The 72,089-nt window shown below is 41.1% G+C and overlaps 1 long non-coding RNA gene across 1 annotated transcript; it reads left to right on the forward strand.

The window, feature by feature from the left end:
- The first annotated feature begins 8,400 nt into the window (after positions 1-8,400).
- Positions 8,401-17,893, forward strand: LOC115608426. The gene is made up of 3 exons (XR_003991540.1): positions 8,401-8,596; positions 9,075-9,124; positions 16,452-17,893. It is a non-coding gene; the product is annotated as an uncharacterized LOC115608426 (long non-coding RNA).
- The last annotated feature ends 54,196 nt before the right edge of the window (positions 17,894-72,089 follow it).

A 72,089-nucleotide genomic window follows, 5' to 3' on the forward strand; every position in this document is an offset into this window, starting at 1 on the left:
AAGACTGCTGAAAAACAACGGAGAGACAGGGATGCCCTGGATACTTCATTGCAGTGGTGGTAAAGCAGCACGTGTCTGGCTTTTGCTGTCGGTTTTTATGGGATAATGTGTATTTAGAGTTTAACTGGCTCATGCATTACTCTGAGCTTCTCTCACCTGGCTGCAGGGTAACCAGAGACAGGCCATTCTGCTTATATATCACACATCTCACTCTCGCTTCTGCTAAGGTGGCTTTAAATTTACAATCACCGTAAAGACCTTTCACATCACCTTCAGCAGTGTAAATCGGGTGTAAATGCAAAATGGGTGCAAGGCCTGTGAGGGTGCTGAGGTGCTGGCACAGGGCGCCCAGAGAAGCTGTGGCTGCCCCATCCCTGGCAGTGTTCAAGGCCAGGTTGGACACAGGGGCTTGGAGCAACCTGCTCTAGTGGAAGGTGTCCCTGCCTGTGGCAGGGGGTTGGAACTGGAGGAGCTTTAAGGTCCCTTCCAACACAAACCACTCTGGGATTCTATGGTTCTAAAGCAAATCTTCAGGCCAAGAGCTTAAGAAGGGATAGATTTTTTCCTAGTCTTTGCAATCATGATGAGAACAGTTCAACTTTTTAACAAATGAAAACAGCCATTTCTGTGGGGAAGGGGGAAAAAGTGAGAGCAAAAAAGTTATTAATTTATGGAAAGGAAGATGTGGACATGGAAACTATGAAATCAGTTTGCAGTGAGCAGCACTTCAACCCTTCTGCAAGGAAAAGTGATAGCTGCTCACTGCTCTGTGCAGCACTGCGTGCACCTCCTGGAGAAGAAGGAACAAGGCAAAATTAAAAGCCTAAACTACTGCATCAAGATTTGCATTTGTTTCATTGCTTCTGGCAGACAAATCTGTTTCATTATATCCTCAACTACTTATTGTGCTTGATTCTCCTCTGGTTCAACACACTGGAAAAATCACTCGTATCAGGGGTTAATGTCTCCATCTGCATGACTGGGAGTGGAGTCAGACCCACAGTATGAACATGCTTTTAAATCTCATGTTGCTAAGAGTTTGCCCAAAAGAGGTCTCTCTTCCCATTTCTCAGGGCTGAACAAGTTTGAGCTCAGATAAAATTTTTAAAGGAATTTCAATCTATCTCATGAGTAAAGTCAGTATTTCAGCATTTGTTGCAATCCCAAAACAGGGAAATGGTGAAATTTTCCATGGACAAAACCTTTTAAAAGTTGTTGATCCGTGGACCTGGAAACATTTCTGTGGAGATATCTAACCAAAAGAAGGTGTTTCACGTGGAGGGAAAGAAGGTCCTCATTGCATCATGGGAGACATAGTCTGGGTAAAGGACAGTCTCTTAGTCACAGTTGGGGAAATCTGGTTCTGTTCTTTGAGAAGTCAGGCAGGCAAATATAAATTAATGCTGACTTTGTCCAAAAGAAAGCTTCTCAGCTAGATTCCAGTAATAACCCATGAGTCTGAAAGCATTGCTTCCCACTCAGAATCCACTGCTGGTTTGTTGTGTGGCTGGATGCAGCTTTGGATCAAGAGCAAATTGTGGCAGTGGGAAGAACAGCAAGATAATAGTACAGACAAGTGCTGGGGCCATGGTAGATCACTGCTACCTGTAAAATTCAATGTGTGCTTAGGAGCACATCTCTGATCATGTTTTAGCCTGAACTGGAGGTCTGTACCATTAAATGTCCTCTCCTCTCTCCTGCTACCTTGTGATAGAGCAACCTCTTCCAGGGCCCACTGGACAAAGTTTATCCCAACATGAGCAATGTTTAAATACATTTAAATGTTTATCTCACATCTATCCTCTGTGAAATGGGAGTAATACCATTTGCCCAACTTTGTGAAATTCATTGACATCCTATGGAAAAAGATGCTCTGGAAAGTGTGCCAACTGTTTTTATTTCCCCCCTCCCTGGTAAATGAGAACTCTCTTTCTCATGCTAGGACCTGCTGTGGGATAGGAAGCAAACCACCAAAACAGAGAGATATGTACATCTGCTTCAACTGGGTGGCTTGTGTCCTCCCAGGGCAGTCAAGGTGAACGTAGAGCATCAGGTCTATAAAACATGAAAAGGAGCAGTTGCAAACTTCATAATGTCATGGACAGTAATGAACTAACTGCTCTTCCAGGCAGGAAAATGGTGAAAAGCACAGTCTAGCCAGAGTCAGATGTGCCCTAGCGCTCCGTGGAGGAGAAAGCTTATTCAGGGAGGTGGGACAGTGTGGCTTGGGCACCCTGTCCGTGATCACTTCATGCCACACATATCTACAACCAGCATTCATTCATTCAGCAAAAGCAAAAAGCATTCCTGGGAAGAAGAAACCCAACTGCTATCAATGCACTTCACTTTCAAGTGGCTGGCCATGCCACGCTGGCAAATTAAGTGGAGAAAGAATGATAATAGTTTAGCAATGAGAACAACAGTTTTTCCACCTCTTATCTGGAGATAATGGTGGAACATTGCAGGGTTTTTTTCCACCCTCTTCCCAGCACCTGTCCTTATTTGTTGAACAATTTATAGCTCCATCTGAAGTATTATCCTGCTAACGGCAGGAGGTATTTGCAGTGCAGCACAACATAATCCTCCCCTCAGAGATTAAGACTATTACCTCATTGATGCTCCTAGTCTCTGCCAGCCTTGGCATACCAATGTACAGCATGAATGCAGGTTTGCAGCATAATAGCTCACTATGCTACCAGCTAAGCCACTGAATGCTTCTACAGTCATTCCTTTTATTAGGAGAATGACATGACAGTAATAATGGATAATGAATTCTGTTAATGAGATGACTTATTTCAAAAGTAAATAAAGCTCAGGTGTCACGTGAATGAAACATTTGAAATATCTGCAAATGTGATTTAGTCAAATGTTCCAGGAAAGAAAAAAAACCCCACACAAACCCTCCTTTGAGGCAGCGGTGATTGCATGGGTAAGACTCCACAAGCCAGACAGGAGAACAGTAAAGTTGCACATGCAGCTTAACTTCGTCCCTGGTGCGGGTGATTGATTGCACAAGCACTCGTGCTCCAGTATAGATGCATATGGCCACGTTAAGGCTGTGCAACCCTTCCAGTGCACGAGAGCAGCTTCTGGGTGCTGCCTTGTGGTGCCAGGGCTGCGGCCACCCAGCACAGGGTCTCCAGTGGCTCGGTCTCATCCGCAAAAGGCTTTCATTATATTTACTGGAAGAGGCTCTTAGCTCAGTTGAACCAAAGACAAGGGAAATGCAAGTCCTTTGTTCAGCTCTGGGGCCCCCAACAGAAGAAGGACACAGATCTGCCCGAGTGAGTCCAGAGGAGGCCATGAAGATGCTGCAAGGGCTGGAGCAGCTCTGTTCTGGAGCCAGGCTGAGAGAGCTGGGCTGGTTCAGCCTGGAGAAGAGAAGGCTCCTGAAGGGGAGACCTTAGAGCAGCTCCAGTGCCTCAAGGGGCTACAGGAAACCTTCAGATGGGCTTTGGACAAGGGCCTGTAGGGAGAGGACAAGGGGAATGGCTTTAACCTGCCAGAGGGGAGATTGAAATGAGCTCTGAGGCAGAAGTTCTTCCCTGTGAGGGTGCTGAGGCACTGGCACAGGGTGCCCAGAGAAGCTGTGGCTGCCCCATCCCTGGCAGTGTTCAAGGCCAGGTTGGACACAGGGGCTTGGAGCAACCTGCTCTAGTGGAAGGTGTCCCTGCCCATGGCAGGCGGCTGGAACTGGATGAGCTTTAAGGTCCCTTCCAACACAAACCATCCTGTGATTCTATGATTCTATGAAATAGCCACCGTTATTTCTACTAAATGTTTACTCCTTTACCCAATTACTGCTTTCCCCTCAATCACTTCCTATGAAGAAACAGCTTCCACATCTTTTCATTTAAAATAGAAATGTTAGTGTCATCTTCCTCTGTTTGCATTCTCAAATGGCTGAACTGTGGTTTGCACAAAGTAGGTGTGCATTTTGGTTTATTGTACATGAAAATGTTACCAACAACATCAGCATCACTGAGAGATACAAACAGACACGGCCAATGAAGAGTAGCTGTGATGAGGATGCTAATATTAGAACTGCCAGACAGCCTTTGTAAAAGTCAAGGTTTCTTTATTGACCATAAAAGCATTAAAGCATCAAAGAAAGAGATTACTTGGTGTCTACAGGTGTATTTATCTTCCCTAAGATTTTTTGCCCTGATGTGGACTCTGACTATTGCACATCTCTAATACATTTATCCTCACAGTATGCCTGTGAGACACAGAAGAGCTACTATTTGAATTTTACAAACAGAAAACTGAAACACTAAGGGAGAAAGCGGGCAGGCTGATCTCCTGCAGACATGACAGCAGAAACCTCCTCCACAAGCTCAGCTGCCCAGAGAGCCAGGAGTTGGTCTTGCCTTGGGTTCCTCCTGCTGCTTGTTCCAGCACAACAGCATAAGCACAGGGCTCTGTGAGATATGGTTTCATCTATCACACATTAACAAGGCCAGTGGGGTTGTTGGCTGCTTTGTTGATGGAGGGAACATTTTAAAAGCAAAGGGATGGACGAAGAGTCCAATGACAGGTCCCATGGATTTGATCCACTTCAATGTTCTTCAGAGAATGACATGGATATTTACCACCTGACAGCTCATCGGTGCTCTGTGCCAGGCAGTTGGAGCAAAGCCTTTTTGAGGAGCTTGAGAGAAAACAGACTGTGACAGTCCATGTGACCAGTAGAGGCAAGACAACTGTGGCACCCTAGAGGATATTGTCCCTGACACCAGGTAAGTGTCCGTTCAGGAGCTGGCTCATACCAGCCTTCCACCCAGCACAGCTTCACCACCACTGGTACCAAAGACAGCTGCTTGGATTAGGTTTGGGGATGGCTCCATGGGCTTCCTTCCCTGGGGAAAGAAAAGGCACTGTGGGCTCTCACCCCAATATGAGAAAGAAGCAGGTCAAAATCTGATGCCTATATGGGCAAGGGGAAGAGGGACAGGGAAGGTGCAGAGAGATACGGAAGTGGAAGAAGATTTGGGTGCACAACCTGATACATTTCTCAACCAAGCCCTATGGAGCTGTTAAACTGAAGTAAGAATTTCACCCCAAATAATCACAAAATCTGGGCTATCCTTCAACTTCCAGCACTGCTTCTTTTTAAATCAAGGGGGGCAAAGGTGCCAGGAAGATAACAAAGAGGATCTGTGGGCCCCCTAACCAGGAGGGCATCCAGGCACGATGGGAGCCAGCTCCACTATGGCTCAGCTTCTCCTGGTGCTGGTACATGCCATGGGCTGAGCAGCACGGTGCCTGCCCTGTGCCGGTCCTGCCAGAGCACTCAGTGTGGATTCAAGCTGTGGAGAAGCTGCCCTGCTGTTTGGTTGTTTAAGCTGCGGCTGCGGAAGAAAAGAAAAGCAAAACCATGGATTGATTTATATCTCTTGGTTATTGTAAGTCATTCCCAACAGAAACAACCAACCAACCCCAGACATTTTTAAACTTCACTGTTTTAAAAATGTCAAAGTGTTTCTATCATTTTCAGTAATTAAAGCTTGAACAAAAATTAAAAACTCCGATGGATCTCCTCATTTGATGATTTTCAAGGCTGTGTTTTCCCCCTTGCGTACTCCTTGCATATTTCATTCCTCGCAATCCTGTCCCCATTAGTGGTGATGACAAAGCTCCCATTGCTCCCCATGTGTGGGAGAATCACACTGTAAGTATGGATTTAATCACCAACCTTCAAAGTGACTAAAAAGGCAGATAGATGGGATTCCTGGGGAGAATTTCAAAAGTGAAGTTTGACATCCTGGTTCTTTTGATAACGTTGCTGCTCTTTTCTAAAACATTTTGGAAAGCCTGCCCTTATGGGCCTAATTTCAGGTATCTCTATTTCATGTATACGTAACTCATTCCAGTGCCCTGAGCTGGAGTGCTCCACTCTGGAGTAACGGGGAGCTTGGCCCTCCTCACACCAGCATGACAATGCTGCTGCCAAGCTCTGGTGCTAGTTTCCAGCCTGCCAACTTCCAGGGCATCACATAGGATGGGTGGGAAAATTTTACCCTTCTGCTATTTCCCACGTATACAAAAAGTGCATGAACAGCCCTCTGGAAATGCTGACTCAGGAATCCTACAAGACCCCTTCAGATGCCGCTACCACGTTAGAAAGAGCAGATCAAAACTTGGCGATTATTCTCTTAAGCATCTCTAATTAAAACCAGTAATGGGGTTATTAAAACAGATGAAAAGCAGGATGCTCAGCACTGAGACAGCTTTTCTTTCTCAGCCTGTGCTTGGTATGTGCAGGTGAGTCCCTTTGTTAGCCCATGGCTGACGCCTTCCAGACAACTGACCACACGCACTTTGCAAGGCATATTGGTCTGTGCTCATAGCAACAAACTGGCATCACAGCCATCCCTTTTCTTGATATTGGGCTGTTTTTTAAAAACAACGGCAGGTATTTTGAATCTTCTTTCATTTTTATGCATAGGAAGGGAAAGTTGTGAGTAACATCCACACAAAGGAACAGAAGTCCAGAGGAGGCCACAAAGATGATCAAAAGGCTGGAGCACCTCTGCTATGGAGATAGGCTGAGAGAGCTGGGCTGGTTCAGCCTGGAGAGGAGAAGGCTCTTCCAATACCTGAAGGAGCTACAAGAAACCTGGAGAGGGGCTTTGGAAAAGGGCTTGTAGGGATCGGCAAGGGGGAATGCGTTTAACCTGCCAGAGGGGAGATTGAGATGAGCTCTTAGGCAGAAGTTCTTCCCTGTGAGGGTGCTGAGGCGCTGGCACAGGGTGCCCAGAGAAGCTGTGGCTGCCCCATCCCTGGCAGTGTTCAAGGCCAGGTTGGACACAGGGGCTTGGAGCAACCTGCTCTAGTGGAAGGTGTTCCTGCCCGTGGCAGGGGGTTGGAACTGGAGGAGCTCTAAGGTCCCTTCCAACCCAAACTGTTCTGTGATTCTATGAAAACATCTCCCTTACAGTCATCAACATTTTTCTTTTATTTTAATGTACATTTATGAAGCTTATCTCTGAATACCAAATGAACCCACCTGCTTTAGTTTGCTCATTAACTATAATTTCATATGCATGAAGTGGTATTTCTGAGGCAATGTTTGTATTGGCAGCTTGGTTCTGGATCCATATCTTTTCCTAAGGAAGTCTATGGGAAAATGCTCATTTATTTCAGCAACAGTAAGGTCGGGCCTTAGTGAATAGTTATCTGTCTGTACATGAAAATAGAGCAATGCCCACAGGATGTACAGATACTGGTCTGCTCACACTTTTAGGCAATATGAAGAAGTACAGTGTACTTCCAACCAAAATATAGGAACACCTTGCGCTATACAAAATAACTTTCCAGAACAAATACAATAAAAGTATTACGGCATGAATGCATCTACTTATTCAGCAAAATAGTGTTGCATGAAAACAATCATTCCATATTGAGAAGTAAATTTTGTAGCACAGACCATACGCAGCCTTAGGGTCTAAAAACTAAGGACTTATGCCTGTTTCTGTGTTGTTAGGGCTGGAAAAAGGAGAGATCCTTGTTACGGCTTAGCTGTGCTGGCAGAAGTCCTGACCGCTGATGCAAGTTTAGTGGTCAGGCTGTGCTTTTATCAGCATACCTTTATTCCACTTGGTGATAGTTTTACTCTGTTGGTCAAAAGTAAACTAGGGCCTTTGTGTATATTAGCAGGGCTAATTACCAGGGCTAGGCTGAAGGAAGTACCAGAAAGTTAATATACAAATACAGAAGGGATTATTTATTTCTTGTACGAATTCCAAGGTACCAGTTCAGGCTGCACCAACAGAAGCTGGGAGCTGCACACAGACTCCCACTACATCCAGCAATGGCCTCCAGGACAGATTCAGTTTGCAGCAATCACGGTCCCAACAAGCCCATGAATTAGAGACGACTGCAAATTCCTCAATTATTATGAGTTATCTTCATTTATTAGCTGTTTACACATGCCACGGTTGTAACTGTAGATGAAAAGGAACTGAGCTTACACCGGTGAAGACAACTGCATACTAGCTATTTAAATGTCAGCCCCCTTTCCTTGACAGGGAAGTGTTTTTCATAAACAGTTTGGAAGTTGCTTCATATTATTATATTTTTTTATAATAGCTCCATGTTGATTGTATCAGCAAAGCTATTATATGAGCCCCTGCAGTAATTTGTCAAATCATCATCTCCTGGCACATATTTTTTTCCCTACAAAGGCACTAATGATTACAAGTATGATTAATAACTGAACTAAACTGTTATTGCCGGGAAGTTCTTAGTATGTTCAAGGAATCGTGACCTGTACAAAGAACAACACTGAGAACAACAGAAGTTGGTCATACTTCACGAGAGGAATGCACGACCTGTAGTCATGTTTCCTTTTACCCTGCTATGCTTTTTTATTAGACCTCAGGATAGTAACCTTACGTGGGTCATTCCTCGGTCAACTGCTCATCTCTGCTGTTGTTCCAAGCAGGCTTCCCAAGCCACTACAGGAAGGACCAGACGATTTCTTTAAGGAATTGCACTATTTATAAAATAAATATAAAAATCAGATCTCTATTTTGCACAAGTGACAAGTTACGAGGGCTCCAGCAGCTGTATATTTGTTGAACGCCCGCCTCCTGTGAGTATAAATTGCACCTTACTGAGTAGAAATAAAATACAGTCCACCAGAGACTTTGCTGCAAGGTGTAGCTGCTTGTGTATGGGCAAGTAATGACTTGCGTTTTCAGCTGCTCCTTAGTAAGAGCCTTAGTAATTGGAATCAGTTATTCAAAACATCTCTAAATGTGATTTAAATGGCAAGGATTTAATAACATAGAAAGAAGTCATTACAGAGGTTCAAGCAGGGGAGAAGGGAATTCCGTTTTTCAGAGCAGAGGGAGAAAAATAAAGCAATTACTTGATGTAAAGGCCAGAAACAGGACTCCTGCTGTCACAGAGAAATCAAATCTGTCAGCAATTAGTGGGATCTTAGGAGGCAAAGAACCCTTCAGTGTTGAACAGTGAATAAGGGGTTAGCAATTATATGAACTGATAAAAGTGTTCTGGTTTTCAAACAGCAGGTTAACAAGGCTTACTTTTTTCATAACTTCATGCAGATGTGATGAGTCACACTTTGTGACATTTTTCAGGAGGACTCTACAGAAAGGTAAGAAAATAATAAAGCACTTTGCATTGCTGTTGCGCCTAAGATGCTGCTGACTTACTTATTGCAGAATGAGCCACAGTGCAATGATGGGACCAGCCCCAACGGGCAACAGCTTACTTAACTCTGCCTTTAAAAGCACTGTTTGTCTTCCATGTGTGAGCACTTGTGTGATCAAAAAAATATAAATAATAATCAGGTCTCATTCTTTTTGATGTCAGAAATACTCAGAAATCCCAGCAGAAGGTATTTATACCCTACAAGATTCATTCTTGAATAGGAGACTTCATACAGGGAGACGGAAACAGATGTGATTATGCTTTTTTAGTCCTGACTCTGGCTTTAAACACTGTATAAATGTTAGATGATGAATTTGCCTAATAAAAAGAATATTTGTAGGAAGCTGAAAGAGAGAAAACTTTCTCAGTATGTCAGAGGTAGAACTAGAACTCCGGATCACATGCTTTTAGGGACTTTAATAGGGAACTTTAAGAAACAAGAAGCAGAAAGAGACTGGGAACTCCAGATATACAGCCTGTACCTTGAAAAATGTATGGGGAAACAGTAAGCTTTGAAGACTCTATCTTCATCCTAGCCTATCCTATTTTGTTCACAGGCACCAAAGCCCTTCAGAGCAGGAAAACAAAGGAGCTCTGGCAGTTTCAAAAGGCTTTCTCTCTCAAAACAGAGGGATGAAGTGTGTCTAGACTAAGATGCAAAATCCTCCTGGAATGTCTAAAGAAATTAGGGCTATTGAGATTAGCAGCGAAGGCCTTTCAGTGGGATCAACATACACAGAGCTTGGCTTTACAATCATTTTTCTCTAAGTGCCGAGTCCGTCCACTGAAGCAAAAACCTTGTTGGCTTTATGTTGGCTGCTTGGTGTATGGTGTGTCAGACTCCTACAGGCAAAGACAGTGGGTTTCTGAGCTCCTCCAGCCTGGAAAAGAAATGGAAGTAGTTTGTGCCCAGTCAGTGAGTTGTACTGGGGCTTTTTCCCACTCTGAGCCAGAAAGTGACCTGAGCATTGACTAGGGAAAAAATGTGTTCTGAAGCTCCAGGATGGAATGGTGCAGCTGGGCCTGCTACGGTACTATCACCACATTCCTTACACCGTAGAGTAAGGCACTATGCCCACTTTCTCAGGATTTTTAAAAACCTGATGTAATGTAGAGCTCTGCTGGCAGTGAACTATGTATTAGCATGTTGGGTGGTGGTGTGAAAGTAAATCAGAAAACAAAGGTAAATCAACAAAACCAAAAGCCTGGTCCAGATCAAGTTTTCTCTTACCTAAAAATCTTACAAAGGCATCCTTGACAGAATGGGGGCAATAGTAGAAAATAAAACATTTCTATTGAGAAGCTGATATTAGCTGCAAAAGATGTGCAAATCATGTATCAAATTGTCAGGGGCAGAATGTCCGAATGAAGCATCAGATCACTCCTGTAGCCTCGGCACCTTGTAAAAGCAATATTTTAAAGCAAATTCAGGTAGACACCAGGAGAATGACTAAAAATCCCTTGAACTTTGTCGATTTCCCAAGTGATTTTTAATTTAGATTTTTTAATTAATCTGTATTTTAGGTCCTAGGAAGGACCTAGTACTAAAAAAGGTGAAAAAAACCCTGCAAAAAATATATGCATTGGAGGATGAACCTGCATCCTTTTAAACAAAATACAGTTTTCAGGAGTTTGTGTCCTGTGCCGTGTTCTAAAAACCCCTGTTTTTCAAATTGCATTGCAGGTGAATTTAAATGAGCATGTTTGTGTATGGAAAGATGATGGATGTACATGGAAGAGGATATTATTTCCTAACGCTTATCCCATCACCCTCTTTTTCTGTCCTGTGCACTTAAAGGTTTGCATGAGCTGAGTAGAACAGTGCCCGTGTGAAGAACTCCTTTTTTGATCCCTTGTGCTTTCTCTAGGATGAAGGAAAGCTTCCAAGGAGATTCACTTTCATGTGAATTCATCAGGTTGCTCTGACCTGGGTAAATCCTTTGGATGTCATATCAAAACGCTTGAGATAGCTTCCCATTTCATCACTTTCTGAACCCAACCCTGAGTTCCTTTCTGATCCACGCGTTTTTGGTTCATGATGTGTGCGTTAACACGCAATTACCACCAATCTCAGTAGCAATTCAGGTGTTTGTTATCTTGCCAGATCAGGCTTTGTTTTAGGTATTTCACAATCTCACATTAAGGAAGCACTAAATAGCAAGTGCCTAATGAAAAAGAAGCAGCATAAATCCCATGGAGGTGATTTTTACACCAATCTTTTTACTGCAAAACCACTGAGAAGTGAGGAAAGAGTGATTATCAAAATGAGAGGTAAAATCTTGGCCTGTGTGATGAGCCTAGATGGGGTATAGTGGTAAGGGTTACACGTTTGACACCTCCTGTTTTGCTTCCAGGAACCGACAGTGAAACATCTCTTCTAAATCCAAGTGTGTGGAAATTGCCCACTCCCAAGAGGAGTTCACACGGTGCTGAGAGCTGCTCTCCAGTGTGTTGGTGGAAGGAGGGTTCTCCACAGGTCGTTGCAATAGGGCAGGAGTTGATGTCCATGGTTTGGGCAGAACACAGTGGAATTCATAGAATCACAGAATGGTTTGGGTTGGAAGGGACCTTAAAGCTCATCCAGTCCCAACACCCTGCCACGGGCAGGGACACCTTCCACTAGAGCAGGTTGCTCAAAGCCTTGTCCAACCTGGCCTTGAGTTTCCCCAGTTTCTGGTCCACATCTTAGAATTTCTAGGAGGCCTCCTGTCTTATTTTGGGAGAGATGTATCCAAATTTGGCAAGAACAAGATTCAAATTTCAGTCTGAAGTTTTGAGTTTCCTGCTTCTCTCGGAGCAGAGATCCACAGGATTTATTCAAGAGGGAGCTGCCAGAAGCTAGCAATCTTGCTGGCAATCCAGCTGTCTCTGCCTTCTTGTCTGGGGAAAATGAGTAGTTTTTAGGGAAAAGCTTTGATGGAAACCAGCATGACTTCACATTTCTTTGAACTTCTTTAGTTTGGCTTCAGGTCTGAACGTGACTCAAAGACCACACTTGTTGCATTGCTTACTGGTCATGGAGAATTGTCAGATTTTTATGGTGGTACAACAGGTGCTGTCGTGGCTGCTAGGAGGTGTTAATGCCTCCATAGGGCACACAACAGCCCTTCCATGGATCAGAGAGTGCCTATGGATCCTATGGATTGCCTGTGCCATCCCTAGAGCATGTTACCGAAATGCCTTTCCAAAAGCAGCTCCCTGAAAACTCAGTTCTCTGATTTTTACAGCACAAGGCAGTGCCCATCTATTGTTTCCCATGAGAATTTGTGTAGGTAGAGAGGTGAGAATACCTATTTGGGAAGATATTATCTTTCTTTGCTTCTTGAAAGAGAAGCGAAATGGATGTACTTATACCAAACGATTTTACAATTTAGGGATGAACCAATTCAAGTGAGTGCCTTGGGACTTGCCAGCAGAGAGAAGACTGTCATTTGTGAGCTGTCATCGAAGCAGGGCTCTGTTGAGATGGGCTATTTGATAAATAGTTTCCTGTGGGTCCTGCTAGTGCTGAGTGTCTGCAGGGGGTTCCTGGGCTTCCTCCAGGGAACCTGCCCTGACATCCTTATGGGGCCATTTTCTCAATCGCTCTCCAGATTTCAGTGATTAAGATCTTATCTCTGGCAACTTTCACCCTAGAATATCCACAAACACTTTGTGAACCAACACACGAGGTATCCATAGCTACTTACCACTCGGTGAACTGATTGCATCAGACCGGAGGAGGAAATTTATTTCCTTGTGAAATATGATCTCATAAAAATCCCTTGGACAGCAGGCATTGCAATGAACTGTGCGTGGCACTGCTACCTCCAACGGAGGCCGGAGATTTAGCTCAATTATACCGCAGTTTGCCTTTAATAAAGAGGATTTTTCACAGATGAAAGCTTAAGTGTAGGAAACTGGGGGAGTGTCCCGGCTCGTTGCGCTGTGTGGGGAATTTGAAGGGGCAAGTTCCTTATCAGGAACCAGGGGAGAAGAATTCTTTTCAGGTAAGTCACAAGCAAAGTTGCAAAATAACCTGTGCCATACAGACGGAGGCCTCTCCATTTCCAGAATTACTGTTTGCTCTGTTGCAAACCTTACCCGGATTGAAGATTTGCGCTTCCCCTGCACCTTCTGAAAATGCTGTTTGTTGAATATTACTGTCCTTGCCAGCTCCCACTTATTGACTGTATTTAAGTTGCCAACAAAGAGCATTGTGGTCCTGCTGACCCGAACATATTTGGCCAGTTTGCATCCAAAAGCGCCAGGCAGAAGCTGTGGGCTTTGTGCCTTTCTCAGTGTTATTGTTGGGCAGAAGAGTCACTTGAAGGCTGGAGCTGGGAGCAGCGGTGTTCAGCATCCAGCCGGTTTCAGCTCTTGAGATGTGAAAGGCAGCCACTTGGGGTTCATTACACGCTGATGCTGCGGCATTGTGCAGTGCGGGAATCCCGGCCTCCTCCTGGCTCTGGTACAAGGCCTGGTTTTCTGCCTGGATGCTCAGGTCTCGCTTTCTTTCCATTGCGTTGCCTGGTGTCCAAAAATAAAGGATACTCGGCACACAGGGAGAGGAGAGGGAGGAAGAAAAGAGCATAATTTGTAAAGGAAATATTTCCACTAGCTAAAGTTTAAATTGACTATATCGGTATTTAGTCATCTGCTTCACTCTAGGAACTGTATTTATTATCTTACATTTTTTATATAATGCTAGTTTATATAATTTTATATAATGCTAGTTCCTTCCTTCCTCAGATTTTAATCTATTTTCATAATTTATTGTTGAAATGATTCCCTCATTCAAAAAAAAAAGGGTTACAACTTTGCAATCAAAACCAGAAATATGATGCTTTTTAAAAACTGAAGAAAAAGTGTTGTCAGAATTATTTTGAGCTTGCTAGGTTTAAAAAAGACAAATATTTCTGTTGCGTTTTTAAATGAGTGATGAAATAATGGTTTTCAGATAAGTTGTTTTAAAGCAATTAAGAAAGCCCTGAGAAATCCAAGATCAAAATAGTTTCAATAATTATTTCATAAATTCATTTTTTTTAATGCAGAAGAAAAGGGCATTTTTAATTCATGTTAACTTGCTGAAGAGTAGTAACACCTAATACAGTTTCAGCAGCCATACTAGAGTCACAATCATCTTTGCTTCCAAGGGAGCAAGCGCATCCTCTGCTCAGCACATGATGGGTCCAGGAGCCCCTGCGGGAGGTACCCCCATACCAGGTCAGGGCAGACACAAGCCACCTGCACAGCAAAGGCAGAAAGTCCTTACAGAAGCAGCCTTTAGAATACATACCGCTCATTAACAAGCCAAGTATTTTAAACGAATACCTTGCCAGCTCATTTGTTTTCATTCGGGAAGAAAATATTCTATGGCTGTATTCACGTAAATCACCTTTTCTTGATGGGTTCCTGGTGCCACAGGGCTTGTTCCAGTGGAAAAGAATCCCCCTTGGCTCCAGTCATCTCTGGTCAGGTCTCGTTTTTTATTAGTTTCAAAACCAGAGCCTATCCATCATAATAAGACTTTGTTCTGAGGCTGAGGGTACATGCTGTGGGCACATCAGCAGCCGCAGCTGAGATAATGGCTGAGCAGGTGGTAATTATTGTGATTAACCGCTGTTGCTTACCTTCCAATTTCAGGCAATTGCTGTGGTTTAGGACACCTCTCGATTGTGGTGCCTTCCCTGGGCATTCAGTGCAAGCCCATCTATCTATTAGGGGGTACCTTTGCAGTTTGTAAACTCTTTCCGTGCACTGGATGCTATTACTTGTGTATTTATACAACACCTAGTACAACCTGGTTGAAGGCCTGTCATATATCTGCTAAATAATAGCAGCTACAACAGTTGTAATTTGGTATTTTCTAAGCTGTACTTGCAGTTACATTTTTCAGCAGTTCAGTCACTTGTTGCACAGACAGAAAGAAAATTAACCATAAGCACTGATCTTTCTGTCTATTAACCTCAGGGCTTCCAGCTTTGCTCCTCCCTGCTTCTAAATCACTGTTTATTGCTATTTTTACAAGAGAAGATTAATGGACTTAAATGGGCACAGGTAATTCTGCATTGTTCGAAGTCTCTTCAAATAGCACCTGCTGTAAATTCTTTAGTGCTGGTTTATCTCTGCAGCACATCTCGGCCTTTAAACAGTTTGTTCAGTGGAGGAGGGGTGTGAAGGGTCACAGTGCCCTGGGAGCTTTTCAAAAGCATCTCTTAGGCTTTATGGATGCTATGCTGTTGGTTGCGAGGGTTTTGCTTTCACAGGTTCTCAGCCAGAATGGACACTGTACATCAATCCGAGCTAGCGTGCTCTTGGAATGAACTTAGGTTGCTGCTCCAGGGTTCACAGAGGCTGTGGGAGAAGTGCCCACACTAATGGTTTTAGACATTAACTTTTCCTTTGTAATTTCCTCTTGTTTGGTACATTCAGCTCTCAGCTGAGCTTTGTTCCAATAGCCTGGGGGGGATGTGACTTCACCAAGATATAAAACACACACACACAAAAAGAAAATGCTTGAAAAATTGCAATGACATGGTTGTGTTGGTAGCTTGTGATTTTCTGAAATGAAATGTGCCTAGACAATGAAAATTGAGCCAAGATACTATATTTTCCATGCAAACTTTTTAGCCTTCAAAGAAGCTCATTGGAAAAGCTGCATGCCAGTAAGTTACCTTCCTGATGCAATCATTTCTTGCAGCCGTAAGAGGAAAGATGCACAGTGTAATGGCTAACGTGCAGTAAGTAAATGGGCTCATGTTGCATTGGGTCAAGATGGATGGATGGCAAGAAGCAGCAAGTGGAAAAGCCAAATGCAGAAGGTACAGCACCAACACACAGTGTGGGTATGGGTGTTATGAAAAGAGCTGCCTCTCCGGCACAGCACACACCAGGGGTCAGGCAGGGGAGCCATGCCCCACACAGGCCCTAATGCTCTGTAAATCAGCCGGGTATTCAGGGATGCAAATTAGCTGTGCCAGTGCAGAAAATACAGGACTTCTGTGTCTAACTAGTTGCAGGTGGAAAACCACGGGCAACGTTTCAAGAAGTGGCTTTGAAAGTTGGCCCGTTGCGACCATAAACAAGAAACTAAAGAGCTTTACAGTATGTACTTACAGCTTTTAATTTTCTCTCCCTGTTCACAGATATCCGAGTATCTCGCACACTCGCAGACAAGTATTTTGATTGTTCAGCCCTGGTTTTACATTTAATAGCCTTGCTACCTTCTCCCCACAGCGATCACATTCTGCTCCCACATGTGGAACAGTTTACATTTCTCTTTTGCATAGCGGTGGAAGGCAGTCGGGCTCGGCTTTCACGGTGAGCAGAATGGGCTCGCAGGCTTTGTCTGAAGCCCATCAGGAGCCCGATTTCAACGCCATGAGTACTGCACGACAGGGGAGGCGTCGCAGAGAAAGGGCTAGGATCCAGTAGTGCTGCCTGAAAACAAGATTCCTGCCTCTGCCACAGCTATTCTCTACCCTGGTGACACCAACAGTCATTAACAACCGGCACAATTTTAGAGCGACTTGTATTTACACGTAAGGACAAGGACTCATTATCGTCATCATCTACATACTGTTGTTTTACATAACAGCTGCAGTAGAGCAAGTGCACTTTGGTCAATAGTTTCATTTATAATAAAGTAATAAATTAGGAATATTTTTCCCCTGACAATAAGTTTTATGCCAAGATTTTATGTAGCTTAAAGCAAGTTGTCAATTAGGCTACTTAAATTAATTTTTGGCAGGAGTTAATTGGAGCCTAGAGTCTTTTGTCTTTAAACAGCTAATCCTAAACAAGAAAATACAATTATTAAATGTTTCTTAAACAATATTATTCACAGAATATAAAATATAGCATTTAATTAAGATTTGGGCTTGTAATTTTTTTTTTTCTTTTAGAGAGATTAATTTAAACTTCAAATAAAATTGCTACCATGACTCTGATTAAACCGGCTTACTGCAAGGCTATGGTCTGAGACCTTCCAACACTCCTATTGATCTTATACCCAAAGGCAAATTATTTTGGATTACTTTCTAAAGAGACATAGTTTGCCCTTTCAGAGAAGCAGGACATTCCTTTTTGGAGCTCCAGAAGTCTAAGAGTTGTGTTCACAGGATAAAAATTTTCTATTATTACATTCAGGTACTAGTAAATATGCTAAAAAAATAAAAGACTTCAGTGAGGCTTCCCAGCATGGCCAGCTTCCGGGCAGGAAACCAAGACTTCTTAAAACCAGAAATCATGGGGGTTTACTTCAAAAAGGTTGGTAACCAAAAGTGCAGTCCAAGGTTCTGATTAGACTAATTTGCTTCATTTCAGTAAAAGTAGAGCAGTTAGAGAGAGATCTCCTACTCTTGATGTAAAATTTTTCAAATTCTGGAAATCTGCTGTATTCACGGGTAAATGTAGCATGCGGTATCATGATTTGCAGAGAAATGAGTCCTGGTAGAGTAATATTCCTGATTGAATCTCTTCTTTATATCCACCATAAGTTATGAAGAGTGAATTTAGGCACAATGCTTTGCAACATTACACAGGAGTTCAAGATAAGAAAGATGGGGCTCGGAGAAACCTGCTCTAGTGGAAGGTGTCCCTGCCCATGGCAGGGGGTTGGAACTGGATGAGCTGTAAGGTCCCTTCCAACCCAAACTGTTCTAGGATTCTGTGATTCTAATTTGTAATTAATGAATTCATTAAAGAGCAAAAAAGGATGATGCATTTTAAATGATAAGTGTATCTAGTCACCTTCTCATAATTCTGGTCTTTCGTGCCTCCTCTTTTACTGACAGAGAATATACATCAGGCAGACTTCATACATTTAAGAACTTCTGGAACAAGAGGCTGTTAGTTTAAGTACCCCGCACATACATCATCGCAGAAAAAACCAGCCTCTTCTAAAGAACAAAGCACTGATATGTAGAAAGAGCATCCCCAGCTGCGGGGCAACGGGAGAGACCTTACACCATATCTCCTTTCTCTGCTAGAGAAGGGGCTCCAGGTACAAAATGCACTGTTTGAACCAACTTTCCACCCAGCTTTCTCATTTACACTGCCACCATCCCATTGACACTGTTTTTTGTTGGGAAAGCCTGTTGCTACAGAGCTCATGACAAGGACCGCAGATTAAAGCAGCTAGGAGTAATCCAAGCTGAACTACTTCGGTTTGAAACTAAGGAATTTCTATTAGGGAACCATCTTAGTGACTTTTTTCACAAGACATCTGTAGTACTGCCCATCCACGTATTCAGAAAGTCCCCCCTCAGTTATGGGGTTTTCAAACCAAAAAAATGTTGGTTTCCTTCGTTTATTGTCTTCTTGTGTTTGAGCCTCTGAGCTTTGCATTCTTGACGACTTCTTTGCAGCTAAGTAGCTAGAAAACTATTCCCTTCTCTTTAAAATAGAATGAAATTCAAATGCATTTACAGGACTTTAACAACTGGATCTTCAAGAAAACCATCAAAATCCATGAGTCATCCTAAAACCACAAGGGAAGCTAAGAATGCTGCTCAAGGCCAGATGTCCCACAAAGGAAGAGCATTGCTTTAAACTGGAAGCACTGAGCCTGCTTGATATTTGGAAATTAATAGGAGACCTTCTCTGTTACGTAGGGGATTTCTTATGTCTCAATATCACCCAGCACAGCAGCTCCGAATCAGTCTATAAAAAAACCCAAAGGTGAGAACATCCGAAATCAAATGTGAAATGAACAGGACTGTTTTCATTGTCCAACCTGACTGAAATGCAGAATAGTCTTTTTAGTTATTTAAGAACAGTTTCACTTTCTTTGTGAAAAGCTTATTTTTGGTTTGAGACAGAAATGATTTAACTTGTAATGAAAACCCACACATTGGAAAGATGGTCATCAAATATAGACTGAAAATATAGCATCAAGATCAAATGCTTACTCATGGGCAACTGCTGAAAATACCTTGAACTATATAAATTAAAACCAGATGCTTTAAATTAAAACACATAAATTACTGATGCTGATATTACTATAAATTTCAACGATGAAAATACATCACTCAAGACTTTAAGGGAGATTCTAAAGGTTACATATAGGAGTATTTTGCTTTATTAAACAAAGTGTCACCTGAAGAAGTTCCCTGGAAGAATGTAGGAGGTAAAGTATATCAATAAGGTTATTACAACATGATTCAACTACTATTGCTGGTTTTGTTCTGAGTCAATGCTGTATATCTTAAGCATTTCTTTGTTTAGTTTCTGGTGTGTATTCAGAGGCTGAACATAGTGCCCTGTGTAGCTCATTCTGTTTCCAGCTGGACGTATACTTTTTCCCTAACCCCTATACAGAGAACACAGCTGGAACCAGTAACATCTCTGCAAATGAGCTGAACTTTTAAGTTCAACCATTGTATCATGCTTCAGGCTGCTTAGTGTCTTTCCAACCCTAGCATAATTTGGTATTATTTCCACTAAATAATGGTCAAGGCTTGTATATATGTATGGAAAGCTTCCATGTCCTCAGGATAACACACTAGTTAAAAATATCATTTATCTGAAGTAAACAGTAAAAAAAGAGCTATATTTATAGCTCACGATCTCACAAGGGTGACATTTACCTCCAGCTGGAGTATTAGAATTTTGTGTTAAGCAGTTTTGGTTTTGAACAGTTTGAAGCAGTGCAACAGTGTTGAAAACCATGTATCAGTACAATAAACAGATGTTATAAATATATAAAATATGTATACATGTGTAGCTATGTGAGTGCACAAATATATATATTCTCACACATACATGTATGTGAATATAGATAGTTTCTAAACTACACACGTATGAAGTACATTTTATGAAAAGAATCCAAATTTTCATATATTTATTTTAGCTGTTTATATGAAAGCTTCTTTGGTTTTTAATACATTTTTCAGACTTTTCTATTATGAGCACCCAATATTTATATTTAATATTCTATACCTAGTAAATTGATCTTATTGAGGACTTTACTAGATACAGATGAAACAATGCTTAAAGAGGAGAAAAATCAACTCATAAAAAATGCACCTTGTAAATACCATAAAGTGTTTGTTTGTGAGTGTCTTTGAATTCTCTGTTTGTGTTATTATTTTTAATGATGATACAATCAGTGGGTATACAATGTCAACAACTGGAGTAACCATGGTGGAAGAGGCTAAAATGATGGAGAATCCATGGTACTTTTCCATGCTGCAATATTTGAAGGACATTTAAGGTACTTGCAGTTGTTGATTTATAAACTAACTGCACAGCCTTTTTCTGATACCCCCCTCCCATACAGCCACCAATTCCTATTTCTGTATGAAGGAAGATATTTTCTACTGTAAATTGACATTAGCTTCTTGATGACTGAACTTCCTGAAGATATTTGTTGGCTTTGCACATCCAGCTACCACTAATTTATCATGGGATTTGGCACCAAACCCTTCAGGTATCTTTGGAAATATCGAAAACTGGTGTTACAGAAACAGTAATTTGTACACAGGTGGGTTTTTGTTCATTTAAAACACTACTTGTAAAGAGTAAAATTAGTTTTTTTAGCAGTGAAAATAATTCATTCACTGTCTGCCTCAGTCAGTTATGCTCGCTGTCTCTAAAGGTAGAACTAAAGTGGCCTAGCATGGTTTGCCCGTCATGCTTTCCTTTATATATAAAGGGGAGCATAAGAAACAGCTTTCTATGTCAGCGAGCTCTACCAGATTATCTTCAATAACCCAATGACAGGATTTCACCAACCTGTCATATATTATGCCAATGACTTCTGTAATTAAATCATAGTTTCCAGAAAACAACCAAGCTAGAGAGCCCTCTGTTGTCCTGATGGTATTTGCCATGGATAATGACCAGTACTATTAAAAACATATATCTTGTAACTGAAGCTCACCCAGCTGTAACATCAGAATCTTTCTCGTCATTACACCCTTTTTCAAAACACATAGAGAAATGCTAAAGCTACAGTTTTGAGTGTTCCTCCCACACTGCCTGCACTTCACCTTCCTAGTGACCACCATCCTCCAACGTTTTAGTAGAGCAACCTTTTGAAAATAAGACCATGTATTTTCCTAATCCACGTTTTGTCATTCTTCCTTTCAAGCTTATACAGCAATTTGAAGCTGAGCTAACCTTCCTATGACCTTGAAAAGGTAAGGGAAAACCCTATGTTAACAATTCTTCTCTCTCCTTATTTGGGTAAACTAGAAGCCATGAGAGCCTTTTATTGACTTTCACTATAGTTTTCACCCTTGGCAGTACAACTGAACCTGCCCTGACCTCTTCTGACCAAGCGCCTTTGTCCGACAAACTGTTCAAAGCATCTTGCAGCCAGATGTGAGCCCCCACACCCTGAGTGTGTATGCTTGACTGTACAGAGCTCCTGCTACCTCCCCTGACTGCTTGTACCGCCAGCAATTGCCTTCAGCTTGCTGCCAGCTGGCCTGATCCTGAGATAAGACTCACTGGCCGGGTTAAGAAAATGACACCTGATCATGGGGCTGGTCTTGTTCCCATGAGCTGCACCCTCTCTGAAGGCTCGGTTGTAGCTTGAAAAACTGCTCATGGTGAAGGAAGTAAAAGCAGCACCTTCCACAGGCCATGGGAGGAACACGTGCAGTCCCTCTCTCCCGCCCTTCGCCTTCTAGCCTGGCTTGCTCTGCATGTTCCTCAGAGGAGCAGAAGACTGCATTTTGACCACCCCAGATACAGAGGGGAGCATTGAGGATGGGAAGAGACTCCTAAAAGCACAGACCTTTATAATGCAATCTGTCCATCTGCCTATCACTGTATTAAATAATCTCCTTTCTACATGGACAGTCATCTCTCAGCCTGCCTGGCCACCACTCAGAAAGATCTCACCATTATCCCATATTTCTCTGTTTCAAAGACTGTCCATACAAACTCCTACTGTCTTGTGTGATATATGTAGCACAGATCTGCCTAGAGCTTGGCTACTTGGTTAGGCAGCTAATTTGGATCTCATGGCTGTCAGGGTGCAGACAAACCAAGATTAATAGAGTCACGTAGAAAGAAACAAAACCAGTCCCTCTGCCTTAACACTTGCACAGAGTTTACGCTGACTTCTTCAGGCTTTGGATTAGATATTTGGAGTTGTTAATAGCTCTTAGAGTACCTAAATTTCTTTGAATCACACTTCTTGGGTTTATTGAATTATTTTGTCCTTGATTTCTATGAGCAGGTATGGTTGGTTTTCTTTCCTGTTCAGCAGCCAGTTTGACTACTTTCCAGTCTGTTGCACTCTTATGGACACATTTAGATCCTGAGCTCTCACAAAGTACTTCTTTCAGTCCTATTTTGATTCCAGTTCAGTCTTATTTTGGCTCATTTCTCAATACACTTAGACATTCCCGTGTCTGTCAGCAACAAATATTTGTTTATCAGCTTTTTCCCTGACTCACACAGCGTTGAAAATCTCAACACTACTCAGTGCAAATACAGCACTTTTGACTTTTTATTTACTCCAAGGTTCTCCTTATACTTAGCTGCCACCTCTGTCTCCCTGCTCCACTTGACTACATCCAACATCTGGAAAGCAGATCTATTCCTGAAGTCAATCTGACTCACATTATCTGGAAATAGCCTGGTTCCATTATAACAAGACCTTCACTGCCCCATTGCCTTCATGGCTGAAAGACATCTCAGCCAATGGGGCCATGGATTAATGTCCTGAAGGGAAAACGTGCAAACCTTCTAATGTGCTTTTTCTTCTCTGTATAAAAGAACCATCAGCAATTGAAGCTTCCTTGTAATTCTTCAATTAGGCAATCAGAATTAAGTTTTATTGCCTCCTCAAAAACAGACTTATGCAATAGTGAACCTGCTCTGAAAATACTTGTTTAGTAACAAACCCACCAAAAGCAAAACGGTTGCTACCAGGTTTGATCTCCAAGCCAACCAAACTCTACCAGTAAATGCAGGCATATTCTCACGTGGCAAAAATAAAAGTGGGTATTTTAAAGTTTAAATATTCACATAGCTCTGAGATTTTCAGCTCTACAGGATGTAATATTGCTGATAGTCCTTGAAAAAAACACCCCAACGAAAATATGAAACCTTCTTTCTCGCCCCTTCGACCCCCGTCAACACTGTTCATTTGGATCAGGTGTTTTTGAAGTTTGCACATGGCAGTCTCATTTGCATTTAATGTCCTTCAGATTACTTCCTTTTTGTTGTGCTAAACACCTCTCTCAGTTGAGTCTAATTTGATGAGGTCATGCTGTGACTCCTGACCCTTTGGGTTCTAAATGAAACCATCTGACAAAGAAAAAACTAAGTGGAGTGAGTTCTTTTGCCTGTTCGTGGACATTTGATATTTGCAGATGTGCGGCAAGTTTTGCAGATGACTCTTTTGCCAGGTTGACGCTTGATTGGAGAGGTGGAAATAAGTGAATTCCTGGAGAGAATCAAATATTCCAAAAGTAAATAGGTCATGGTAATCCAGTCCCCATAAGTCCACTAGCTAAAATAAAGCAGAAGAAGTAAATATGACCGTTATGTAAGTCAAGGGAATCCTAAATTCCAGAAAAGCTTTTCTACCCCCAAAATTGCTTAATATCTTGGTGTTTTCTTCAAATGTTTGTGAATGGAAACACCTGCATGGCTTGGCAAGGAGACCCTGGGATTGTCTAGTGGCTCAGAGGTAGCCCCATCATGCACGAGGGAACCCCCCCACCTGCTGTGGGCTGATGTGCCCACTCTGCCACAGGATTCACTGAAAGGCTGAAAATGTGTATATTTGTTTCCAGTTATCTACAGTGTGTGTTTCAGAGGAGGTCAGCCTGGCTGATCTTGCAGTCCTCATCTGGCCTTAAAAGTTTGGATCTATTACTATGGCTTTGAAATGCTCTCAAGTGCTGATCATTTCATCCCAGGCTAATTTTATGTAGAGGGAGTCACTGGAACATTAACACATATGGTCAAATAAAGAGCCAAAATGCTATTCCAGACTTTTCTGGCCCCAAAATAGATCTGCATTTTACTAGAATATTAAGGTATAAAACTGGAAAAGGAAATAAGTAAGCTTGGAAATTTCTTCAGAATACTTTTTCAACATTCCTCTTCTCATCAGCCGTTACTCTGAGAGGTTGGAAGTGGGACCATGCTTAAATAATATTTGGGGTTTAGCCAAAATACGCTGAAACTGTCAGAAATACCTCATCAGAGAATATTAGATGAGGCCATATATCTCATCTTATTTGTAACTCTTTCTGTGCCGACTCTCCCCACTTCCACATACACAAGTTATTTCCCCTATGAACTCTATGGCTAATTGTGCAGCTGCCTGTGGTATGCATGCCCTCTATAGTTAGATTGTTTCAGAATTATCTGAGTGTAGTAAATCATATGAAGATATACTGTGATTAAGTAGGAATATGCAAAGCATCAGACAGATTATCTCTGAAATGCATCAAAGTACATATTATTATAAAAAAATTAGGAAAATCTGTAGGTCATATATTCACTAAACTCTTCTACCTTATATGAAAATGAGTCATTTTCCATCATACCCTGGGGCTGAGGAGGCTGTCAGATGAAGAAATAAAAGACACTGCTAGTTAAGAAGAGCAGACCATGCCAAATCACTAATTAAAATTGAGATTTTTTTTTTTGTGTGTAGAGAGCAGGTGCATGTGCTAAAAGCTATCCCAGAACTGGACTAACTTTTACCTCATTGTTTTTTTTAGTGCTATTTTACAGACCTGAATAAGGGCCTCAAAGACTGAATGTATTACTAAAACAAAGGCTTAGATGGACACACATAAAAATGGAGCACTCAGCATTGCACCTTAATTTTCAAAGAACATATTTTCAATTAATCTGACATCTTGTGAAAGACCAGGTTAAAAAAAATTAATTAAAAATAATTTTTAAAATGTCATTGATCTAATTACATTTACAATATTCAGGATTGAGATACAGTTCTGTAAATATATTTACTCAGATCTTAACACGGCCTTGATTCTTGCAGTTTCAAGACCTCATGTCCTTTCGGTTGGCCACTAAATTAACTGTGCACCTAATAAGGAGTCCGAAGGAATTTATTACCATTGCTGTGATCATTATGGTAGTTCTGTGAAACTCTGCCTACCTGAGTCTGAGCTATGTTTTTTATTTATATATTAATAGTATAGACCAGTAGTCAAAATGGTTCTTTAGAAGTAAAGCTGTTGTGAATGTAAAGGAGCAGTGGTAGGGATTACAGAGAAACAGCCACAGCAGTCCTAGCAATTACAACCTCACCAGCACTTACAGAAATGTGCACACATCCATTTCTATTCCTGTATCCCTAAATCCTCAAAATTATTTGGAAGAGCTTTACTCCCACTGCCTTCAGCAGGAATCACAGGACAAATCACAGGAGGAACTATTCCAGGCTCTCATGAGTGATGCTGAAACCCCAAACTCCACAGGGGCGCAAGGGAATCTGCAGGACTCAGCAGCTACAACATCCATCCCTTGAGTGTCCAAAACTGCATGACCAAACCTGAGAAACTGAGGTTTGAGTAGCAGCTCAATCCTGGGAACATCTTGGAAAGGGGAGATTCAAATAGTGGAAAAGTTACACACATATATATGTACAGGGGACAACATTTTAATGTCAATGTTTCAACTTAGAAATGTAGCAATCTAAACTTGCATCTGAGCACATTCTGGCATGACATGTAAAATGCATATTCACCGGGATTATAGCAAATTTGGGCCTAACGAAAAAGTGGGATTTTTCTTGTGCTTTGTACACTGAAAGAGAGGTGGGCCAGAAACATATTCATGCCTGCTAGCAAGTGAAAGCCTGCTGATACCTAAACCATTGGTGGCTTTTTCCAAAACTGATTTATCCTTATATTACTTGAAGATTACTCATGTAATCCTGTTTGTAAAGCTGAAAAAAACTGTAACATGCTTCCTAAAAATATTCATCTGAATCCTGAAATGAATTTTTTTTACTAGCTTCACATGCCTTGGGTGTTTACTTTTCCAAGGAATTCCTACAATTGCATTGACAAGCTCTGAAAGAACACTTTTTCAGCAAGCATGCTGTAATATTGTTCTTTGTCTGTGTTTTTAAAATTACTATTCGTATTACAGAAGTCTTCAGAGATGCCAATCAGGCTGTGAGCCCCATCATGGCAGATCAAATTATAATGACAAGAACTGTACCAGAAACCTGATCCCATGTACAACACTCTCAATTACATGCATGGCTCTTCCCCACGGGGCAGAAATCAGCTGCTTCTGTAGCACTCCCAGTTCTGGGTTGAAAGGGACAAACGACAACCATGATTATATGTGGGAGAACATTAATCTTTAGGTTTTCAAGCTTAAATCATGGAGTAATGTCAGCTAATATGGTCTCAACAGGTCTTCCATGAATATCCCCTTAACTTGAAATATTCATGGAGATAATGAATAGGAGAAACTCTGTTGCTGGTGGATTATGCCACCACGCAAAAATAAAACCCAAAAAACAAAACACAGGGAGTGGAGAGCTGAGGAATTTAATAAACCCCATACAAATCAAGGCATAGATTAGATGAACAAGACCTGATATCATTTTGTTAAAGTCAGGTTCTATGCAGTTAATAAACTGGGGGAAACTAACACAAAACCCCCCAGGGGCACTCCTTGCTGTTCCTCCTGTGCTGGAAGGGGGGCTGCCTGACAAAGCAACGAAAAGTGTGTCACATGACATGTATTTTCCTCATAAAAAATTCAAATAAAGATAAAATTTCAAACAGCAAAGTCTTAGTCCCGAGCAGAATAAATTTGAAGCCATATCCATTTCAAAAATCCACCTCAAAATTCAATATAGGAGGCAACGAGGAACAATAAAATAAGACCATATGGACTTGGATCAACCTATTAAAAGTATGCTAAAGGGCTGAGGCCAGTGATTTGGCTATTATCTGCCTTTAGTGACCTTGAGATGTGATTGTTTAATTGCCTCAAAGTCAAGTTTTCCAGGCTCACTTCTTCATGTCTCTGGAGTTGTAACCATTTAGTATCCCTACATATACTGATTTCCTCCAGGATATAAACTCACAAATAGTGTTGATGCACTGTCCCACAATGGCAGAGACTGGCAAACGAATTCTGACACTGAATCTCCAGTACAAGCGAGGCAGAAGGTGTGCTGAGGAAGGGTGAAGCTTTAGTAGTTCATATTGCAAGTCTGGTTTAAGCTGCTCATTTTTATCAGCATAACTGAACTTTTTATTGACTTCTGACAGCATTTAGAAGTGATTTCGCTTCTCAGGGGATTATTGTAAATATGTTCTTTGACTGACTCTCTTAGAAAGCCACACTCCTTTCCAAGAAATTACTGCGCTTGGAATCATGTCATGCTTAGGTCACAACTAGAAAACACCAACAGCCCAGCCTGCATCCCTATGGACCATTCATCAGGATTACGGACAATCTGGAAAACAACTCTTGTTTGAAAAAAACAAGCCTAAAGACCCCATTCAACTTGTGTAAAGCGTCTGTCTCACCTGGCAGAGCAAGAGCCACTCAGCATGGCCACGGGGTGACAGCAGGGCCAACAGCCCCTGCCCCATTCTTGGTGCATCATTCCTCACCCTGTCCCCAGGGATGTGCCAGAGGACGAGGACAAGCTCTCTACTCCCTGTGGGCACCAGCTGGGATGCTGTGGACAGCTCTGGGAGTCCATGGAGAAGGGTGAAGAAGGCTCCACTGCATCCCCACCTCCCACGTCTGTGTTGACCCAGCAATGGGGCAAGTGGGCAGAGAGGTTGTCCTGCCCCATGGCTCTCCATGGAGGCCCCACAGCTCCACCTGAGGGCCACAGCGGGACCTTGTGTTCAGAATTCATCTTCCTTGGTCTGAAACAGCCCTATTTTGTCAAGCCTCAGGACATGCTGCAATGCACATTTGTTTTCCCAAACTGAGAAAAACTGGGAGAACTCTGGCAGGAGATCACAAAGACTGGAAATTTCTTTTCATCTGCTAGGTTATGATTTATGTTAATGATTGGGCAAAGGAAGGAGGGGGACTCGAGAGCAGGCTGTCTGCATGGCAAGGAAATCTCTTCAGACAGTGGGAAGGAGCACTGAGCACAAGGCACAGGCAGCAGTGCCTGCCTTGAAAATAAATAAGCCGCAAGAAAAGGCAGGTGGGTGCATGGCAGATCCATTGGACTAAATCGTCTCTGTGCAGAGAGCGCAGGAGGAGTAATTGTTGCTACTCCTTGTAAATTGTAGCCGGAACTGTGCTGGAGTCTGCAGAGGGAAGTCGAGTCCTTGCAGAGATCCCCTGTGCGAAATATGTTTCTTCCAGTTTTGCTCAGGAGACAGGGATTTGGCTGCGAGACACAGGCAAAAGTAAAAGTTCAAATGCAGTGACAATTACATATGATAGGAAAGCTCTTCTTTCCCTCTGCCTTGGAGTGGATTTCTTTCTGACAATGCTACTGATTTCATTACACATTGCACTTGAGTCCTTTAGTGCTGTAAATTTCAAACTTGAGACAAAAGTAGGAATCTCACAGCCTTACATACACATACTTTTCATGCCCACAGAGGTGTTCTCCAGCCCTGACTTAATGGCTCTGTGCTACAGGGGTGCAAACACACACATGGGCTGAGCTTCAGCTGACCTCTGCTTCCATGGGAAAGACCATGCTGTGGGGCATACCTGGTTTTTGCTGGTGTGACTGGTAGGGCTATGGGAGGAGAAGAGCCAAGACAACAGCCAGCACCAGGAGCTGGGGTATTTCCAAGCACTCTGTAGAAACTTGGGGTGTGATTCCATGGATAGCAACGTCACACAAAACCCAGTTACAAGAGTCTCTTATTGTGGAACCACCATTGAATACCTTGAGCCAACCAAGGGAAAATGCTCCTTACCAAGCCCTTTGGTGCACTGCATGCAAGTTAGATCTGGAACACTCTGCCTTCAACTTCAGTTTGTTTGCTCACAAAGCTCTCCAGCTTGGTTCTTCACCAATGCAAACCAAGCCTCTACATCACATGTGTAGAGGATCCATCTCTGCTTGGGCTGACAGTGCCATTCAGTCCATGTTCCCTGTTCATGATCCTCAAACCTTGCATGAAGACCTGCTTCACCGGGATCTACCAAGCACAGTGCCACCACTCCTACCCCTCCATTTCCCCATCAGATGCCTGAGGGGTATCTCACTTTCTACATGGCTGTGCACACTATGTGCCTGCCAGCCAGCCTCTTTTCACTGTCTCCAGCTTGTATGAGGGTAACAGGGGCACCTGGATGACATACAACCAAACAAAATCATGTAGAAGCTCTGTAGGAACTGAATGGTTGGTCAAAATCCACCTATTAATGGTTGATGCTACCCATTGCAGCTCCATCTCAGCAAAAGATTTTATGGCAGAGGTGACCTTCCACTTAGAAAGCCCTAAGGCTCTACTTTATTATGAAGGTCCCTTTCTAAAGCTACTGTGAAAACATGAGAAACAAAACTTACATCCAAGAATCTGAAGGACTTTCTGCACATTAATTAACCCCACAGCACCCAGAGGGAGACAGGAAAGTGTAGTTAAACCAATTAAGTCACAGATGAAGGGGAGGAACTGGGGGTTAAGTGCCTTGCAGATGGAGGGACTGGAACCCAGGCTTTCTGGCTCACAGTCTCGGTTTGACTTCCCAAGAGTACTGGGAGTGAAACTTTCCCTATAGAGCTGTCTCTCTATGAAATCAGCTTGGCAGCGTGTGACAGACATAATCCTTTTCCCATATGTTTTATTTTCTATAAATAGAACTACATCTCATTAGCATGCTGTAACTTCAAGAGATAAGGAGAATGCACAAATAGACAAATATCTGAACTATTTCCAGAGAATTGCCTGAAATTCCAGGCAGCCCAGGAGGACAGCACTGGGTTCAGCATTCTTCTTTCCAATTTGACATCACCTGCAGTGCCAGTGGCGGGGAAAAAAATTCCTCCAAATGGCAAGGGGTGGCTGGCCGCCTTATAACACATTGGACTTCTGCAGGTGAAACAGGCCACTTACCACAGAGCAATATGTTGGTTAGGTCATGTCACAGAAACTGTGTAATCCCAATCCTAATCTTTGGCAAACTACAGCCACAAAAAAGGCAGATGAAATAGTTACTGTGTTTGGGATGCTTATCCCAAATCTATAGCCCTCCTTGTATTCCTATGAAACCAGGATGCCTTTTTTACCATCGTTACAATAGCATTACAGGAGATTCGTATGACTGATGTTTCTAAAGATACAATACTGTTGCGACTGTTCTGAACAGTTTATCCTGTTATAGCCTGGCAAAATAGAAAATTATATTAAAACATGTCATATGCAACTTCTCAATTATTTTAGTCCCAATTAAATTAAAATCATCATTCATATGATTAGACTAGAAAAAACAAAAGGAGTCTATATTGTATTTAATAGGTGGCTGAAGGTTTCTTAAACAGAATAAAACATGCAAGAAATGCCACACTAAATTAGGTGTTGAATCATATTATCATATTCTCCAGCACTTTGCTCAACAGTATCTAGTAACAAACACCATAAAGGAACATGATCAGAAACCTGCATAATAAATAAGAAGGACTGGAAAGCAGCTGTTTAGTTTCCTCCAGAAATTTGAATTTTCAGAAATAGATATTTTTTTTTTTTCAGTTCAAATGAAAATAAAACTTGTGAAACAATTCAAGAATAAACAAAGGGAGAAAAATTCCTTGTGAAACAGGCACCTTAGGTGGGAGACACTACCTGGGGTGAATGAATCCACCATTGTGGATGTAGATCAGTCAGTATCTTCCCTTCTTCAGCTCAAAAATACTCCCTAAAAAGTTTTTGCAGAAATACTCCAGATACGATAAAATTACATTCTTCCTCCCCTTTTTTTAATAACTTTTGAATGATTATGGAACACTTTGAGGCTGGTTTGTTCCTCATCAGATTAACATCTTGATTTTCTGCCTTTCAATATCATCGAACACCTCTTTTCTAATATTACATGTTTTGGTGAGATGGTGACAGAATTTGCCTTCCCTTTAGAAAATACTGGTTTTACACCACCTGCTTTGTACACCTTCCCTCTCAAAAAGAAACCATCTCATTCTGCATCACACAGAAAGCTCACCATAGCTCTATCTACTGTGGTTCCCAGCCCCCAACCCACTCCCACACCTGCCCTCTGGTCTGCCCAAGGGATGGGCTAGCACTTCAACCAGCAAGGACAACTGGTTTGCAAGACACTTCAGGGCACACACATGCAGTGACACAGTTCCTTCCCATAGGAATTTCCAGACATTGAAAGGATTCTTAAGAGCACAAGATCTCATGAAAAAAGAATTATTTCCATTCTAATGCATCAATGATTCATTCCATCAGTGATTAAAAATAACAGGCTGGGGACAGGGGTAAATATACCCCAGCTCTTTCTTAAATAAGAACCCTACAAAAATCACAGGGAAAGAAAAAATCTCTAGCACACTGTCATACCAAAATTATATGAATGCCTAACTCCAGGAGCATAATTACAGTATAACACAACTTGAAATGTTTTTCATGTGTCTGTCAGGATCTTTTTTCCCCATAGCACTTTTTTTTGCCACAGGCCAACAAACGGCTTTAAAAAACAAGCACTTTTTCTTCAAAGAGGATATCCACAAGGAACAACTGGATAAGATTTATCTTTGCCACTTGCCATGAGCATACAGCGCTGGGTTTTGAAGCCACCCCAGCCATTGCCTGGACCCCCAGCACTCACTGCCCATCCCAAATCCAGCTCCAGTTGCAGCTTTTCAGATGGGCACTGATGGCAGGCTTTCAGGTGGGCTTTTGGGCTGCAGCATCCCCAGTCTGGTCCATGTGTCCCAGGGGCTCAGCCTCTGCTGGGACATCATAAAATCATAGAATAGTTAGGGTTGGAAAGGACCTGAAGATCATCTAGTTCCAACCCCCCTGCCAGGTCCCAGCTGCTCAGGAGTCTCTTACACAGCACAATGTTGCACCTATAGCTAATATAGGTTTTCCTTTCCTTTGTCTAAAGCTGTGGTTAATTTGAATGGTGAATCACAGCACCTTAGGAAGAAAAAGGTAGGAAAATACGTAGGAGGGTGGGAAGGTACAAACCGAGGCACACAGACATCTTAAAATATCACAGTATTCTCCATAGGAGCCAAAACTCAAATTGTGCTTAGAGCACCAGCAGAGAATTTTCCAGAAATGGTAAGATAACTAAGTATAAAGAGTGTCTCTTGGAAACAGCTAAGTCTGGAAATTAAGCCATTGGATATCTCTATAGAGATGCACAATTATGATTTTCATTGTTTTCACAATGGAAGATTCCACAATCAACAAAGCTCCCAAAAATTTAGCTCTTACACAAAAACTTTTCCATACTTGAAATGAGTTTTGTGAGGGACAATCTTTCCTTTGGCTTGCAAATAAATCAGACTTATTTTTTTAAAACATATTGTTATAAAACAAATAAAACATGAAACTTTCACAGTTTATTCTTAACCAATTGTACAGCTGGTAGAACAGCTTCCATCAGATTATAAATGTATTTTTGCTACGTTTTTGGGGAAAATCAGTTTTTCCCCCTCCATTTAATGTCGTCCTTCCCCCGTTTTTTGTTTTTAAGGAGCTCAGTCCATCAGCAGCCTTTGAGAGTAGATCATAACCGAGAGAGGGTTGTTTGTACTAAATTACAAACTCTGGTTCATATTATACGTTTGACTCATGTCTCAGCTTGCCCAAGATAAGCCTATTAAATAGCATTCCAGACAGCAGCTCTGCCCAAGGGAGACGCTTGTCACTCCCTTGGAGGACTACCACAGGGAGACCAAGTCTGTAACCCTGTGCCACCTTGAACTGCCGAGCGGCTTCTGAGGGGAAATGGTACCCAAGGTACCTGAAATGCTGAGCAGGTGAACAAGATTAGAGGTTGGTACTGAAACATGTGGCAAGGAGATAGGATGAGTTATGATCAAGGCACTTTACTCCGTATGCTCTTTCCAGATTGTGGGTGGGGTACATACAGAGTCATTCTGGATGCTCAGATTAGGGTAGGGTTTGCTCAGATCAGGAGACAGTATTTATAGAATCATAGAATGGTTAGGGTTGAAAAGGACCTTAAGATCATCTAGTTCCAACCCCACTGCCATGGGCATTTCCATGGTCTCTAATACAATCAATACCAATCTAATACTTGAACAACTTAAAGGAATCTCATAGTTAAGAGTCATGTGCTAAACTCATTGTTTAAAAAAAAAAAGTCACATGCAAAATACATTGTTTTCCTGTAACATCATCCCAGGATAAAGCAGAAGACCAGATCATGCACAGCCCCTGCGGAGCAATGGGAAAGCACATGTAAACGACTGGTGGGAGTTTGGGAGATCTTAGAGGTCACAGCTTGGAAGGACTCAAGTGTGCCTCTCGGACTTGAACCTAGAAACGGCAACTAAATTGTAGCCAGACACGGAGGAGTCAGTGAGACCACCTGTTGGATCAAATTGTGTATTTAAACAGTGATTAAACACTCCTATGACAAGAGCAGCCGAGGGGTGAATGCCCAGCGTGGCCGGGCCCCATGCAAACACACGCCACAGCAGTGCCGGCCCTGAAGAACACGCAGTGGAAGAGGCATCGCCTCTGCAGCACGCAGGGCTCAGGCAAAACTCGGGACTTCAAAGGGAGGTTTGACTTTGATAGAGAGTGAGTAGGGGCTGCTGAAGAGGGACCTGTGCTACAGAACAACCAAGCATGTGCTTCACATTTCTGAAATTATATGCAGAGAAAGACTTCACAGATGAAAAAAGAAAGGAAGGGGGGAGGAAAAAAAAAAAAGCAGCAGCGTATAAAAGTCTTGGGCATCAAGGCTCTTCTTAAGGTAGTGTTTCCAAGTGCCATACATGCTACGACACTGTAGTTTGAAAACGGCAGTGTTTGCATTTAAATAACATATATATATATTCTTTGTATCCCATTTGGACTTATTTAGCAACACCTCTCCTGAGATGTGAAAGAATGCAAATAAAGCATTCAATGTAATTCCTTACCAGATACAAATGACATTAATTTGTCATAGAATCATTTAGGTTGGAATAACTTTTAGCCATTACAAAATACACTTTACTGGCTTTCTGCTCTCCCTCCCCTCCCCCCCCTTTTCTTGGACTTTTGAAGCAGATTTTTGTTGAATAGATCATTCCGGATTACACACTTCTAGCTTGCTTTCATATATTTCAAAAAGAAAATTGTAAATATGATCTCATATGTTAATAAATCAATTATGAAATGCTGGTTTACACATATGCTCAAAACATGACCCCTTCCAAGTTCTCCTAGAGCAGAAAGTTGGAGTTTAGATTTAAGGCACTTTAGCTTTAAAGATATTAGGAATAACACTATCTGGTAAATATTAAGTAAAGCAGTTTTTCTGTTAAGTTTTATCTTGCCTTCAGTGGTTTATTAAAGCTTGCTCGACACCATCATTTTAGTTACACATGAATAAGCCTTAGCCTTACTTTTCTTCAATAACAAAAAATGGTGTTTAGTAGCTATAATTTACTTAACCTTTTTTGAGTTATGAAGGGGTAAAGCAGAAGCAGGCCGGGTTTTATATATGCTCTTTTGCACTCTCAGAGGCAATTCAGTGCTAAAGCATTTTCATTTTATAAAACAAAACAATGCTGGTGACTCACTGGTAATGAGGACTTACATAATTGCTTTTTTGGGAGTCTGACAAGAAGAAAATGTGCAGCAGCCAATCCATGCAACTTTTAAAACTGTGAGACAAAAGATGCACAGAACACTTTTCATTCTATTTTAGGTTTAATTCTCTACTAAATTCCATCCTGGGCTTAATGTAAAAAATGCTGGTTTTATTCTTATATGCCTGAAGGAGAGGAGAGAATGTTAAAAAACATTTGATATAAAATAAAACCATCAACAAAATGTCCTTCATTGTTTTCTGTAGTCCCTCTGTGGGTTCCATTGCCATGATATCAAGTAAACCAGCATTTTTCCATAGCTACTTCCCCACTGAGGCTGTGCTTCTCTCCCATTTCGGGAAAGTGGTGCACAGGGACTGATAGCCGGATGCAGGAAAGGGACATAGACCACTGCTGGGCTTGGGCAGAGCTGAGGCTCTGAAGTCTAGTTTGTGAAACTGAACCCAGTTGAGCTCAAAGGAGTTCAGAAACTGAGTTGCTCTTCCTATAATCTATAGATATTTTCCTATTCAGCCTCAAAATTCCCAAGTGCCTACAGCTGGGTACAAACTCATGCCGGGACCTGCATCAGTTATACAATGTATAGGTTGTAAGACTGCACCTTTCCACCCAGTGCTTGCACTCACCAAGCTGAAGAGAGCCTCTGCTGGGGATCAACACGATAGAAGTATTTCACCATACCCTCTACCACATACAATAATGCAGCAAATAGGTACCTGAAACCGCAGAGAAGCATGTAGCTAAGCAGAGCTGTGCTTGCGCTGAGCAGAGAGCAGGATATCCCCTTCCCCTCACCCACTGGGGCTGTGGGGTGGACAGCACAGAAGTTAACAAAACTGATCAAACATTAAACCCCAGGTTTCCTCTACCTTTCCTGCTTTAAAAGCAATCACTGAGCAATCAACACGACTGTATTACAGTGATCATATTCAGCAGACCAGAATTATTCCTTTTGATAGGAGCTATTCCAGTTTATATGAGCCAAGAGTCCTGTTTCTGTATCTCATCACACCTCGTATCAACACACCATCCAACTGTATATAGTGACAAAACACCTTCTTTGAGTTGAATTGCTCAGTACCTGTCAGGATATATGTCTAGGCACTTAAAAACCCTTCTGCCTTCAGAGCTAGATGCTGAAGAAATTAAAATGCGAGTGAGAGCATTGCTATCAAGACACTTGTGAGAAGTAGAGAGCCTGTTACTGTATATTTCAGAGAAAACAGCACTATTAAAGGACACAAATGTGATACTTGATTTGGATGTTTTCCCATGCAGATGAAAGGAGTCACTCCTCATGCAATTCTGAAAGAAGCTGATTAGATTTATGCAGGCAAGTATGAGCTTGTGATTAGCATTTAGGTGAGGATGCAGTTATGTGCTACAGGAAATATTGGTGTGTGTGTTTTCTGTTTACTTTCATTATCTAATGTGCTCTGCATTAGGCTGGGAAAGAGAAAGTGGTTATTTGGGAGATTTTTGAGCACTTGTAAATTTATTAGTCTTTCCTGAGAGAAGAATTGGACATACTACCTCTTCATAACACGATCTCTTTGGATGGACTGATATAAAATGCCTTCCAAGCAGTTTCAAGCAGAGAATCAGTCTGTTGCTGTTCTGCTTAGAACAGGCATGTAAAGGTTTGAAGAATCAGTTTTCCAGAAGAAAATTCCTTATCACAAAAAAATATTTGTTGTAAGAAGTAATGTTGGCTTTGATGAAAAGTTCAAACGCAGAAATGCATGGGGTGGTTGTATGTATACATATGTATACACGTATTCATATGCATGCACACGTATGGTTTTGGGCTTTTCTCAGTTGACTTGGGATAAAACAGATCTGAGGTTTTAAATTTTTCATTTATCAAATAAATCTGTTACCAAAAAGCTTCATTTCTGGCAACATTTGTGTTGAATCCTACAGTGACATTTACCTTCAGGTAACCTCTCTGTGTAATTCATGTCTTCATTACAGCTAATGGGGAGATAGACTAGTTAGTCACTACCTAAAAAAAAAAAAAGGGGGGTGGGGGGAGTGGAAGAAGCAGCCAAGATTGTTGTATAAAAGCTCAGAAATCCTTTCATGCACTGTCTAGGCTTGGAATATAGAAGGGAATCTCTGCCAAGAAGCAAAGGATGTTGAAACAGAATCATGCAATGTGTTAATGCCGCAGGGCATTGGAAGTAAGATGCCAGGGACTTCAATCAGAAATTGAATGATCTTTGTGATATAGCAAAGAGGATGGAATAACATCAGAGAACTGTGAACACAATGGAAAGAAACAGCATAATCATTTGTCATCACTCCAAGCAAACGAGTGCTGGCAATGACGTTTTCTGCACCAACCTATTCATGTCATAGTTTGAGGCTCAAATATTTTCAGTAGCAGATCTCACCAGCGACATCCTCCAATGGCATAGGAATTTGCAGCAATATCCACCACATCTGACACTTCAAAGGACTTGTGCTCTGGTCCTCAGACAGTTAAGAGTGGATATGCTAAGGTGGCTATGAATTCAGATTAACTTAAAGGGCTTGTGTAATTCGCAACCTATTAAGTTAACCCAACTTCAAAACTGCTTCCACTTTGCATGAGAATTGATATCCATGGCCTTCAAAATTCTCTACTGTCTTCATTCTTTATGAAGCATTCTTCCTTTATACTGCTGCTGATCTCTAGCTGTGTCTTATAAAGAATCAACTGAGACCGATCAGATACTAAACCTGGTCCTAACCCATTATATGTGAAATATATAATTACACTGAAATCTTACAGAAAGAAAGGTGTCAAAATGTCCTGCACATGGACAGAACTCCAACCAGAAACACTCACTTTGATGCAGATTCCATTTGGTCACCAGAGTTGGTCATCTTTTAGCATCTTTTGGCAATAAAGTCAACCGGTTCCCAATGTTGAGCAGTCAGTAGCTCTTGATAGTATCTAAAGGCATCATATGGTGTCCAGCTCTTCTGTAGAGCGCCCTACACAAACATCTGAAAAACCCCTAACTTTAGGCTCCTATTTCCAAAAACGTTGTGTTTAATTTAACATTCAGCCTTCATTTGCCTAAAAATACAGAGAGAGAAAGAAATAGAATACCGCATACTAGAAACCTTACCTGTAAATACATGCAGGTTTAAGATACAGGGATTTGCTCAGGGATGTACGTTAAGCAGAGAGCAGCACTTTCAGGCCGAGGAGCAGTCAACACTTCCACTTAGATGGTGAAACTAAACTCTCATTATAAGATATCGTCTAGCCAATATAGCTTTATATTTCAGCTTTCAATACAGTATAATACAGTCTAATTTATAAGGTGCCTTATCATGCAAACTTCCATAGTCACAGTAATTTAAAAGGGATTATATATAAGCCCCTCTAAAAGCAAATATCAAAAAGAAAAGATTCTTGGTCTTGTAATATTTCAGAAACTCTTATTGAAGGAGCTTCTCTGCTTTTGGGGTGGTATGGGAGTCCAGAGAGAAGGTGGTACATGCCAAAACTGTTCAAGTTGGATGCCTTCACTCTGGTGCTTAAATCTGTAGTTAGTATTCAAGAAAAGAGCATGAATTCAACTCTTCAGAGCTGTATCTTAGGTTTATGTAAATCAGTGTCATACCACCAACTTACAGCAGCTGAAGATGAAACTACTGGCTTTAGGAATGTTGTGGGAACACTTGGTTTGATTCTTCATATTCATACATATTCCCGAAGTAGAGAGGATTCTTCCCCTTCCCCCACAATTTTTTCATCTCAGTTTCCAGATGTGATGATCCTGTCATTTGTTTCTCATGGATTTACAGAATACAAAGTGTCCCTGAGTTCCATCGCTACGAGGCATGTGCTGCGAGATCTGAAGGGAAGCAGAATTTAGCTGTCTATGACCAGGACAGCAAAAGGTCTACAGGTAGTTTTGATTACAATGAACAGCATGAAGATTTTTCATGCAATATACACGTAAGTATATAGTACTTCAGTGCCCTACTATCAAACTACACTGCATAGACATCTTTTTCCCATTCTTCTAATAAACAGGGTTCATGGACAAATTCCAGCTGATTGCTATGCTCTGAACAAAGTAAGTGCAATAGAAATGCTGGCAAGCACATTCTCACCAAGATTTGCATAAGTTTTCATTCAGGATTACAGGCTTCATCCTACACAGATGAAGACATTTAACATTTTCTTTGACTTTATCAGCAATTGGAGTATTTCTAAGATGGCTAATAGACTGCCTTAGGAAGCCAAGGCTCCATTTTTGTTGTTTTTAAGGGAAGTTAGCCATTTGTAAAGATGTTACCTTATGAACATTGCCTGCTGCCCATACAAATGGAGACATCTCTGCTCAGAACTGAGATTGATTCTTGGGTGCTATAGTTTTTACTCTCAGGTACCAATGAGATGGTTCTACCAAAGATTCATTACTTCAGGTGCTGCATGTACAGATAGCCCACAGGTGACCCTGGCTTCCAAAGAGTGGAAAGGTAGTTTTCTTGTAGAGTTGTGCATATATAATATGATTAGCTAGTTTGAATACTCAAAAGTATAGTAGAAAGTGGAACAAAGATCATTCATTGCCATGTGGATGTCTGCCCATGCCACTTCAGAGAAGGGATGTGAGCACCTAACATGAGACTGAAAAAGCATACCTACGGTTTTCTTCAGTGCATTCAGCACTGAAAATGCATCTTGGGATCAGCTTCTCAACACCAAACTTCAATTCTTGGAAAGGCATAGAAAGAAATCTTCATGTAATATCACAAACACATCCAAACAAACCCAACTACCAGATCTTACTTTTGGATAGCATTCAATCTTTATAGTTTTAATAGTCTTTCTCCAGGCAATTAGTACTACCTATCTCAAGCCTACCACAACCTGCTTGATCCTCTTTACCTAGGAACAATCAAGCAATTTATATTAAGTAACTTAAATGACTTTTTCGGTGCACTGAGCCATTGTAACTGATAGTATAGAAATGTACCAACATGTCATGACATCAACCTCATTGAGCTCATGGAATCCATCAATGACTTTGAGCAAATTCCTTGTAAAATGAATGGAATGTTTGTTATTATGAGAAAATAAGTCAAAAGCACTCAATAGCATTAATCAAATAAAAATAATGTGGAAATTCAGACTTTCAAAAAAGAAAACAATGAATCATCTGTGAACTTGGCACTGCATCAAGCAAATGCTATTCATCTTCACTCTAAAGGCCCTTCATGACCTATCCACATTCCACCTATCATTTTTTCTATGCTATCAACATGTCAGCTCTCTCCACTGATCAGCCAGTGATGCCTGCCATCATCACCCATTTGTTATGTTCACCGACGAGCACTTTTGCCCTTTCTCCCATGCCAGCCTTCATGCACAGAGGAAGCTCCCATAAATATCAGCAAACCCACCTCATTGTTCTCTCCCAAATGCCTCTAGAAATGGCTCCTTTCCTGGGATAGCCACAGGAAAACACTTAATGATGGTAAATGTAATGACTTTTTTGCTTGGCTATTCTTTTCTAATTATTTCCTTGTGCTTCCCTGTCTGTCCAGTACAACTACCCCCTATTGTGGTACTATATCTGCTACTACTATTTCTTGTCTTAGACAAGAAGTGACTAAGGGCTGGAATGGAGTCTTTGGTCTATATTTACACAGTGCTGAGTGTAATGGTTTTCTGTCTATAACTAGGGCTCCTTAAGCATTTCTGCAGTATTAGTGATAACTTCTCAACACAGCTGTACATTTTTATTTGGTTTATATGAAATGTAGTGGCAACATCTAACCATATGGATGCAGTTGTCTTGCTAATTAAAAATGAACCACCCTAAAAATCTGATTTTTTTCCGATATATATTGTATTTACTAGGGAATACTCTACCAATCCATCTAAAATTAGTCACAACTTTTTCAAATCATTTTTGAGGAGAAAAAAAAGAATATGAACAGACAATCGTAAAGACTCCCAGCCACCCTACCATCCATATAAGTTCATTTTCCCTGTGACCTGAGGCTGCAGGTTGAAATCACTTATGTCTTGATGTGTGCTTGGTGAGCTGGGCTGTTTCAGTGGAGGGACGTTACTGCTACATCATTCTGAGAAAGGCACTTAAGTCTAGCCCTTTTGTTTGCATTTCTTTACGTTCATTGCGTATGCCAATCATGAGGAAACCGATTTGTTACTAGCTCAGGAAAAAAGTTCTCTTTGACCAGCATTGGTAATACTTGGTTTTCATTTAAATGCTTTTGGTTCTATCTAAACCATATTTTCAGACATTTTTTTTCTTCTCACAGCCCTAATCTCAAGTAATAACTTAAGAAAAGCAGCAGAATTTAATATAAACCATTACTGGTAAGACAGGTAATAATAATAACAGTAAAAAGTGATTTCCCCACCACCACCACAGTTATTCGTCATTCTCAAATGCCTGGGGGAGAAAAGGTGAACTTTCTACATGTCTGAATGTCATGAAATTCAGGCAGTTTCAGACCAAGAAAGAATGAATTCCAAAGCTGTGAATCTGTTCTTTCCATTATGGTTCTAAAAGAAATACAAGACCTTCCACAACATGTAGGGAAATAAAAATGTCTCATGGCTATAGAGTTTACTGTGGTTAAACCCCAGACACTTGATATTTGTATTGCACAGGTTATGGTATAGTGTGTGGCACGCTGGTGTCAGGTAAATATTTATTGCTGTGCAGAGTAAGAAAGACTCCAAAAGTAATCAATAGCAACTAGTAGAAAATAAAACCAAAATCAAATATGATTCCTCTTCTTGTTGGTGGTTTTTTTCCTTTTTTTTAAACCATTCTTCATTTTGAAGTTACTTTTCATCATTTCTCTTATGAGCTTGTAGCTGAGGCAGTTGTACAATACATAGCTACACATGTTTGTATGTGATGGAAAAGAATTAATAATGGTGCCTCTCTTACCATCATCAATGGCAAGCACTGCATTGATTAAACAGGCACCTAACAGTAGCTCTAGAATAAATGAAACAGCACTTTTGCTCTGTTGAAGGAAGGGCATCACCAGGTTGACTGTCAGCTGATGTTTCCAATTACACCTTAAAGTGAGACAGGCACTCAGCTACCCTACAAAATCAGTTGTAAAAAACCCAAACAAATAGATACTAACCCTCTTAAATAAGAAGGAACTGGACTCTTGGTTTTCATTCTTGTGTTTCTCATCACTGGAGAGAAAAAGCATAGGTTTGTTTTGTGGGGCACACAGGCTTCCCAGATGGAAACATAAGTGGGGATAAAAAGTCCACCAGTCCAAGCTCACAGCTCTTCCTGCTACATCAGCAGCCAAATACAGACCTGCAGTGGACAAAATCATTTGCCTTCACTGCCTAGAGACAAGACATGCTCATGGAGTAGACAGTCTAAGAAACAAAGCAGAAAGGTTTCAAGACAGCATGGTGGTTATGAGGGAGTCCTCAGGTAGGACTTAGTCTTCACCCTCCCATTGAACAGATTGGTATATATAAGGTATGGATGAACAATTATGGTTTTGCCAAGGCCCAAGCTATCACAGCAAACCTGAACCCCACTGTTTCACACTGCACTACGTTTGTTATGCCACATAAAAGCCTTCTGTACATGGCATGCCAGGGAACAGATGAAAATAGAGCTTGATATACTGCATTAGACTCCTCTCACTAGATGAGGTTTTGCCTTCCTAATGAGTGATTTCTTTAAATTAAAAGTGGGGTGGCACATGCAGATTATCATCTCCTCAGTGCGAGTTAGAGACACTGAGCTTAGAGTAATAGTTCACTGAGTAAAGTTTAACCAAGTCTTTTTCTTGCCTATAAAAGCACAAAGAAACAGACATTTTATCAGTGTCACATCCTAATACATAACATGCTAAATAGCTCATATATCACAGTAAAACATAACAGCTTCATGTTAAATATCCCACTGCAGCCCCAGTCAAGTCTTCCCACAGCCACAGCCTGCTATTCCCCTTGCCTGCAGATCACTAGGAGCTCCCTTCAAGCAGGTGCAGACCACAGGCACACTCAGCATAGCACTCTAGCTGCAGGGTTTCAGCCTCTTTCTCTTCAGGCTTCCAGCTTTATTTTTTCCTAAAACAAAATACATAAACCAAATTCACCTCATCAGCCACATCCCCTTTCCTCTGTTTGCCAAGGACCTTACAGACCCTCCAGTGTAACACCTGACAAACTGCATTCTCTCCTACTCAAGCTTTCAATACCACTCTCTCTGTAATTGTACCCAGCCACCAGGGTCCTGCTATTTTTTAAAGACCTGACAACCAGGTGAAGGGTTTTAGAGACCAGATGACCCACTGAGCTTCAGCTAGGATGCTTCAACCAATTACATCTCAGAGCAGGGGCTTATGCCTTTGTAAACACCAGCCTTCATCTGACAAGGTATCGATGAAAATCTTCCCTTGCTGTGGCTGCATGTGATGGGTTTGATCCAGTGGAAGGAGCAGTGATAGAGCCATCATACTCTGAATTCCCAAAGAGCTCAAGGGTTACAGGCGCCTGGTGCTGGCTCTGCAGCAGGATGAATTTCACCTCCCAGCTGAATGGCAGTTGCAAGAGGAAGGATGGGTGAGAGAGCAAGAACACCTGGATTCACTTCTTTCCTCTGCCCCAGATTTCAGTATATTACTTAGTCTCTCTGTTCCTTTCCTCTCCATCTGTAAAATCATCATCTGAGAACCTTTTCCTCCTACCTCATCTGGAGATAACAGTGCTTTCCCACTTCATTGAAATACTAAATATATAGGAGATGATGAGGTTCTCAGATGATGCTCGAGCATGGGGATATGGAAAACACCTAAGACAGGCTGGTTATGTGTCTGTTACAAAATCTATTTTTCACATAATCAGGGATTGAATTACTTGAGTCCCTTACAAACCTCCCCTCTCGAGTACAGCCCAAAGTCACAGCACTCACTGATGCTTCATTCCCTCTCCTGAGTCATCCCTGAACTTTTCAGCCATGTTCCAAATCCCTTGTATCTGGTTTCAGTAAGATTAGATGCACTTTTAGATGGTAAACTGAGATTTTGGTAGGTTACATTATCAATCAAAATGTAGGGACGTTGAATCAATGGTTTGGCAGCATGTATTAACTCAGCTGGAGGATTATTTTTTCCTGCTTTTCCCAATTTTATAGGAAACACCACCTTTTTATTACTATTACTGTCACTGAATACAGAAATCAAAGAAAACCTTATCCCTCTTTCAAGTTTTGCCAATAATTTATAGGCTATTTTGTAACAGGCTTTCATGAATTTTCTTGTAAGAAATTAAATAGAAATAAACAGAGGACTGTAGAGTTTTGGGATGAATATGACAGCTGCATTTACTCACCTGCAAGAAATCCTACTGAAGCATAGGAGACTGCCGCTATCCATAAATACAAGCCACAGTCATTTCCAAAGAAAAGCCACATCTCACAGCCAGGGATCTCCTTTCCCAAAGAGGTGGATGAACTAAACACCTCCAAGCGTGAGACTCTCACCAATCCCACACCAGGTTTTTGCTGAAGGTGTTCATTCCTTGCAACACTGGGCCTAATCCTGCTCCACTGAAATTAATGGAAGAAATTTCCTGTCACCCACTTCCTAAGAGTATTGTAGTTGTCATTAGTGTTGAAATGATATTGCAAAACACCTGGTGTGTTTCAAAAAGATTTTCTTTTTTTTTTTTGTAATTGCCAGCAATTAAACATGTTTATCAGATTTTAGCCTCTCTCCATCATTCAGAGAGGTAATTAAAGGTTTAGTCATTGCATACTGGGGTGTTTTTCTGTTTCATTAACTGCAGTGAGTCTCTGAGAATCAGGCTGATTCGGCTTTTACGGTGTTGCAATACCATGTAAGCCAGGCGGGCACCACTTACTGTGCCTTCTCTGTTAAAAAAACACCTCCTCCAAGACCCATTTCAGCAGGCACACAAAGCACTGGCACTTCTGAATCTCCACGTGCCTGCTGGAGCATGGATTGCCATTGCACCAGGTCTGTGACATCCCTCTGCTGCCATGTGCCACCTACTCTGTGATCCTGTCCCCCGTGCAAAGGCTAATGTCCCTGGGCTACAGCATGGCTTTTCCAGTACTGCAAGGTCTTCAGCCAGTGACTGTTGTTTTACCCAATGACCTGAGCTGGACTTCAAGGGGAAAAATGGCAAAAAAGGGTAATAAAAATTAGGTTTTACAACCTCTCTGAAAACTTATCCAAGTACCCAAAATGGATTTATGACTAATTCATTTCTGCATGAGAGTTACGCATGTGAACACCTTATCTGAGATTTCATTCCACTAGGTTCCAAAAGGAAGAAACTTGTTCTTTTAAACTGAACACAAGATCACCTCTTGTCCTGGGTTTAATTTAACCTGAAAGTCTTTCAGCTCAGATGGCTGCTGGGTGAATCTCTGTCCTGCTCCTCCAAACATTTACTTCACAAAATCTATTCATAGGCAAATAAGTGATACTACTTACAAGGCTAGTATCTATGTTAAGGCTGTGTTAGCTCTCTGCCATGGGAAGGCTGCCTCTTGTCATCTCTGGTTTCTGCTTACCCAGGGCTGTCAAACCCAAATTACAGTAACTAGAAAAACCCAAAGCACTTTAGGTTTCACTATTTACTTTTGATTCTGCTCTGAAAAGGCTGACTTCAAAGGATAGGCATGCCGTTCGGGTATCACAATTGCAATTTCTGAAGCTATTTACCTTGAAAAGTTTGTATTACAGGGCTAGTGGTGATATATGAAAATAAAATATTTACTCAGTTGTGGGATTCACTCCTCAGCTTCGGGAAGAGGTTTGCTTAAAAAAAGACTGAGAGCTTTTTACTGACCTAGAAGAGTGCCATTATAGCTATGGGAAATAAATATGAATCCATTGCCTATATGAAGTTATTCTATGCTGCATAATAGATTTCTTTCAACCCATTGACTCTCCAAAAAGGCAATGTTGCCATGATGTAAGTGAACAGACAAATCACAAAATAATTGTATGGGGCTGTTGGGAGTCATTATAAATAATTTTATTTTGCCATTGTTTGGAATATCTGCATTAAATTGACAGCTGAGGAATCTGAGCCATGGGATAGAAATAAATGAATATGAATGTCAGTAATAAACAGGCTGCAAAGATTGGTGTAATAGAAAATGTAGAACACATTTCTATCACACTACTACAAAGATTCCATTTCTCAGGACACTTAAAAGGAAATAATTTCCACCAAAATATTTGCGAGCATGTTTAAAAAAGAAAGAGATAATTTTGTGCATGTTATAATTTCAAACTATTTGATATAGTATATTTTAAAATCAGGAAGTTTGCAAATAATAGATTCGGAATGCCTGTAACCCTTGTGTAATGGAAAATAAAGATGTGGTTGGTAATACATCTAAAAATAAATTTCATGTCTAAGTGCACTTGTTCATGTCAACTATTTTCTTCATTGCCTAACAGTTCTCACATTCACTCTCACATTAATTTGCCCAGCATCACCTTCTAAGCATTAGATGTCACTGTACCTTTTTCTGCTAAAATAGGTGTTTTCAACAGCAGTTCTCCCCTCCCCATGCAGACGTTTTATCTTAATTCTTCTTTGGATAAATTAAGTAGTATGATATTTTTAAATTGGTTGATATAAATCGTATTTTCTAGACTATGCGTCGCCCAGCCAGGTAAATCCAGAGCACTTTAACTTTTCCCCCCTTGACTTGAAAACACACATTCCAGTCATGTTTTAACTTTCAGCTAAACAAACTGAAGATTTCACTGGATTCAAGTCATTCTGGGTCTGTAGTTGCGTTCTCTTTATTAAGCAGAAATGTTGAACGGAAAAGCTTTGTTACTTAGTTTTACCTTTCTATTAAATGGAAACTCCATACACCCATCATAAGTGAATTTGGATTCATTTCATGAACATCTTAGAAAATCTGTTCAAAGTCCTCTCCACCTACCAAAACCATCCATAAAATTGAATCACTTTTTTGTTTTCATTGACAGTGTGAGGAAGGAACAATTGGGCTGTATCATAATTAGGAATGTTTTCTTCTTCAACGTGTGTTTGGGTAGATAAATATTCTCACAATGGCCACTCTGAAAGCATACATCTTTTCAGTGTGGTATGGAATTTTCTCCATACTCCAATATGAAGATGAGATTCAGTCAGCCTCCAGTGTATTGCCAATATAACATTTCTACTATTGACCAGGAAAGTGATTTAAACTCAGTCCAGTTCTACACACAGTATTTCTCCTGATTTCTTTGCACTTTCTCACATCACTAATGTATATCACAACTCAAGCATATTTGCCTTTGATGTTCTCTTCTGAACAGCCCTACCTCTTTGTCTCCTATGTTCAAGTCATGATTTCTGTTTCACCATGGTTTGCTATACTAACTGCATTTTATTTGGTTCTACAAACTGCTCCAGCTTCTCAAGTTCATCCTTTTTGTTTGTTCTTGGTACTGATAAGGCAACATTACAGTTATTACTTATTGTCCAAAGCCAGTTCTTTAGCTATATGTGCTAGACATCCACACATGACTGCTTGCAGCAATCTGTATACTCTTCTGTAGCCTAGTTATTCAAGCTTTCTTTACCCAGCTTTCAAATTAAAACTTTCATCAGTTAGGTCAGCCGTTGCCCTTGAAGACTAGTATTCCCATGCAGATCAACTTTCTGCAAGTGCATCCAAGACATAAAATGACCCAAACATTTCCTCAAAGGACTGAATTTGACCCACTTTTTAATGTATCCTTTTTCTCCTTCCATCTTTTCCATCTTTTTTCCCTTATTTCACCAAAATAATCCTTTCTTCTATTATCTCTCACAGATCCATTATCTCACCTACGCATTCCTTCAGTCCTATGCTCTGGTCTTACCTTCCTTCCTTTTTCCCGTTCTCTGACACTGTTCCATTACTCCTGCTTTCGTTCCAGTCCATTTTATTTTCCTCTTTGTAGTAAAGAAACCCTGATCCTGAATACATCCCTTAATCAGTAGCCAAGTTTTCGTTCATCTTAAATTGTGGAGTACATGCTTCCCTGTACCTTCAACCTTCTGATGGCTGGCTGCAAATTTTAAGCTGCACAGCAACCTTTTTCTTTTTATCTTTCTCCACGCCTTTTGAATACTCACCTGAACTCCAGCACTGCTTCTGGCATCACCACTACTCCCGACATCTACTCTTTAAGGAAAGTTTTTTTCCTAGCCTTAACCACCCAAAAGCAATAGATCACCCAGCTGCTGTGTTCAGTCCTTCTGTGGTCTCTGCTCTTGGGGTTCACTTTGCCTGCTCTCTCAGTAACTGTTATCATAGAATCAGAGAATCCCAGACTGGTTTGGGTTGGAAGGAACCTTAAAGCTCATCGAGTTCCAACCTCCTGCCACGGGCAGGGACATCTTCGCCTAGACCAAGTTGCTCCAAGCCCCTGTGTCCAACCTGGCCTTGAACACTTTCAGGGATGGGGCAGCCACAGCTTCTCGGGGCAGCCTGTTCAGGGAGTTCACTGTTATCATCAGTTCTTCCTAGGGCTGCTTTTTAAGGAAGGTAGGAGCATTTCCCTCTCTCCCTCATAAATTTCCCCAGATATTTTGCTGTTTAATTATTCAGCTTTTGGGGCTGCTTTGATTTTAAACTAATCAGCCTGTCTACTCATTCAGCTTTAAAGGGTAACAGGCCAGAAGCTATCAGCCCTAGGCAGGAATCCTCCCTTTTTCTCCAGCTCTGTCCCGTTCACCACTGAGACATCGCAGAGAGAGAGAATGCTGCAAACTGCAGCCAAACCCCATTTCCCACAAGCTGTGCTCTCTTTCCTCCACACCAAATAAGAAATATGTGTATTTACCTCTCTCTTCTATCCATGGAATAGTTCAGAAGAAGACTTCTAGCACAAAATCTTATTTGTTCACCCCTCTTGTCACTGCTGGGATGAGCAGAATTGCAAGAAGGTAGCTGATGTTGTAGAGGGAGAAAAGAAATTTAGGTGCATTAGAAAATAATGCTTTATATGACTTGGATGGATCTTTAAGAAGTTTTGAAAAATATGTCTAAAGGAGCTCTAATTTTATTGCTAAATTAATTTTAGTGAAATGCTTCTGGAGAGCATGCTTCAGGAATTTCTATAAGTTATATTTATCCCACCAGTGAGGATTATCTGACTTTTTATAAGCTAATCCTCTTGAGTGGTATGTCTCAATCCTATGAGAAGGCATGTAATATTTTACATTACAAGTGCTTTAATTTTATCGTCATTAATTTCCAGCATGACACGTTAAACACTTACAAGAATTTCCACACAAGAAGAGCAGACAGCAATCCAGATGCAACATTCATAGGTTTTGGTATTTTTCCATTATCATGCAATAGCATCTAGGATTTTTGAACAATTCCTTTGTTTTCACTTTTATTCCCATTGCCTCTTATTTCACAGGCCATCCCCATTTTTTCATGTCTTGGCAAGTATCAGCTGCAAAAGTGATTCACCTTCTGATGATTTTCTTGTCTCACTAGAACAATCAAGGGAAGAGAAAGCAATGCCTTCATATTTATATTGAATTGTGCTTATACAGGGTAGCCAAATTCTGCCCTTAACATGGGTGCACAGCTCTTCCTGTGAACCCAGGAGGCTGAGTTTCATGTGAAGGTATTCTGCTCTTAATGCAGTGGCCTTTTTTGCCTTGCACCAGGGAATTAATATTTTTATGTCTACATAAAGAAGGAGGAGATAGATAGTTCTTCCTTAATTTCAGTGAAGTCATACAGCAGCTATGGATCGCTCTAAATGTATAGCTGATACTAATTCAAAAGCCATGACTGGGACCCAATGTATGATTTTGAATAATCAGGGTGCGTTTATAAAGATATATAGAATTATTTGCCTTGTTAATGTTTCCAACACATACATTTGCAAACATATTGCAGCTTTCAAAATGCTCATGATTGTGCTAATATAAGCCACTAATTTTCCTTGGATAGGCTATAATATTTAGTAAAGAGATCACAAGCTTGAGTAAACAGTAAGGCAGACCATGAAAAAGTCACTAAGTTTCAGAAAGGAGCAATATTACACATAGGATGTTTGAACAAATGGAAAATCACAGTCACAAACTGGAACCCCCTGAAGTTATTAGTACTGAGTCAATAGGAAGTCTGATAAACCTGGATCACACAGGCGAGACAGAAATCATGCTTTACTGTCTCATGGGTTTTTCTGGGTAGAGCAGAAGAGGCATAGCTTTGCACTTGATGAACACCCACAACTTCTGCTGTGCTTCTCCACCCTTTTCTCTATCTGAAACTGTACTGTGGTTCTTGAGACAAAGAGACAGCTTTGTGCAGACAGCCAGCATAGGATTTTTAATGCTCTGCTTAAGTCTCACTAGAGATATTGCAAGGCTGAAGGAACACTTAAATCACACATAGACTTGTCGGCTTTCCACAGACAGGTGAGTTTCAAGAGAGAAACCAGCTCTGTTTGAAAAGACACGCATCCCATTATGCATGCGATAATCCCCTATTATCCCATCCCTTCTACTAATTACAGTATGTTCTAGAGTTTCAGTGGTTCCTTTGCATCCAGGTGCCAAGCTCGGCAATGGACGCCAATGGAAGCTATGTCAAAACTCAGTTTGGGCTACAACATTGAAAGCCACAGATGAGGATGCTGAAAGCCACGGAGGAGTAAAACATCACTGGCACATGCCTCAGTCAGTAGAAACACTACTGAATTTTAGACAGGTGATTCTGTTTATTCATAATGCTGTAAAGGCCATTTTATCTACCTAGTAAAGGTTTACAAGACAATACCATTATCCACTGATATCATACAATAACATCATTCATTTCTGCACAATTCCTTTGTCTTGGATGAAAACTCAAGTATTTCCTATGTATGCTTCTCAGTGTATTTCTCTTTAGAGATGATACTTTTCTTCTTGTGAAATTGCAGGTGCAGGTCTGAGAGAAACAGAACAATTTTCTCTTCCCTGACTTGAGCAGCATTGCAAAGAGCCTGCCCTCATCAGGATATGAAAACGTTCCAGTTGCATCTGTCTTTCTGCTCTCTACACAACTGTTCTTCAGAGAGAGACACAAATCCTCCCAGTGTTCCTGAGCAATACATTTTGCATTTGGAGTTCTGACTTGGCTGACACTTTCTAAAAAAAAAGATATAAAATATTCCAAGTCAGACAGCTCCCTGGTGACTATTACACAGCTGCAGATGCTGAAGGGCACAAATTATTCCTGCTAAGGTCAACATTACCTTACACTAAAAAATTGTCTTCCTGACCATTCATTCTTTCTTGACTTCCACACTGCAAAAAAGTGATGAATTTTTATGATTCCACCACCAACCGTTGATCATATTATGTACCTCTTGGGAAGGAGAAGTGAGGAGGTGGAAAGAGGTCCCAACGCGCATATAGACACCTAAAGATCTGTCCTTTTTTGTTTCCTGAGATGACATTAAACCAGATGAGCCAAAATTCCATTTGGAAGCTGTTACAGGCCTTAATAATAATCAATGTAAGTGAGCCACAGAATGAATCTTATGAAAGGGGTGGAAGGATGTATTCAGACAGCCCACATTTAAATTTTTATTCAAAGTCTACTGTTTCCTACCGGCTAGCCAGTTTGGAGGGCATGGAGCCAAGCAGCGGACCCGAGACCTATGTGGAAGTTACTCAGGCAATTTTAATATTGCCCAGAGCTGCTTAGCAGTAAGTGAAATTCCCCCAGCGGAACCTGTGCGGAGGATAGACATTCTGTTTCATGAAGGAATATGCTACTTTAAAATATGATTAAATTCAGATGTGGGATGAAAGATAGATAGAAAAATTAGAAGTTCCTCATGACTTTCCTTTAACCAACTGAAATATTATATTCACCTACATTAAAAAATTTTTAGTTTGGTTATTGCAATACTGAAAGCAGCATAAATTTAAAAGATCTCCACTTCAAAAATTAAAGCCTACACACTGCAAGCTTTGTAAGAATCCCTTCTTACTTGTTCCTTCTGCTCCATATTCTTCTTAAAATTGATACCATTGCATCAAATGTTTCTATTTCAACCAAAGTGTATTTTGCAACAAAAAAATTGTTCCCTCAAAGATTTTCCTATTAGCTTTACCCACTTAGTAGTGCACGCACTTCTTTCTCCAACAGACGATGGAGGAACAAAGAAATGGCTGTTGTTTAATACTTTAATAAAAGTGCTCAGATACTGTAATACCAGAAGAGACGTAGAATGAAACAGAATTCACAGGCTGCAGGCAAGAACTTTCTCCCCTTTTGTCAGAGCAGGCAGCATGTAGAGTCTGGCCCTAATCAGATTAGGTTGTGCATATTTATAAACATCTGAAGACCATAAAGAAAGACTCCCAATTAAAAGATACTCTGGATTTGCTTCTGCAAGAGTTGCAGAAAAACATGACGATTAGCATTTCCATTAGAGGCTGCGATTTGGCATAAAAGAGGCTTGTCAAATGGGTCCTCTCTTAAATGTACTTTCTACCAGAACATATCCCAGCATTCTCTTCAGATACATTGGAAAAACATGTCACATTTGATCTGGTTGTATGAAGTTACACAATGCCATGTCACCGCATGGGATGTAACCCCATGTAATGTAATGCACATTTGAGAAAAACCCTCTTTTCCATTATGGGCAGGAGTAAATTACAGATAGGAGTTTAACATAATTAACCACAAACTGGCAATAAGGCCTATTTTCTGTCTTTCTAGATTACTATCAAGTTAGCTAAGCACTTCTCAAGCTTACTTTTAAAAGTAGTTAAAAACGCAATAAAAGATACTTAAGATGAATCAGTTTTGTGGATAAATATGCTGTGTGAACCATCCAAGTTATTTGGAAAAGAGAGTGAATCCAAGATGCTGGTTAGGTGTGGCCTGTTGGTAAATGGCCTATGCCTGACTATGATTTCTCATAACTATGATTTCTTTTTAACCTCTTTTTCTGATCAGTTATTTCTCAACTAAGATCTGTGCTGTTGTTACCTCTTAACAATAACACAAGCCTGAACCCATGCCCAACAGCTGCCCACAATGTGCCTCTTACAGCTGAAATCACTTCATCATTTATTATTCTGAAAGCTAAATAAGGAGAGGCGTTTTCCTAAAGAATTGATTTTTAAGGGCTCCGTATCAATCAGTTCTTTTTGCTTTTGATCCTCAGTAATCAGGGAGCCCAACATTTATGGAGTTCAATATGTAGCCCATTTAAAGATACTCTAGACTTTCTGCTGCTCCCATGAACCACCTATTTGCTTTAGACAATCAGCTAACTTTTTATTAAGGGGATGCTTTATCAGCATACAAGACAAACTCACAGCAGCGTTGCTCTAAGACAGTTCTAGAAAGTAAGCATTCTAATTGGGCCATTTGCGTTTAATATTCCTGCAGCAGCTCTGATTAGCAATACTTTATTAAAGCACAGAGGTTGAGATTTCCCTGTGCAGCAGCCTCTACTGTCACCACCCTGGGCTCCATCCCTGGTGCTGCACAGATTGGTTCTGCCTTATGGCTGTTCCTGAGCACTCGCAGGAGGTCTGCCTAGCTCCAGACATGCCAAACTGGCTGATGTATGTTTGACCTTCTGCATGTCCACTGTTTAATTTTTGCCTGCTGGAGCATAACAGAGATCTGATTCATCTGCAGATCACATCCATACATTTCTGGGTTCAAGCACTGGAGAAATTCCAATTAACATCGTCTGTGGACAAGTTTAGCAATTAATCCAATCCTTTAAAGAAGTAAATTTCCAAATCCATTCATGTCCTATTTTTCTTGTGGTAAAGTGTATCTTTTCAACCTCTCAGCGTCTTTTACTCTGAACATTCTAGTTCTAATTGCTTCTTATTTTACTTTATTAAATGAAATAATCTCCAGCAACTATAAAATACTGGCATATGTTATCTAACTGCAACCTGACCTATGAGTAAGAACCAGAATCTCACAAAAGCAGCTGCATCAGTATCAACATTTCACTTGGAAGATGCACCTTGACTGTCCTGGGATGTGCTAAACTGGGAAGAGGAGGAATAGGGATGTATTTATTGTCAGAATACAGAGCAGGATCCCTCAGATAAAGGGTCCTGCAGAAATATTTTAAAAAGCGTTACTTGAAAAAAAAAGGCTAAAACTGTGGACTTCCCTATTATTATTATTATTATTACTATTATTATTATTGTTGTTGTTTGTTATTATTACTGGAATTACAGTTTTGGACACACTTTAGAAAGGAAGTACATGTGATCATACACAATACCTGCAGAACAGGATGGGAAAACCACCCTCTCACAACACAAAAAGACTTTGCTGTCATATGGAGTAAACAAGATGCTGTAAGTGCCCTGGAGGATCTGCCTTTTCACTGCTGAGTCCTGTTATAACACTGGTCTTCATGTAATTCTCAGGCTGATAAGATATGATTTCAGGTCATATCCAGATTATAATAAAGGTGGGAAGAGAACTTTAAGTAGTGCCATAATGCTTCAGTGGTTTTGTGGACCTTAAGCCCTCTGGCTAGTTGTGTTGTGGAACACAACTCAGAATACAATGAAGTAAACTGATAATTCATCAGGCCAGTTTTGATACAAGAATTGAGCACAGTCACAGACATTAAATAATTACAATTTTAGTACTGACTTGAAATAAAATATATGAAATGGCCACCAAATATGTATCTTTCCTTGTATTACTGGCCAGGCTGTAATTTCAGGGACAGGCTTTCAGCAACCTTGTCTAGTGGAAGGTGTCCCGGCCTGTGGCAGGGGGCTGGAACTGGAAGGTTCTTTAAAGTTCCTTCCAACCCAAACCTTTCAAGATTCTATGATTCTACTGAAAACATTTCAAAAAACCCTGCTGCCTTTTTAGATTTATTTCTTTTTAAGCACTCACTTTCTAAGAAATTCATGTAAAATCAGCAGAAAGCAGGTGCCTGGTTGGACTCTGCTGCAAAGACCAACCAGTTCTCAGCAGAACACCAAGAACATAAATCAATGTCCATAAATCTACCCTCCCTTCCTGAGTGGAACCTCACCAATACAAAAACATAGCTTCAACCTCAGTTTCAGCTCCGCGGGCATCTCTAGTGCCTCTCTAGCATCTCTCCATAACCTGTGGATTCACAACAATAACTCCCATTTCTTTTCTATCCAATGGAATAAATAGGCTAAAGCAAGCATGGTAATTTTCTGCAGAATTCTTGAAGCTGTGGTGGGATGGGTTTGCCATCTGGTTGCTTTCTGCACTAGGGAAGTTTATGGACTGGGCATGTTTCATACACATCTACCTACCTTAGAGTGAAGACATATCCTTCTGATAATGAATCTTCCCAGAGGAGGTTAGTTTGGAGATTTAGAAGTAAATTCTTGTGACTGAATCATCATCATTCAATTGTTCTCTTTTAAAATTAATTTCATTATGTAAACAATTATGGACGATTATATGGATTTAGAAAGCTTTTACTCTAACTTGCTCTTGCAGTGACAAGTTATAACACAAGCCTTAACACCGCTTCTGACAACACTGTGCCTAGACAAATACTTTTCTTTAGTTGCCACAATCCCTCAGGTCCCAACGCTCCATCTGAACTGTCATGAAATCCAGTGGGACATGTGAGCAGAGAGCATGGATGTGCCAGAAACATCACCTCTTTTATGGAAGAAGACTGATTCCAATCCTACAGCTGAAAGAGCAATGTCAAACAATGACGGAGTCCTCTGGAAAGCATGATGAAGGCAGTACTCAGCCTGAACTGGGACTGGGTTGATCCCCTCAGGATGGTCATGGCCATCAGCTTTCCATCCAGGGAGAAAGCTCTTCATCCCACTGCTCAACTTTGCTTCATAAGGCAAAGAGGAAAACAAATTGGTAATATATTCCCAGTTTTAGATGGTTGGTAACAGGCACTCAGGGAGTAAATGTGAACGTTCACAGGCACTCACACTTATCACATTTACTGAGGTCTAGAAACTGCTCCCACTTGCCAGTTTGACTGCTCTGTGTTTCTCCTCTTCCAGCCTGAAGAACTTGCTAAAAGTTAATTCAGATAGTTCCATGTCCACACAAATATTTAAGTAACTAAAATATTTTCATAAATACTTCCAGACCAAAGACTTGTTCTCTCTGACTACAGCTAAAAGTTCTTGTCTTAAAAAAAAAAGACTCTACCTAAATTAATTTCTGTAGCTTCCTTCTGGAGAAAGAGAAAAAAACAAAAAGAAAGAATGGCATGTCTGTGTAAACTACTAAACTAACTTTAAGAGAAGTCCTCCAGCAGACAACAGCTGCCTTCTCTCCCCTCTTTTTACATTTAATATTTTTGTATGCAATCTTAACAGCTGTATCTACTACAAATTCCCTGTGAGCTTTTTGGGTCATCCACCTCCTAAAAGCATAGCCCAGAAATGCGCACTCAGGGCGTTAATGCTCACATTTAGTCACCCTGGTTTGACTCACATGCATGATGGTTCCTGGGGTGATTAGCAGTTTTCGTCATCAGGTCCTACATGATGAAAAAAACCCAACACCTTAATGGCACTAAAAATATTAGGAGTCAGCTATTTCATACTAATGACCTGTTAATGTAACATTATTGCTGGTGCTTTAACTACTGTTGTCCTTCAATGCTGCAGTGCATTCATGAAGGACTTTGGGAAAAAGAGAGTATGGTGCTGAGACTTATTGCATTAAGAGATCGGTTTAACAGATTGTTTAGTTTTGGTAATATAATTTGACATCTAAACATAAGCTGAGAGGGATCTCCCACAAAACCTTTGATAATATGATTCATTGTCAAATGTTTGTTTTGCCTATCTGGTACTCATTAATTAATTCTTTTTAATATATCTTGGATTTACTGATTTGGAAAAAGAGAATTATTCTTATTGATGTTGCTAAAATATCCAGGTGGCTTGAATTTCACCAACTAGATGGTATAATCTAGCACATTTGTGTAGACCTAATCAAATCTCTACTAACAGATGTGAAGAGCCCAGCATGGGAGCAAATGTTTGTGTCTATATGATAATTAAATTACCTCAATAAAGAGAATAAATGAACAATGATGACTATAGTTTTTTTAAACCTAGGTTATCTTCCTCATGCACAGCCTCTATTAACCCCTTTAGCAATTGGCAAAACTGAAGTTTTTCAGAACCAACCATGGTTTTCAGGTAGTGCTTTTGATTAAATCTACTGACCAGGCTATATGACTAGCTTGCTTAAGAATTCCTAAGCATCCCCATTAATGGAAATCAAATAAATAATAAGTTCTGCATTAAAGATATGCTGTGTATAATGTATTTCATTTCACATAAACAGTTCAGAACACATCGGTCTGTGTCGTAATTCCTCTTTTAGTTCTCTCGTTCTTGGGTAATTGCTCTGATTATTATCACAGCATTCTTAAATATCTTTGTCTGGATTTAAATGTGCTCAGATGCCTTAACAAACAGGCTCACATCCTTCATATGAGAAGGATGTAGCTGTATGGGCATTTCTGAGAGCCCCAGTAAGCACTTGAGTGAACCATGTCCTGCTAAGCATCTTCAAAATCTGACCCTCTAAATCCAGTTTGCCACACAAACAGGTAACATTATAACTATAAAGTACAATAAAACCTCTATTGTAACCCATCACTGAATAATCATTTCCATATAATTCACTTCAGGGAGGCCTATAAAAACAAGCTTCATGAGATAAAAAGATATTTTAAATGTACCTTTGCTTTAAAGGTGGCCCTGTGGAAGTGAGATGCTTCCGCAAGAGAAAGAAGCTAGCCCTTAGTAGTAGTATTGCTTAGATATCATTAAGCAGACCAAGTTGCAGCTGGAGTTCAAATCACTTCTGACCATGTTTTTGCTACAAACAGGGGAACAGTTCTTTCTCTGTTCACTCCACGGCATGCTCTGACCTTGCTGGAGGCTAAGTAATGTCACCAGCTGCATGTGTAACATGGTCATTGGTGATGAAAAGTGAACCAGTGTAGCTCGCCTAGGGATGCAACCCCTTTTAACATATCTAACATTCCTGCAGGTGTGGTGGCTTTATTTGTGTGTTTTACTGTGTTTGTTTATTTGCCTGCCTAACTAACTCATGTCCTCTTGCCCACTGCAGATAGAGCCTTCTGATTTAACATTCCTGAAACTTTGAGTGTTTAGGATATAGATTGTTTCCAGTCTCAGGATGTAAAAGACATGGGATAGAAGCAAGAGAGATTAGGGCTCCTTTCCTCAAAGTTAAACAACTGGATTGGTTTTCAGGCAATGGGGCCCTGAAATAGCTAAATAAAAATAGTCCTGTACTTACAAGGAACTCACAGATTGTATTTCTAGAAGGTCTGACCGAGAAGCTGATATGACCAGTAGCACTTGGGAATAGCCTGAACACATAAAACAGTTACCTCCTGGTGTCATAAAGAGATCTTTAGTCAGCCAGCCAAAGTGATGCAGCAGTGGGGCTGGAGCCATTTGGGAGGCTAATTATATCCTCTCCTTATTTAAATGATTCTTTCTACTGAGCCTTCTGTACTGTGGGAGAGAAACAGGGCCACTCACTCCCAGCTTAATATGTCCCAAACTACAGACTGTTTCTGAGAAGACCTGCAAAGAGAAGTTACTGGACTTTATTGCATGCACAGAACAACAGCACAGCTGGAGCTTGGTGGAAGAGGAGCAAAAGCCACTCAAAAATACAGAAGTTAGAACAAACAAGTTCCCTTTCAGGAGCTGCTGTGGTGTGATTGCTGCATCTTTGATTGCTCAAGGGTTTTTATCTCCAGACAGTGTTGCAGCTCTCAGCTAGCACCAACGTTTCCAGTGCTCTTTGTTAACTCTCTGTTGGGTCTGACAGAACAGAGGCATCTCCCAAAATTCCATGGCTATAGCCACAGCTGTTATGGATTCACTTCCTCACCAGGTATCCACAGCACACAGTTGCTGCTATCCCCTCCTATAGAGAACTGGATACTTCCATTCAAATAAAATGTTGATTTCCTGAAATATTTAAGTATTTCCTGCAGCAATCATTTTTGCTTTGGCATTTGAGGTCCTCCTGCATGAGTTGTTTCTGGTGGAATTATTTTCTCCCCTGCTATCATTTTCCTGGATGTGCGCATCCCATAGACGCATTATTGTATAAATGCTTCTGCTTCCTCTTTCCATGTTAAGGATAGTGAACAGCTGAGTTCATACTCACACTCTGGACCACGAGGTAGTGCCTATGCCCACAGCTTACTCCAGCCCCACGTGCCAGAAGGATGTTTCCACATCTTTCATCCACACACCACAGGCTTGAGGTTAGCTAAACATGAGCTCCAGAGACCAAACTATTGCAGCCTGGGCACTGTGAGCCAGTGGCCCCAGACAGAGACTTGATGCTGTCCTTTGTGCTCTGTAAACATCACAAGCAGACAGAACTGGAGTCCCAGTCAAAAACATTTACTGGTTATTTATGTTCATGTGTTCTTTTCTGCTGAATATACACATACAAACTCATTTCACTCTTTTCAATCTGTGTAGCTTTAACAGGAATACATCAGCAACTATTTCCTCCTTGTCTACCTATTCAAAGCAGGCCCTGATAATGAAAAGGTTATTCTTTTTTGAAATGGTCCCTCGCAGGAAGGATTTGGGGAAGTTTATTCTGATTAGATTTGGATACAAGCCCACAGAAAACAAGTAGAGAGAATGGTCTTTTGCTGCGCCATAAACTTCCCAGGCTTCATGGCCAGAGGCATAGCTAAACATCACCTTAGTGACCTGTGAAAATGTAGCATAAAATAAATAATCTTGTAACAGGGAATAGGAAGGAAAGCTACATGTGTGCTTGTGTCACCAACACAACTATTATTAAGAATTTGGTTAGGAGCATGGAACCAGAATGATAGTTGGATTGGTTTGGTTTGGTTTTGCTCCTTCTTGGTGGACAGAGCCATTTTGGATTGACTGGGTTTTCCAGCTAGTACAAACACTGGACTGCTGTTGGTACTTGAACATCTCCTGCACTGTAAGGGGTCACCAGCTCATCACCTGTGGTGCTATGAGAAGGAAATAAGACTGGAATCCATTTGTTTGTCAACTAAACCTCACTCAGCCCACCAGGTCTTGGATTTCTCCTCTTCCACATACCTGGCCACTAACACTTGTGGAGCTCTGTTTTCACATGGAAGTTTGCTGAGGCAGGGTCTACACTTCTTTCACTCCTATTTGTGCCTCCTAGTTCACAGCCTTGATCACTAACAGTACCTACTGTTGGCACCGAGACCATCCCAGACCCTTTCCTGAAGGATCACATCACTGTGCAGCAGAGCCAAGCAAACAGGGGCTAGAAGGAGCCAGGAAATTATTACCTCCCAGGAATGGTGCCCACCTCCCAGGACAGATGTGCTCTGGCCACATCCCAACCAAAGGTTAAGGCAAGATCTGGGTCTGGAAGGAAACCCAGGCTGAGCAGGAAGGATGCTGGGATGCGCTCCAAAAAATCCCCAAGTCTAACAAGTGCATTTTGGGGTGCAATTGAAGCAGAGACACAGCCTGATGATACCTTTTAAGACACAACCCCCTTTCTCTCCTTCTGCAGCCATTTCAATGACTTGCTTCAAATTCCTCAGATACGTTTTTATCTTTTTATTTCCATCCTGTCTACTTCCATCCAGCTTTTTGTTGTCACAAAGATTCGGAAATATTTTAATGTGAGACTAACTTCTCCTTTTCCCCTTTACTCTACTAAAAGCTCCCTAAGAATCACTCTATGTTCTCTTTAACCACCCTTCACGGTTCCTCATTGTGCAACCAGGTTTTAGCCCAGTTTTTCCTAAGCAGGTCTGTGTTACACAAGTGGGATTTTACTTTTTTAAGTGGAAACAGGCTCAGTAATTTGTAAATATGCTTTGGTTGAAAAGGAGTTAAAAATACAGTCACAGAGACTTTGCTTCCCTCCTTTCTCCCCTGGTTCATGACCTTTGCTTTTTTCAACTTCCTCAATTTAGTTTCAGTAAATTGTCACAGAATGGCACAACACCTGCCTTGGGTACTTGAGAAATTGACTTTTCCTGCAAATTACCCTGATCAGTGACCTTGTCTGGCTACTAAAGGGGTTTGCAGAAGCAGCAGAGCTTTATGTGTGGCCATCTTCCATCTTCTGATTGGTATTTAGCCCTTTGAAGTTCACTTATCTCCTTAATGTGCAGCTACTTTTTGGGAAAAAAAAAAGGGGGGGGGGGAAAGGGGCCATGATACACTTGTCATCTCCGAAACCAAAACAGCCACAGTGAGGCAAACTATCCCATCTCCAAGAGTGCACAGAGCAATGTAAGCTGAAAGGCTTCACTGATTCCTCTTTCCAGAAGAATGTCTAGGATTTCTTTTTCTCCTTAGCTGTTATATGTTCAGACACTGCTGACATCATTGCAGTGCAGTGGTATTTAGTAGGAAGGATGTAACAAGACTGACAGTTCCTTCTTTTCATTTCTTTTTATTAAATCTGTCATAAGAAGTCACTACTTTCTGAGGTGAAAAAAGCAACTATCTATCTGCTCCTCCCCATACTGCACAAGTGTTGGGGCAGAGGTTACTTCTGGCAACCTACAAGGTAAAGCTCTTTTTTATGTGGAAGCTTTGATTTCACAGTGCAACGTGAAGGGGTTATTTGTTTAATTAATTATTAATTGCTCTGGTGGTTAACAGGTGCCAGGTCTCAAGTGAGGTCCCCGGGGCAAGCAGCCCAAGGGGAAGCGTGATTCACAGCAACCTTCAGCAAATTGGCCCAGGAGAAAGTTCTGGAGCTACTTCCCATGTCCTTGTCAAATATCAAAGAAAAACAGTTAAAATGTAAACTTATATTAAGCATTGTGCTTAATTCTGACAAGCTTTTAGGATCGAATTGCAGACTTTAGTCAACAAAGGGGAATTAGTCCGAGCTCTTCAATGGGAGGGGGGTGGGACAGCTGTTTGAGAACTATATGCATAACTCTCATCTTATTTTTCACATATGTTCTGTTTAATTTAGCTAAGCACTTTGAGTCACAACTTGCGGCTGAAAGCTCCAATCCTGTTTTACCTGGGACTCCAACTGATATTCTAGATCTTAGAAGGAAATTAAAAAATGCCTGAAAGATTACATTATCTAATAAATTTCCCCCACCCCGCTCTCTTTATTTTTGCAACTGGTGAAGATTTATTGCTTAATTGCAATTTAAGAAAAATTTTAATACAGTCAAATGCAAATTCTGTTTGAATGTGTGGGAGGATTTTTCTTCCTTTCCTTCTTTTCCCCTTATCTTGAAAAAGAAAGCCTAACTGAGAAAAGCCCACTTTGGGTAAGGAAAAAGTAGCAGAAAACTGTTTTCTTTATTTCTCTTGCTGTCCTTACCCTGTATTGCCTGATCCCCTCTCAAGATTTGTGATTTTAACCTTCTAACACCATTCTGAACTGCGGAAATATTACCCTTGTTTTAGAGGGAGGGAAATTAAAACAGAGGGCTGATAATGTAAGAGGTCCGTGGCCACGGCACACTGTGTGTTTGGAGCAGGAATGATCTTCAATCTTGTTCTTCAATCTTGATCTCCAGGCTTGATCAAGATAGATTGAAGAACAAGATTGAAGATCAAAGATTCAACAAGATTGAAGAGGCTTGTTCAGGCTAAAGAAGAGAAGGCTCTGAGGATATCTTAGAGCAGCTGCCAGTGACTAACAGGGCCAACAAGAAACCTGGAGAGGGGCTTTGGACAAGGGCCTGTAGGGACAGGACAAGGGGAATGGCTTTAACCTGCCAGAGGGGAGATGAGATGAGATATTAGGAAGAAGTTCTTCCCTGTGAGGGTGCTGAGGCGCTGGCACAGGATGCCCAGAGAAGCCGTGGCTGCCCCATCCCTGGCAGTGTTCAAGGCCAGGTTGGATGGGGCTTGGAGCAACCTGGTCTAATAGGTGTCCCTGTGCATGGCAGGGGTTGGAACTGGATGAGCATTAAGGTCCCTTCCAACCCAAACCATTCTATGATTCTGTGATTCTATGATTCTGAGCCCCAGAAGGGCATGAGCATAGGGCTGTGTGAACAAACAGCCTCATTCCTCATGAAAGGATCCACAATAGCTCCGTGGCAGCACAGAAGGAGGATTACGAGAGCATCACAGCACCAGCACATGCTCTTCCATCAGATCCCTCCTTGCCACTCGCCTCTGCCCCGGCACTTCCCAGCCACTCTGGAAGCTGCTGGGGTGCTGCAAGCTCTGCCACTGACACTGTTTCTCCCCCTGTTACCTCCTTTTCCTCCAGTGGTTGTGGTTGTTCTACCCACTGCCCCTCACTATAGCTTCGGGGCATACCTTATCTTTGTCAGGGCTGGACACAGCCTCTGTCTGAACTGGACAGAGGCCCCCAGTGTTACAGCTAATGGAAGCTAATGAGAATAACAAACCACAGTGACACGGTGATCCTCTGCTATTAGTGAGGGCAGAGAGATGAAAGACTATAAGGTAAGTGAGTGCTAAAGCCTGATACTTTTAGATCACGGGGATTTAGCTGTGACCTCTCTTGCCCTAGGGTCAGGTACGGCGCGTGAGTTATCCATGATCGTTGTCCCTGCAAATGGGACTGAACTGGACTCAAGCCATGTTTGGCTTTGCACCACAGGCACCCAAATCACAGTGTGGGAACGCCAGGGCTGTGATGCCGTACCACACCAGGCACCACAGCCAGGCCCTGGCATCCTTCAGCTGTTTCTAAAATGTGGCTGAGTGGCTTAGCTCAATGGGTAGTTGGTTTGACGACGCTGGAAAGCAAACAAACCCCAGTATAAACGTAGGCTCAGGGCAGAACTTTGCTCAACAAGTAGCTTGGATTGAGAAAATCGTTTGTAGTTCCTCATTTTCTTACAATAGAGATCAGCCTGTTCAGAAAATCAAGACCATGTTTTACTAGAAATTAAAACAATTAAAACACAAATCACATCTTGAATCTGTTAACTTTCAGATAAGTATAATTAGACCCCAAAATGCTTTAAGTAGTGTTTACGCATTTATTTACCAAAAGACAATTATTTAAACAAAGAAACATTTCCAGTTAATTGATAGAAAGATATGAGAAAATGTAATTAATCATCATTAGAGTATGCAGTCCTGTATTGTTCAATGGCATGTAGCTGTGGAAACTGCTGGCTGTGACACCACTCCTCTCTCTAGGACTTGGTCTAGGAGGACAAAAGAGGTGGTGGCACTGCACTGCTGCGGATTTATGGTAGGGGTGCTGGATGTTTCCCAAACAGCATGTCCTGAAAAAGGATGGCTGCTGCCCAGGAAAGGGCGAGGAGAAGACTGCTGTTGGTGACCATGGTTTAATAGCAGAGTTGTCTGCAAGGGAAGGGTCTCCCCTGCTCTGGTCCAGCTTCAGTGGACTATGCAGTGCTGCAGACAGCTCCTGCGTGAAACTGTCAACTACACAACCTTTTCCTCAGCTCCATACTGACAAACAGGAGAGACCAAAATGATGCAGTGCAAACAAATCTGGTGGAAAGCAGAAGAAATTACAGATGTCAATAGAATTACACCAGCAAGGGAAGAAGAAAGAAGCCCTATATCCTTAAGCTATTTGACTCTCCAAAGCACAATACAAGAATATTACCTTTTGTATGATAAGAGAGTTTTTATTCCAATATGATGTGAAGTAGCTTTGCTTGAAAGATTTTTTTCTGTGTTTTCAAAGATCCTTCTGGTTTCCCAGAGGGAAAATAGGGATTACACCAGTAAACCCTGAGCAAGCATGCCCATTGCTTATTCAGTACAGAACCAACACTGGAGATTTTCTTTATTGCAGCATCTTGGACAATTCCTTTTCTCAGAACGCCTTTTGGAATTGGACGATCTGCCTCTTGTAAGACAGGAACCTTTGTAAGTTTGGGGTTTTATCCTCCAAACTACTTGTAGAGGATCACCACAACTTCCTCCTCTGTTCAGAAACGGCTTGCAAGAAAACCAACGCTCTGAAATCCAGAACTACTATGATTTTGCTATTATAAGCCTAGTTTATTCTTAACTAATTTGGATTCCAAAAGCAGAAAATTCAAAACCTTTACAAATTTCAGCTGCTGTCCTCATTGTGGTTGAATTTCATCAACCACTATATCTAAGCTTGAAACGTCTTGTTCTTTGTTCAGCTGTAGATGTACAGGCCTTGCAAAATACACTAAACTATCCAAAACCAGGCTATGAAATTTTTGTATGGATGGTTACAAACTGTTTCTAACTTCTCTAAACTTCTGTTGGATTAGAACAGGATACCTCCCCAAATTTATATATAGTTGTGGTCTCTGAGATACGCTTCTACTTTTTGCAAGGTCAAGAATGATGTGAAACAGTGATTTCTGGCAAGATTCTATCCCAAAGGATTACATCTAATTTACCTAAATTCTCCTTTCTCCCCTGCCTCCGGTCCCACTCCTCTTTACCATAGGATTAAATGCTATGTGTTACTGTGCTGTAGGCTACTACAGATGCTGTTGTGTTTCACCCAGAGGAAGTTCCAGAATCAATATGGAGAAGGGCAGTTCTTTCCATAAGGGCAGAGAATGCAGGGAGCACTTGAGCTAGTGAGACCTGGAAGTTATAACTATCCAGGACATCTCAGCAGTGTTAGGAAACACAAAGATCTTCAAGAGGATAACAAGATGTAAGAAAATTTTCCCATTAATACTGAAGAATCCATCCTTGCAGGAACTAGCTACTATATGTCAGCACAACTGTGCAGAGTGTTGATGTGTGAAAGCAGCACCCACAGAGCTACACATTGCACTAGGGGACTCATATACAGTATTTTATACCTGGAGACACAAAAATGACTATCATGTTTCACTAGATTCTGACTGGTACATGGATAACTTCATTTCTTGAAATGCATTTCATTTCTTTATTTTTTTTCTTTCTTTATTTTCTTCTCAAGATCTAGTCTTTAGTCTTGTGTCTCATGACACGTATCTTAGTGTTAGTCTCACATCTCCAACAAAAGCCTCCTTAAGATATAGATGATACATAAATGACACTTGGGATGCAGCAGCACCCAACAACTGTCAGACAACTGACACAATTCTACAACAAGCTTTTTCCTTCAGGAAAAACCCTTTGGGATTCTTTCATTTGAGAGACAAAATGATCTCTAAGTCCTTAGTTGAAAAATAAATACCTGGTCTGGCAATAAAAGGTTTACTAATGCTCCGGAAGGAATACAGCCAATTTACTTAGCTGGTAAATTGCAACAAGATCTCAGTAACAGAGGCAACCACTTGAGCAGCCAGAGCAGGGTACCACGGTCTGCACAGGATGGAGCTCTCACTGTGATCATTTCCACTCAACATCAACGCTCTAGTAATGAAAAAAAGAAACCACAGATAAAAGCTTTGGCCTGTCCTCCACTTCAGCAAGTGATAAGTGAGCTGGCAATAGTTAAACAGAAAAGGAGGAGGAATTGAAATGCATTAGTAGTATCTGATGTGAAAAGTTTGATATAATAAAAAATACTTTTCTTCATACAAATGCAGCTTTCCATAAACAGCCCCAAGAATAGGAAGCACATTGATCGGATTTCCTGTTTTTCCTGGACTTAGATAATCTGGTTTTGCTTTTTATTAAACCAAAAGATGATTCTTAGGAGTACAAGCTATTTTCACACGTAAGCAGTAAAGAAGGAGGAGATGCAGTAAAACATGAACTACATTAATTTTAAATACTGCTTCAAAATTATTGATGTTACATTTTTACTTACTTGAACATCTTAATCACCAAACTAATTGAGGACTTACGTCCTTCCCATTTCTTCAGTGCTTTCATCCTCAAGAAGCACATTTCTGTAGCTGTGCATCAGTCAGGCCTGAGCCTTTCATTAGATACATCACTTGTAGAGTCTACATTTCATTTATAGCTCACATTCTTCTTTTCCTTTTAAAGTCAGACCATCTCTACTCATTTCTCTTTAGCTTTTTTTAATTTGCTTTTCCTGACTTGGAATAAAAAGCATTAAAAAAAGACCCTACACAGTGCTGTAACATCACCACTGAGAAAAACAAAGAAAAGCAAAACATGACATGATCCAAGCAGCGTTTAGAACCTGTCATAAGGGGTGTTTGTTAAGTGAGGAGAAAGATACAGCAATACATGATTGAAAATACTTTGAATTTACAGTCCTATACGCTAGCAGACCACACTGCTAAGTTACTAAACATGAATATTTTGTCTGTCCGGTTCCTGCTGACTTAGTCTTAACGAGACCAGGAGCTATCACTTTCCCCTTTGTTTTATCACACTTGACAACATTATATATCTGAAGGGACTACCCACTAAAATTGAGGTAAGTAAGTATTTGAATTCTATTGTCCTTGAAAACTCATATTGTGGGCCAGTTTCTTCTCACTTATACCAAAGGCCTCAGCTGATTTCAGAACTGCTTGAGATAGAAGCCAGTATCAGAACCAGCTTCTACTATATTTGCCTGGAAAACACAAGCTGTTCTTCATGAAAACTCATGAAAAAGCTACAGGGAGGACATTGCCCCCAAGACGACTGCTGTTTGGGAAGGGACTATCAGAAAAGCAAACTGAACACTTTCAGCACCTCATCCCTCAAAACATTTTTAGTTCACAATGTTCTGTGCCATGCCTAGATGTGTGTATATATATATGTATGTAGAGAAACAAAGTCCATGTTTCAAATTTCCCAACTAAAACCAGGTTTAAATGGGGGAGACAAATTAGGCAACCCTGTTTTTTCATTAAAATATGCATTATTTTTACCAAATGAAAAATGAGGATCATTAAGCTATATTCTAGTTAAAAAGAATGTTTTGGTGGACACATTTTTGTAAATCCTAGTCCCACCTGGCTATTTAATCAGAAAGAAAACAATTAACTTCTCCTTCTCTCTGAAACACGAAATAGCATTGTAGATTTGTGGCGTGCCTCTTACAACCTGGGTCCAGGACCGTGTAAATCAACACTCACCCTGAGACCCTTAATTTATACCTGCCATGACATTCACTTACAGACCTAGCACCCAAATAACTACTCTCATCCCTACGCATACTTTCCTCCAAAAGATAACTTGCTCTTTCAGTGGCTTGTGTGATATATAATACCCACTGCAATGTGCTGGTGGAGGCAAGAAGCTGTTTATTTGATGACTAGAGGCAGAGACGGATCCAGTCTCCCTTCTGGGCACTGTAATAGAACAGGTCATTTCACAAGTGTTAAAGACTCCACATTTACCATCCCCAACACCACCACCCCAAAAATCTGCAGTTCTCCCTTGCAGCCCCATGACCAAGTTCTGCCTGCCTAGAGATTTCGGTGACCACACAGCCCCACTCTTCTTCTATAAGTCATTAACCCAAGCAGTTGTGGGAGGCGGTCGCATATGGCACTGCTCGCAGAGGAAGAGCTGTCACACAAGATCTGTGGGGCAGGTTTCTCTGTTATCAGGGCTGGAGCAATGCTGCTCACTGTCACCCCCCTCCTAAAAGAGTAGGACCTGTTAAGCACAGATCTCCCTTTACATACCTTGAAGCTTCTAGACAAACTCTGCCTTGCATGGAAACGAATACCTTTGTGCCCATTACCTTAGCCATGAGACAACCTATCAGTTAATTGAACTCCATAACAGACCTAAAATAAACTCAGGTTTCCCAAAAACTGTTTTTATTTTTCCTTTCTGTTTTCACTCAGATTTTTTTCTTCCCCTGGTAAAAATAAGATTTCCTCACATTTCTGGACCTCAGGGCAGCCTGGGCAGAGTAGCAGTTGTGACTAAGCTGTAGGTACCTGGAAGATCTTGATCTAGGGCATGGCACATGTACAGATTTGTTCTCAGCTAACAGTCATGCCCAGCTCACCTAGGATGCCTGCACAGACAGCTTGTGCTCACTCTGCAGTCTTGCTCCTTCCAGTACAAAAAGTACTTTTTCCATGTTCCTACCACAGCTAGTCACAAATTCTCAGTAAACCCCCCATACTAAGGATGATGCCCCCTACAATCCATGGGGCCAAAGGCATTCAACCTTCGGGTTGAATGAATTCACTGTTATCCAAGAAACCTCAAATAACAATATGACAATACAAAGATAGCAGGAGCTACAGAGGTAACACAGTAGTGGTGAGAGGCCTGTCAGAATCCATGTGCATCTTTGCAAAAGCATTCTTCTGACACATTTCTAGTAGTTTGTCCAGTAGCACAGAAATATTATTGATTTTCATGCATGGGATTTACATCATTTTCCACAGCCTGGTATATTGATACTAGCACGCTTCTTGGCACTCAGCCTGAACTTTTGGCACTACATCTCAGCTATGTCCTGGTGCGCAGCAGCATGCCCCCAGAATTCCACTGCTGTAAATGCTATTTGTTCCCTCCAGTGGGGATATATAAACTGTTATACATGATGAGCTGAGTTTGGAAAGAAATGGGGTAAGAATGTAAATAAATAACAGCTAAACACAGAGCTAAATGGGAAGAGTGAGGCATGTCAGAGAACTGAGTTCTAGCCCCTGCTGCAGAGAAGATAGCATGCAGCATGAGCATTCAGTCTGAAGCAGTAAGCCCCATTGATCTCCACTGGCTTTGAATACAAGTACAGTTACAACTGAAAAAGCACCTGAATAGTGGGGCTGTCACACAGAGTGATTTGGAGAACTCCTGTTCTCCAGAAAGTACCAGCTTTAGGATTTTACTGAGATCTCCAGGGTGAGCTGGGAAGAGAGGATTTTTGTCTGGCTAGAGAGAAATACTATGTCTCTAAGCGCTGTTTTGGTGATCAAGTAATTATTATTTCTGTAAAGCTCTGTACAGCTGGATCCTCTCAGTGCTAGGAACTACACACCAGCAAGCAATACCTGTCTTGAAAGACTCCTTGCAGAAACACACGAGAGAGAAAAAGTAAGCCTTACTATCTTGTTTACATATGGGAAGCAGAAACACACCTTCAGCAGTGGGTGAGCCTCTGAATGTACTTACAAGCATATTTGCTAAGATTTCTTATAAAGAGAGACCTCTTACATCCTTCCAGTTGCAGCCCTGAAACCAGAACACAACAGACGTGCGCACAATAAGGTAGTCAGTAGAAATACAGATGCCATGCAGACATGGTGTATTGCCACTGCCAGGAAGACACCTGTGTGCGGTACTAGTGCAGCTTCAGAATGACTGCTCATTGGATTTGTGACAAAAGTCTCAAAAGGCTAAAAATACATCAGAAAATAAATTGCCAGATCTACACTGTACACCAGCTACTCCGTCCAGAGGGCAGCCCCAACCACAGGGTCACCTGAGAGTCAGTAGTGGTATTCATGTTGTCTTTGAACCTTTGTTCCAGATCCAGTCTGCCCTACAAACCGCATCCTGCTCTGCATGGGTGATGCTGAGGTCTTCATAAGGAGGAGGTGGGTAATTTTGTCTGCCCAGTGTAGTCTCTTTGATGTCGTGACGAGGGCAGATGAGGCAGACAAAGATTCCTGGGATAGATGGAGAATTCTGGAGCTAGTCTGTCCCACATACCACACTTCACAATATTTGAAAGCACATGAATTACCTACCCCTTGGAAATACTGATTGCTGCCACCAAAGACAGCCCCAAGGATGCTGGAGTGAGCAAACATGTGCCAAACGCAGCCTTCAGGCATGGGACTGCTCCTATGATGCACACAGGCAGAGTAACTCCAAGTCAACCTATTTTTACAGGTCAAGAAAAGCACAAGCCTTAATAACCTTCCTAGAATAAGAATATTGCCCACAAGCCAACCTTCAACTCAGATCATGCTGGAAAGGGAGGAAGAATTTGACTCATGTCTTTCAGAAAACAGCAAAACCAAAAGCAACCTGCAGGTGCTTATGAGATGAGCTAGGGAGCAGGATCTATTTTAATACAATGGACTTCATTCAAAAACTCTGTTTCTTAGTTTCCAGGTGAGAAGCAAAGAGCAACATGCTGGCCCTTAGGGCAGGGTTTTTCTTTTTGCATTGTTTTTGTCACAGATCATTAAAAATATAGCTCTTACCAGACCATTTTCAAACCCACAATGCATTCTTATGCGTCACAATATATCCCTACTCCTTCCTCCTCTCTGTGACAGGTATTTAATTGAGCTAAAACTTTGTTTCTACTAAGATGCAAATTTGGAAAAACAAGATCACGGTGGCCTCAGGCTGGGTTAGCTGAAGATAAAAAAGCAACACCTGTTTTAGGTATGGCCATGTTGAAATGCAGGTATTCCTCAGGCAACATACCCATGGTAACCAACTACTAAACTTGTCCTTCTTGTTTGCTTCCTGGAGACTACAGCACAGATATGGGTTAGAAGTCTGTGTGTAACGTGGTTTTGGGTTTGGTTTTTTTTTTTGTAATAATATTGCCTTGTGAAACGTTGCTCATTATCATTTTTAATGTGACATAGAAGACAGCTTTCCATTTAAGTTGCCCGTTAGTCTGATTAATAACTTATTTTTATTTTACATTTTGTGGTTTATGCTGCCTGCAAGGCAAATATTATCAGTGTTTTCCTACATGAAGTAAGACAATTCATGGAACACATTTTATGCCCTGAGATCAGAGAAATAAGTTGAGATTTATAATACCCAAGGACGGTGGCTCTTTATGAAGTGTAAAAAGAGGGCATGTTTAATTATGTTTTGTTTATATCAGTGCTTTGTCTGCAAAAATAACATGAATTACCATATTTTCCTATCATTGGCAGTTATTTCTAATGATTGATTAAATTTCTTAAGTGCAGAATGGATTAAATTGCAGTTTCTTTCAAATAATTTGGGAGAGAAAAGATAGAACTAACCACCTAATTAAAGCTGGAAAGATCAGAGTCTGGCTGCTCGAGGCAGAGTCCTGTCCATCTTTTATAGTGACAACAACCAAGAAAAAGCAAAATGCTTATTTGAAACTGAAGTACTAAGTATGAGGAGCTAGATCCTAAAAACTGTAGTTTGCAATGTCTACATGTATTCCCAGACCTGAATTACTCATCATTTTGCCACAGCATCAGGGCTGTCATATATGGGTTGTCGACCTCCTGTTGGTGGGGCAGGACTATGTGTTCTCCTGCCTATAATCATAGAATCATAGAATCCCAGACTGGTTTGTGTTGGAAGGGACCTTAAAGCTCCTCCAGTTCCAACCCCCTGCCA

The sequence above is a fragment of the Strigops habroptila genome, chromosome 5 (assembly GCF_004027225.2).
Source record: "Strigops habroptila isolate Jane chromosome 5, bStrHab1.2.pri, whole genome shotgun sequence".
NCBI classification, from domain to species: domain Eukaryota; kingdom Metazoa; phylum Chordata; class Aves; order Psittaciformes; family Psittacidae; genus Strigops; species Strigops habroptila.